The 68311-nt window shown below is 39.9% G+C and overlaps 5 protein-coding genes and 1 long non-coding RNA gene across 8 annotated transcripts; 2 read left to right on the top strand and 4 right to left on the bottom strand.

Moving 5' to 3' along the window:
• Positions 1–26984: 26984 nt before the first annotated feature.
• Positions 26985–31815, top strand: LOC108067918 (adenylyl cyclase X E-like). The gene is made up of 13 exons (XM_070217688.1): positions 26985–27245; positions 27427–27593; positions 27640–27780; positions 27840–27999; positions 28058–28844; positions 28900–29000; positions 29054–29399; positions 29557–30007; positions 30225–30586; positions 30644–30738; positions 30801–30952; positions 31007–31133; positions 31197–31815. Exons 1-13 carry the CDS (start codon positions 27194–27196, stop codon positions 31733–31735), a joined length of 3480 nt encoding a protein of 1159 aa, XP_070073789.1. The 5' UTR covers positions 26985–27193; the 3' UTR covers positions 31736–31815.
• Positions 31816–31837: 22 nt separating this feature from the next.
• Positions 31838–36728, bottom strand: LOC108067904 (adenylyl cyclase X E-like). Its single transcript, XM_017157179.3, has 12 exons — positions 36497–36728; positions 36302–36442; positions 35863–36022; positions 35025–35802; positions 34725–34825; positions 34307–34664; positions 33568–34015; positions 33147–33508; positions 32988–33082; positions 32779–32930; positions 32580–32718; positions 31838–32530 (listed from the first exon to the last, which is right to left on the bottom strand). Exons 1-12 carry the CDS (start codon positions 36566–36568, stop codon positions 31947–31949), a joined length of 3390 nt encoding a protein of 1129 aa, XP_017012668.2. The 5' UTR covers positions 36569–36728; the 3' UTR covers positions 31838–31946.
• A 186-nt stretch (positions 36729–36914) lies between these two features.
• Positions 36915–48896, bottom strand: LOC108067915 (adenylyl cyclase X E-like). Of its 2 annotated transcripts, XM_044394987.2 has the most exons (12): positions 48629–48895; positions 48431–48571; positions 48214–48373; positions 47368–48157; positions 47207–47307; positions 46802–47141; positions 45928–46378; positions 38816–39177; positions 38650–38744; positions 38441–38592; positions 38238–38382; positions 36915–37566 (listed from the first exon to the last, which is right to left on the bottom strand). In XM_044394987.2, the coding sequence occupies exons 1-12, from the start codon at positions 48734–48736 to the stop codon at positions 37016–37018; spliced, it is 3396 nt and encodes a 1131-aa protein (XP_044250922.1). In that variant the 5' UTR covers positions 48737–48895; the 3' UTR covers positions 36915–37015. The 2 variants fall into 2 exon arrangements, with proteins under 2 accessions (XP_044250922.1, XP_070073797.1); XM_070217696.1 differs by lacking the exons at positions 36915–37566; positions 38238–38382 and having other exon boundaries at positions 38547–38607; positions 38652–38744; positions 48629–48896.
• On the top strand, positions 38587–38952 carry LOC138913617 (uncharacterized). Its single transcript, XR_011419426.1, has 2 exons — positions 38587–38773; positions 38832–38952. It is a non-coding gene; the product is annotated as an uncharacterized lncRNA (long non-coding RNA).
• A 534-nt stretch (positions 48897–49430) lies between the features above and the next one.
• LOC108067905 (Adenylyl cyclase X E) lies at positions 49431–53879 on the bottom strand. 2 transcript variants are annotated; one of them, XM_017157180.3, is made up of 12 exons: positions 53724–53879; positions 53529–53669; positions 53191–53350; positions 52354–53131; positions 52116–52216; positions 51693–52047; positions 51146–51581; positions 50720–51081; positions 50570–50664; positions 50358–50509; positions 50143–50281; positions 49431–50081 (listed from the first exon to the last, which is right to left on the bottom strand). In XM_017157180.3, the coding sequence occupies exons 1-12, from the start codon at positions 53793–53795 to the stop codon at positions 49513–49515; spliced, it is 3360 nt and encodes a 1119-aa protein (XP_017012669.2). In that variant the 5' UTR covers positions 53796–53879; the 3' UTR covers positions 49431–49512. The 2 variants fall into 2 exon arrangements, with proteins under 2 accessions (XP_017012669.2, XP_070073804.1); XM_070217703.1 differs by having other exon boundaries at positions 52354–52954.
• A 229-nt stretch (positions 53880–54108) lies between these two features.
• Positions 54109–59004, bottom strand: LOC108067910 (adenylyl cyclase X E-like). The gene is made up of 12 exons (XM_044395021.2): positions 58699–59004; positions 58505–58645; positions 58288–58447; positions 57442–58231; positions 57281–57381; positions 56880–57219; positions 56373–56826; positions 55318–55679; positions 55164–55258; positions 54955–55106; positions 54758–54902; positions 54109–54699 (listed from the first exon to the last, which is right to left on the bottom strand). The coding sequence occupies exons 1-12, from the start codon at positions 58807–58809 to the stop codon at positions 54143–54145; spliced, it is 3408 nt and encodes a 1135-aa protein (XP_044250956.1). The 5' UTR covers positions 58810–59004; the 3' UTR covers positions 54109–54142.
• Between the last annotated feature and the right edge of the window lie 9307 nt (positions 59005–68311).

The following is a 68311-nucleotide window of genomic DNA, read 5'->3' as shown; positions in this document are numbered from 1 at the left end:
ATTGCAATGTTCCAATGCCCTGGGTATTGTTGGGTATTTTAAGTTCCATCAGAAGTAGGTAGATTGTAAGCTGTACATAATTGTGTATTTTAGAGAGCTTTTGAAATTAAGTAGGTAAGTCTCAAATGTACAAGAAAATTTAGCTCATCTTAAGAAAAAAATTAAAACTGATAAAAAAAATATTAATTTATATTAAAATTATCAATATTTAGATTGATTAATATAATATAATATTAATTTGTATTTTTTTTTATCTATTTTAAATGTATTTTTTTTTAATATTTTATGTTAATATTAAATGCAGTTAAATTGTAGTTTCTGGAATTTTAAAATTGGTATTAACTGTTTTATTATCTTGGAAAAGAGCACTTTTGATGCGGTGCCACATTTTTTGGCTAAATATTTTTGCAAATTTCTCGCCATCCAGCTCAGTGTCTGCTTTTCATTTTGTCGATACTCCTGTTTCTGCTGCCATTTCCGCTCCTATTCCTGCTTTGGCTTTGGCATATAACTTACTGTCATATTTTCATCTAGCCATGGCTCCGCACTCCCCCGCCCCGAAATCCCTACCCTCCGCTGCTCTCTTTGTTATTATTGTGCTTGCTTTTCTATTGAATGCTTCTTTCGTATTAAAAGTTTCATTCTTTTCTGCATGCTGCTTTTTGTTCTTCGGGGATCTCTGTTTCATGGGGCTTTCGAGGGGTGAAGATACGCTCTTCTGGATTTTGTTAACTTTGTTATTTCTGTTGTTGTCGAGGACGAGAACGAGGACGAGGAACTGGTGGCTGCTGCTGCTTGGCGCTATTCAATTTTCAATAAAATATGTAAATTTATACCGCATTCTGTTGTCCTCCTTTTGCCCGCCCCAATATTTCCCCATCGCCCTGTAACTTTCGGCCCTGTTCCTGGTCCAGGACTTGACCTCTCTGCACCAAGAAAAAAGGAATTTGGAAAACAGCCAAAACAAATATCACTTAAATAACTTTTTTGATAATTATAAAATTATATTTTGATAAATTTTATACTTGTCATAACTTAACAAAAATTATTTAACCTTAATAAAATATAACTAGATTTATCTCTTAGTTATAATATTATTATTTTTATTGATTAAGTAATTTTCTTAATTAAGCAAATTAAAAAAAGCAATAATTCCAAATGTACGTACAAAAATATTTTAGTAAACTTAATTTTATAATTATAAATTTTTTTTCCCAGTGCTGTTCTTATCTCGGCCGTTTCTCATCGGCAACATTTGATAGCTCCATGTTATGGCCAAAGCTCCCGCTCCTCTTTCGCACACACACAGAGACAGTTCCCCTGTCTGCCACTAAGCAGTGAAGTATGTTATTAATTTGTAATTTGTTTATGGTTATTTGTGCACAAATCAAAGGCCAGAGATTGTTACTTTGAAGTAGTAGATGCAAAGAGCTTACCCAGAGGAGAACTTTATGCTGATGTTTTGGCAGAAGGGCAGAGTGATGGGCAGATGGGGGAAAAGGGGTGGAAGCAGAATCATTTTGAATATTTAAGGAGAATTATCCCATGATAAACTCGCTGAAATTGAGTCGAAAATTGACTTGGTATGTCGTTTGAAAAACGTTTTTGCTTGTTTAGCTTGTATCAGCTTATTTGGGAGATTTGTGCTGGGCTTAAGTGTTATCGTATTTTTTCATGTTCTTGTTGGGTTGAAATTTGTCCAACAAACTTTGAGTACTAATTATAATGTTTCGTACAAGAATTTAAAAATATTGAGTCACTGTAAATTATTTTATAATATATAACCCGATTTGCAAAGCAGTCCATCAAAATGAGTTATTTTGAAATTCATTTCTATCGAATAACAAAGAATTATTTAAACAGTCTATCAAAAGCTTATATTGACTTATCTCAGTTTGGTTGGAAAATGCGTTCGATTTATTGTATGCTCTTTGTAAGTGTTGGCTTACTTTGAATTCTGTAGAGTTATTTGAAAATTAAATGATGTACCAATATAATTATTAGGTACCTATTAATTTTGATGCATTTTTTTTATTTTATATAGCCATTTTTTTAAAAGAGATTTTAGTCTTTTTTATTATTTTAATAATAATAAATAAGAATAAGGAACAAATATTGAATGAAACTGCAAATTACTATTCGTGATTAAATGTAGACAATATTTTGCCTTCAAAAAAAATATAGAAAAAATAGATTGTAAGTGTATTCTCGCATTTTGCTAGAAGAAATCAGCATTTTCCTGTGTGTTCGCTTTTGATTTTTCACCCATTTGCTGGTTAACTGGGCTGCAACAATATAATCAATCATTTAACTTCAATAGTCACGTTTCCGCTTTCCCCACCGGCTAAGCAAATCAAATCAAATCAAATCAAAGGAAATAAAACGTCAGGCAGAGCTGTGTAAGGACGGTTTTTGTTTGACTTTTGCATTTTTCATTCAAAAACCAACAATAAAAGCAGCCATATGAACAGCAACAACTCACTCATTCGCATTCATTGTCATTTGTTCCATCTCGTGTGTATTTATTCATGCATTTGTTTGCTTTCTGACGCTTGTTTCCGAAAAATTATGTGCAAACAAAGTTGAATTAAAACCGAAAAAAGCCCAAAAAAGAGAATAAAATTGTCAAATAAGCGCAAAGACAAACAAAAGCGGAACGCGACGGAAGAGCGCTAAAAAATAACCTCGAAATGCAAAAAATATACCAAAAAACAATAAACCCAAGCACACAAAGCGAATTTAATTGCCTGTCCCAGAAAAAAAGAAAAGAGAATAAAGATCCTTCTTGTTGTTCTTGTTGCCTTGTCAATGTTCATTTTACTGCAAGGGGCACAAGTTCATAAATAAGTACGAGTATATGCTCCCCAGTCTTTGTTGTATCCACTAGACAGAAGACACAAGACACAGGACCATTCCCATGACTGGCAAAAGGCAGCATCTCGCCACTCCACTCAAGTTTGTGCTAAAACAAAAGTTAATTAGAATGTTCCTCCATTATAATGCGTTGCCCCGTAGACCCATACTCCGCCCCTGCTCCACCCCCCAAAACAAAAACAGAAACCCAAAAAAAAAACAAGAGAGAACGCTATAATCGAGTGCCTCGACTATTAGATACCCGTTACTCAGCTAAACAACTTAATAGAAATATGCCTCCTTTTTTGTTTTTCGAAGCTGGAATTAGCTCCCGTTTTTTACCCAGGGAACTCCACGTGGAGGCCTTCTAAAACTTTCAATTCTGCCTAGCACATCTTCCGTCTCTCTCTAGCGCAGGTGAATGCACTTGTGAAAAACGAATACGAGCAAAAAGAGACAAAATGCGCGCCCTTTTCAAATAATTTAAAATTTGCAATAACATATTGTGAATTAGTGTGACCACAGAAAAAAAGGACAAAAAGTTCAAATTAACCATCTGAATAGATGGCGCTATTGTATATTGAATTGAGCCATCTACCCCAAGATATTGGTACTACTGGCCATGAAAGGCGGAAATGTAGGCGCTAGACAGGTTTAAGCGTTAAATGGGTTTTGCGGGCGTTAGAGTGGGCGTGGCAAACTTTTACTTGGCAAATCGATATGTATTGACGAAACAAATACATATCAGTTACTATTTTCATAATAGCTTCAAAACTGTGGGCGATAGAGAGGGCTAGTGGGCGTTAGAGGGGGCGTGGCACCTTTTTGAAATAAACTTGCGCTGCGTAGGAACTCCCAGAATCTGCATGCAAAATGCCAATCTTCTAGCTTTTATAGTTTCCGAGATCTCAGCGTTCATACGGACAGACGGACAGACAGACAGACAGACAGACGGACAGACGGACAGACGGACATGGCTAGATCGACTCGGCTAGTGATCCTGATCAAGAATATATATACTTTATGGGGTCGGAAACGCTTCCTTCTACCTGTTACATACTTTTGCACGAATACAATATACCCTTTTACTCTACGAGTAACGGGTATAATAAAACCAAAAAACAGAAGCTGAACAGACAAAGTTGCAGGCAGTAAATTAGATTAACAACAACAACAAACGTTGACAAAACAAACGCAACGAGCAATTAAAAATGTAAAATTTTGTGCTCTTAGCTTTCGTCTTGCCTTAAAATGATTTGCGCAATTTTATGAGCAAGCAAGTTAAATGAAGCATTGCAATTTGGGCTTGAGCACAATTTTAGTAGTAGTTTCTACCAGGAATTGTCCTACATTTTTAAAAGTTGATAAATAAGTAAAATTTCTACTAAAATATATTTGACAACGGATGGGAAGTGCCACAGAAATTACTATAAATTATTTAAAGTGAAATTATGGTATCAAAAAGTATCCAACAATAAATTTCGGTAGCTCGATGATTTTAATCCTTGAAAAGTGAGAAACCATCCTGATTTCTGCGACGTCCGGTATTAAAAGCATATTATTTCTCCGGTTGTATCTGCCTGTATTTGGCATTAATTTGCTACCCAAGAAAAGTTGTCCTCGAATCTATTACCATTTTCGGCAAAGGAAATCCCAAAGTCAACTGTTAATTAGACTCAGCGACTGTACCATCAATGCTTGAGCATGTTTTTCTTTCGGCTATATCAACTTTTAACTAACCATAATTTATGGTGCTCAGTGCTAAAAAGTTGGTCGAGGGACCGCTCCTCCATGTCCATGTCTTAAGCTATTTTTAAATGGGCTTCGGACAGAAACTTTTGCAGAAGCAAACAAACAAAATTTTTGGCGAGTTTTTCCGCTGACCCTCCGCCGCCTCTCCTGGAAAACTGTTGAAAACTGTAAAACCGTAACAGTTGACAGATCCTTCTAATGATAAACGAAACTTGCAAGTGGCAATGAGTTTTTAATGAAGCCCGGCATGTCCGGCAAAAAAGCCTAAGAGCCACCACTGAGGAAATAATTAAATAAAAAAATATTCCCTTTTAAAATATTTTATTAAATTGGCGAAATATTTGTTTCAAAATTTTTATCCTTTAATGGTTTTGCAGGAATCAAAATTCTTCGTTTGAGTAAATAATATAACTGTGAACTTTTGTATATTTTTGTAGAAAGCAATCACCTGGATGTGGAATGTTTTGCTTAATTATTTTTTTTTAGTGTGAGAGGGAAGATTCTAAAAGCTTCTGGTTTAGTTTGTGTTTTCAGTTTTCGGTTCCATCTGCAAGTCAAACAAAGTAAAATGGGGCAAAAGTGGCTTTAAGCTAGTTGAGCGGCCCGAGCGTGTTTGGTCATATTTTCAACATGGCTAGCAAATAAATAACAGGACAAACTTTTCAATAAATAAAATTAAAAACTTTTCCTCAGCGTTCGCCCCGGTCAAAAGTTCGTCGCCAGGCGGCTCGCACACACAAATCTCTTTGGGTTTTTCTTGTTTTACTTTTTTTTATTTTTTCGTTTCGTCGAATCAAATTCGAGTTGGGCAAACAAACAAACAGAGTAACAGGAGAGCGTAACAGCGAATTGGGGCACCAGGGGTTAAAGGGTATGCAGTTGGATTTGGGGTCCACAGGACAGACAAACGGCAATTGACCGTAAAAATGTATATGTATATGCCAGTTAAGCCGAACGCCTATGAATGGCTTCCAAGACCTCTGGTGAAGAGGATGGCTGGGATTCCTGGCCAGGTTCACAACTGTTGTAAACTTGGCCCTCTAAGTAAACCAACTGAAGCGCTTGAGGTTTGAAAACAATCACCTTGACGGCCGAATTTCATTTCGAACATCCTTGGCCTGAACTGCCCACAATACAGTGGGCTTATAAAGTGGGCAGACACATGTTTGTAATTTAAAGTTGTCAGAAGCTTTTTAAAGAAATTTTAATTAAATAAAATAGACAAAGGTTTTATATTATTAAAAACATTTATTAAACAGAATCTTGATTTCTACAAAGACAACAATTAATTTCCTAAAGATTCTTAAATTTCTTCTCTACCAATAACTTCAATACATTTTCTAAAGCATCTTTCCGATTCCCCATTTGTAATTGAATGTTTCCTTTCAGCTTTTAACCGCTTTACAAAAAGTACAAAAAAAAATGGTCGAAAATCTCGATATATTTCTGCGATCCCTAGCCACTGATTGCCCTGAACCAATCAGAATACTGTTTGCACTCAGTGTAAGCAATCAGTTGAGCAGAGCAGGCGAGTTCAGTTCGCGTCGCGGGGCAGCTAAATCAACTAAAAGTTGGTGCGAAGAAAAAACAAAATCAAATTTGGGTGGTTGGGGATGGTCGAGGGGGGAGTTGAGGGGCCAAAAATGAATTGGTCAAGTGGAAAAATTGGCAGTGCTCTTGGTGGAGCGTTCAAGGGGGTGGTCGAAAAAGTATTGAAATACATTTAATGAAAAAGTTAGACAAAGTCGCGTGGGAAGGCAAAAAATCGGAAAACGTGGAATCCAACTTGCCTTCGTGGTTGTGGCGGAAGACGAAGCAATTTTCCGCCCACACACAGAGTACGTACACCCACAACGGATCTGGTGTGATTTTAGTGTAAGCAAGAGGAACAAGTACCAAAATAAAAATTGAGCATGCTAAACACTGATTGCGTTTTAATGCCGGCTATGGATGAGTGAAGTGGGATTAAAGAGTGTGGAAAAGTTGTGCAGAAAAAATTCCTAAATAGATAAGATCTACTAAGAAAAGGAGTTAAAATGTACAATAATAATGGTCAAAATGAGTTATTCATATTTATAATATTTTTAGCTCAAGTGTGAGACTATAATAAGTATTGAATTTATTAATGATAATGTTAGTATTTAATTTATTATTGTTTTATATTCAACTCCATCATTTGTTAAAAAAAACTTTATTTTGGCGAAAAAAATGTTTTTTAAGCAATGCTTAAACCCTTTAATTGTAAATATTATTAGAACTTATTTTTGAATTATTATTTTAACACAGGCAATAATTTCCTGGAAACTATAATAATATATTTTAAAATGATTGAGTACAGAAGTTTATCATAGACTTTATAAATAATTAATTTGCATTCAAACTCGTTAGTTAAGGTTGAAAAGGGGTTATAAAAAATTTGTGACCCAAGTTTAATTCTCTCACACCATTAAAACCAGCATAAAAGGAGTTTTTCCATTCGAATCTCGAATAATTTGCTCATTTATCTGGCTGTCTCTCTGCCGCATCGTCCATCATCTTAACGCTTTTTCCCCTCTCTTCATTTTCCAAGATCAGGCCAATGCGACGGGCGGCTAACTGATGATTCCCTGACCATGGTCCATGACTTTCCTGCAGATAACAAATTGGGCTGCCTCCAGTGCTCCATCTTCAGCAGCTCCCTCTTTATCACCTCCTAAATGGCATTCCTTTCGGCCCTTTCGTGTTGCTCCTGCTCCTGTTGCTCCTTCTTGGGGGTCCGCATCCTTTGGGTGCGTCTACCTCCCCCGCATCCTGTCCTATCAGCTGCCCCTGTCCCTTCTCCTGGACCGGCAAATCCTCCGCCTCCTTATACAGATATCCTCATTTTTAACGGCTTGGCATTTGCAAACTGCAGCGTCATTTAAACTTTTCTCATTTGATGGCAGCGGCGGCAGCAGCGACGCCAGCGCAAAACTTCGTCCTGCTGCCGCTGCTGCCTTTGCAATCGAGTCTTCAATGAAGGGGACGCAGAAGACCGGAGAAAGAAGGAGATGCAACCTCTCGATAAGCAGTGCACTCGAAGAAAACATGCTGTTTTTATTTCCACAAAAATTTCTATTCAAAGAATAATCCTCAAATCGCACTTTTGAAATTGTTTTCATAAAATTTCCATTTAAAATAAACTTAATGAGTTTATTTTGGGAATAAACTTCTTCAAAAAATAAATATAAAATCCAACTTTTAAGAATTTATTATTTAAGAATAAATTGAGAAATATTTTAAAATATACACCTAATTTTTGACATGAAAAAATGTTCCGAGTGTAATGACAAGGTTCTGGGGTCGATGGGACTGCTAAGAAATTTTGGCTTCGGTTTCCCTCAAGGATCGTCATTGTTTGGCCAACGCATTTTTAATATGCAACTAATTTGCAGGACACGACAGCGACGCAATGCGGCAGAGTCCCTTGGAATGGCGGAGGGATTTCCGGACGGCAGGAGGTTGGGACTGCAACCTTGCAGAAGCAGGTGCAACTCAGGTGCCGGAGATGAAGATGGTGCAACTCGGTTGTGTCCCATGACGGCTATTGTTTGAATTCAATTCCCGCCTTTGTCGCCTCTACTACTTTGGCCAAAGTTTCGCACGCCCGGAGTGCACAGCCTCTTGCCCAATTCCCCTCTCGATTTCTCATGGGCTCCCCTGGCTGCTGTTTGACTTTCAGTCTCGAATGATTTACCTTACAAGATAAACAGACCGACGCAGGCTTTGTCTGAGCAGCCAAGTTTGACTTTTGTCTTTTGTGCCTCTAGAGCAGCGCGAATGCTGCTCCTTCTTCTCTGCTGCTGCTGGCTAAGCTGCTATGACACTGAAGACTTACTAAAGTAAAATAAAATAATAATACCTACTAATAATAGAAAATATTATTATTGTTTTATTTGAAATGTAGTAAAATATAGGTACCTTTTCCAATATTTATAATTTTTTATGGAATTAATAGACTTTGTATAATAGAATAAACAAATCAAATTAAGTCCCTTATTATATATTTATAGATTACCGATTCTAAAATGTTGTATGGTGAAGCTTAACAGATTTTGTATCGTTATTAATTGCTTTTTTTTATTTTAATAAAATTATTATTAATGTAAAAAGGACCTATTGAATGCTATTCTATAGAAAAAAAATGTTTGTTCATTTATAATTTTAATTTTATGTGGTGTTTAAATAAGAATGACTACTACCTTGTGGTTTTAAGATTTTTAAAACTATTAGAAATCTTAAAATAATAGTATACTATTTTTTATGAAATCTCTCTGCAAGAAATATTTGAGCTAAACAAAATTTATCCAATATTTTACAAATTTGTTTTAGTCTATCCTATTAACAAAACAGATTTAGTTTGTAAAAAGGTCAGTGTCATATGGACATATTCTTGCTTACAGCTCAGCAGCTGCTTTCTCTGCTCACTTCCCTCCCAGAGCTTTTTGGATAATGCGCTTGAAATTGTTGCTAAGAATGGCGCCTGCCTCTTTGTCTCTTTTCCTTGGCTGACGGCGCATTGGGCCTGGGCAATGCAATTTCAACTCTTTGATAACTCGGCTAAAGTGCATTTGGCTGACAACGATATGCCCCTCGCCCGGCGCCTCGGATTCCCCTGCTTATCAGTGAAAAGAAAGTAAGACACATGAAAATGCAATAGCCAAAGTTTGATATGAAAACGCACCGAGTCGCGCTCTTCTTTTTCTCCGCTCTCCTCAGCCGCGTATTGCAAAAGTTTTCAATTGTATTTTTTCCTCCATCCAGCCTCCATCCGCTTTTTCTTTAGTTTTTCCCCCATTCCCGATTCTTGTTCGCACTTTTGGGTTTTTGTATGTGATTGCGTTTAATTTTGAATGTTGCCGCCAAGCTGATAAATTGCCTCCGCATTTGCATTTCCTTTTAACCACAGTCACATACCCCACTTTCCATCCCCCACAGAAAAAAAAGGAAGCCATCTGCATCCTCTGAAAAAACGGGGGAATATTTTCGCGCAACTTTCTTAAGAGATGAATTGTCAGCTGAGCAAATGCAACTGTAAATGGAGGTGAATCCAAGGGAGGGATTGCGAAAAAAGGATTTGAGACGAGGAAGTTTTAAGGAGATTCGAGGTGCGAAATTTGCTGAAGAAACTTACAGTTTTATTGATTTCGGTTTACCTTTTTGCCATTTCTTTTCGCGTTTTTACTTGACGGTTAAGAATTGATAAAATTCGAAATGATTTAACTGAGACCAAACTTAAACAGACATTGTATTGAAGAAAGCCAATCATAGAGTGGTGTAAATGCTAGTTTTTATTTAACCGAAAAATCTGAGAAAACTCTTACAGTTTTCTGAAAATCAGTCTGTCCTTGATTTGTTCTCCCCCCAACGCATTTCATGGCCAAATGGAGACCACACGTTGTCAACACATCATATCGACCCATTTACTTGGCCCCAGCTTACGCAACCTTGTCTTAAGTTAAAGTCAAAATCCGCAAATAGAACCAAAAGAAAAGAAAACACATTTATGTTGCAAAATATGTCACGTGCCGAAGTGTCCGAGTGCCAATAAGTGAGGGAACTAAAAGAGGAACCGGATGGAGTCCGGGGAAGGAGGATAAAGGAGACTGCGGACAGCGGACACATGTTCCTGTTAGTTGGAGAACTGTCCTCGTCCGCTCAAAACTTGTCACTTTTTACGCGCAGCTGCAGTTTATTTTAAGATTGGCCGGGTGGCACCTTCCCCACCCACTTTCACCACCTCGGCTGCCTTATTTCGATGGCATCGCTGACGCTTTTCGCTTACTTTCCGCTGGCCGAAACTTTTCCACTCTCGTCACACTTTCCTTCAAACCCACGTCCCGGTCCACTCTTCTTAACACTTGTCGCTACTTTTTAGCTATTTTGATTTTTGAGAAACAAAAAGAGAGTAGAAGTGGCGGAAAAGGCGGGATAGAAAAATAAAATAAGGCCAAAACACCGAAGGCTGGAATGCCCTTAATTTCATTTGGATTGTTAAAAGAAAATATGTAGTAAAGAAATTAAAATTTTTTTACCCAAAAACCTATAGTTTTTACAAAAATATATATTTCTTGACTATAAAAATTATGATATACCAAACGCATAAAAAGCATAAGTATACAAATGGTTGCATTGTTTTAAATCTAAGAAAATAAAATCAAAACTACCAAAAAAATGTGTTTCATTACCAAAACTTTTGTATTTATATATTTACTTTTAGAAAAATAAGTGGATCAAACAATATGATTTTCTGGATTGTGTTGAAGTCAAAGAACCGTCTTATACAGGGTATAAATAAAATAAGTGGGACAGGGGTTCCGAAACATCAACGGAAAGGAAACTTTTGTTGCTGATTTCTTTTGCAATTTTCGGCAGCTGCCCCCGCAGCCTCCTCCAGTTACCCCATCCCCAATCTCGATCTCCATCTTCATCCCCATTCCACCTCCACTGAACCGGCGTCATGTGCGAAATAAGTTTCACACTTAACGACATAACAAGTTTTCGCCGGCGAATGTCCGCGTTCCCCCATCCTCCATCCACCATTTTGCTCCTCACCGAAGACGCGACATTGTCCAGGGTTTTCAGGATTTTCCGGGTTCTCAGGGTTGTCAGCGACAACGCGTTGATTTTTGAGTGCAGGTCATTTCATAAAGGGGCGGTTAAGTGTGTCTCCTTCTCGGGGCAAAGCGCATTGTTAGCTGCAAATGAAACAATCTTCAAGAACGTTTGAAGAGCTTAATTCGAGAGAGTTATGGCTGAAACGGAAACTGTCAAGAGCTTCAATTGCGATGAGAGATGTCCTTGTGCAGATGCAAGCTAAGCATGTACAATATGCACAGCTAAAGATCTTCATATTAAAGTTCCGAAATCCGGTGGAAATTTTGTATCATATTTATCAAGACTGGATTAACAAGAAAATTTTTTTTTGAAAATTTAATAATTTTTCCAAAAATATAATCGTTTTAATATAACAAGATCACGTTATTTTTGAATATCTTACAAATTCTTTAATTATCGAGAATCTTTCGCAATATTCTCTTATAAATTCATGGCTTCCCTTTGCACTTTTTTCCAGTCTGTCATGTTTCGCCGAAGATTCCGCGATATGTAATTTAATTTCATGCATTGCCTGGCTAATGCGCTTTGGCGCTTAAAAGTACGCTATAAGTAAGGCAAATGCGCAAATGTGCTTAACAAAAAACAAAAAATAAAGTTTAAAAAAAGTTTGGCCAGTGGCGTCGTCGTCGTCGGAGGGGGCGCGGAAAATTTTCGAAAGTATGTGGGAGGGGGTGTTGCTCTTCAGTTTTGGTAGTGTCAGAGGCAGCGGCCTGGAAACAATGCGCGACATTCAGGCGACATTGTTGCCAAAGCTTTTTACAACTCGCATGAGTTTTTCCACCGCCCCCTCGTCAACCCAACCGACCACCCACCACCCACTCGCCCCTTGCGTTGTCATTTGCGCCACAGCAGTTGTAGCATATTATCTAAATGTGTTGCTCTACATATGCGAGTGTGTGTGACAGTGTTTGTTTGTTTTGTTTGCTCTATGATTTGTTGTTGTAATGTGCTTTAATGTGAAAAGTTTTTAATGCTTAAGCTGTGCCCCCTTCATTACGCCTCTGCCCCTGCCACCATCCCCTCGCCCGCTGGGAGAGTCACTCACTGCCACAGTCACTCTCACTCAGTCGCAACCAAAAAGCTACACTGTGAGAAATGTATGTTAAAATATTATTATAAATGCCAAGCCATTAAATGGTGACTTTTCTCTCAAAATGAATTTAAACTTGATTGTATTAAAAATGAAATGATTATCAAATGAGAAAAATAAACTTTTAAAATAAAAATGTAGTTAAATTTGAAATAACACTATGTTACATCTAAAATTTACCTCGATTGATGCGAATAATTTGAATTCGTTACGAATTTTCAAGGATTCTGAGAAACAGGGACTTTTAGCTTAAAACCTTTAAAATCTTTGACTTAACAATTGGTAAATAAAACAAAAATCCTTTTTTTTTCTTTACGTCTATATTTTATTTTTCAGTGCACAGCCAAACGCAATTGTGATTGTGCTTCTATTTTCTTTGGCTCTTCTTCTGATTCCGATTCAGATCCTGATGCTGCTGCTGCTTCTTCTGCTTCTTGGAGCTGCGTTAGTTGGCAACTTTTATTTGTGGTTTTTTTATGTAAATGCGCCCAAGTGATAAGGCAACTTTTCGGCTACTGCAGCGGCAGAAGTGCGAGAGAGAGGGGAAAACGCTGTCGCTGCATGACAAGAGCAGCAACATGAACATGCTGCCAAGTGCTCTTCATCTCACTCTTTCTTTATGTCTCCCTCTCACTCGCACTCCGGCATCCTTTCGCTTTTTGTTGTTCCCACTGATGCTTGGAAATTAAATTTCAGTGACTTTGTTGTTTATTTGATGGGGGGAGGGTGGTCGAGGGGGTCAGAGTGAGATAGCTTGTTGCAGAAGGAGCATAATGACTCGAGGAATACGTTTGCGAGTGGTAACAAAAACTGGTTAAATCATACTGAATTTCATTAGCATACCACATTTTCTAAAAATGTTAGTATAATTACTTAGTTGTCAGTAAGCAAAGAATAGTTATAAAGAATAGTTAAAGAAATCACATTTTCGGAGACCTAAAACCCCACATTTATGAAAAGCATATTTCACAGGAGTTTTTATTTCTGTTCCTTAAAAATGAAATTAAAAGCTGACATTTTTTGTAAATTTTTAAAAAAACTAAGAACTACAAAATATATAATATTTAGCTTAGTTTCCAAAGGGCATTACCAGTTCGTATTTGGGGATTCCTTTCTCAAAGCATGTCTATAGGGCATTGTGTCAGTGTGCCTGTCATGAGCCCCTTCCTCTTCGCTTGTATGTTTGTGTGTGACTCTCCTTTGTCCTGTGCCTGCCAGTGTGTGTGTGTAAATTAGAGAAATTTACGTTTATTATTATTTTTAGTGGCAGTCGCTCATCAGAGTCCGGGCAGGCATCGCACTTACAATTCCACTCGCAACCGGAGTCCATTGTGCGAGGGGGAGAAGGCTCGTCACCCGTACCGCCCCCCAAAAGACGTCCATGTTCCGCCCACCCCCAACCCCCCTGGGGATATCTCTGTTATATTTATGTTTTCAGCATGTGCTCCCGCAGTAGTTTCACTCGGTTTGCTCATGCCACTCATGTGTGGAAGCAGATAACATGCAACCAGCTCTCCCCAGGAGGCCGCCCGGCGAGAGAGAGGGACGGAAATAGGGATTGGATGGAGGACGCCTTTTGAATATGAAATGAAAATGCAACTTGGTCCTGGTGATGATAATAATTATGGGCCCTGCAGGCGATAATTGCCCACTAAGCGAGCCATAATCTCAGGCGACTGGGCGAGTGGATGGGGTCTATGTCCAAAAGAGAAGACCCCAAAAGCCAACCAAAAACCGCACCGCAGTCGGAGAAACTTTTTTCGAGTCCACTCACATCCTTTCAGCACATATTGCCCTCTTCCTCCCACTCTGCGGTTGCTTTGTCTTTCGTGTGAGCTATGCTTTATCTCACCCCCACCCTCTCTTCTTCCTCTTCTTCTTCTTGGTCAACAGCAGGAAATTATTCATGGCATCTTCAGCTTGAACTTCCTGTGGCTTCAAGGGGGTGGCCCTAAAACTCAATGTTTAATTGCCGTTGCGAAAACATTAAGAGCACCAACGAGAGCAACAAACCAGCCACAGAGCAATGTTAAAATATATATTAAAATAATTGTGGCCCCCACAAGTATACTACAAACAATAGCTTTAAAATTTAAAAAAATTAGATATTATTTCTTAATTTTTATAGATGTAAAGGAACTTTTATCCTTTTATTACAAATATACGATACAAATTTTTCATTTCTTGTTATTAAATGACATTATTATCATTAAACATCATTTGAGTCTTATTTAAACTTTAGTCTGCTCTTTTTCTTAAGAGTCCCTACAACTTTTCTCATTTTTATTTTAAGCCTTAGATACTGCGTTTTATATCCTTAAATTCCCTTTTTTTCCGCCACCCCCTCTTCCTTTTTGTGCTTGAGTGCTTTTGTCATTTCGAAAAAGGCAAACATTATTGGCTCAGTGAGATAAGCTCCGACTGTAAACTACTTTTCTTGCATTTACGTGACGCTACCCCTTCAAGTTTTCCACATAGCCACCGCCCATCCACCGCCGCGCCTCTTTGCAACCGTAAAATGCGAAAAATATTATGCCTTATCCATTTTAATAGTCAATCGTTTTGTCATTTTGCTTTTCCTGCCTGCTTCAGTGAAAGAAAAATTAATTTTATTTTAATGCCCGTTGCGGGTATTTGAGAACGGGTTCTGCTCGTGGTTGTTGTTGCCGTACGGTTGAGTGGGATTTCCAAGGATTTTCCTTATCAGTGATGCGGGATCGCTTTGCCTCAGCTCCCCCCCCGCCTTTCAATGTTGTCAGGTGTGTGTGCTACCTTTTTTAGCTTTTTTTCTTTTCCTTTATTTATTGCGATTTAAGTGAGTTGTCAAGCGGGGATAAAGAAAGTGCTATACACGGGGTGAGGCTAAAGAGAGAAGAGTTTTCATAGCAACAAGCTGGGAACGGGGCTGTGTGGTCTTCATGTGGTTATCTAATGCGATTTTAATTGAAAATGTGGAGACTGTTGATGGTGCGGTTAGGGTAATTGGTTACATCAAGAGCTTGGTTAGCTGTAGGAACTTAAAGGCATGTCCAATGTGCTTTAAGGAAATAATGTTCTACGAAACTTGTGAGATCCCAGGGATAATTTAAAAATCTCGGATTTAAATAAGATCTATTAAACATGGAGTGTGCAACAATTAGTGATAGGGGACCCTTGATTTTAATTTGTTTGCATGCTCATACTTTTTTAAAAATTAAATTTGGAAGAAAAACTTTCTACTAAAATTATTCTTGTGGAAAAAAGGGTTTCTCTAACATTAAAAATCAAAATAAACCAAGTAAAAATAGTTTTAAAATAGTTTAAACTTTTAGCTCCCTATCAAATGACAGAGGGTGAAAAAAATACACAAAATAATGTTGCCCACTTAATGAACTACTTTAAATAATTTTCCGACTGAAAATTATTTTCATTTAGTAAACTTTGTCGTCGTCCTAGACGTTGCAGCGTATCCGTCCCATCCCCGCACCTCCTTTTTGGCCAACGCCAGGACTTTCAAGAACGCCTTAACTCTCATTCAATGGCAACTTTAGCATCGTTAACAATTTGGCAAGATTTAAAAATGGCAGCAATTGAGGGGACGAGGTGAAGAAAGAGAAAGAATCGAGTGAGAAGAAACGCGGGGAGGAAGCGAGACTCCAAATAAAAATATCACTTTACTGTGTCGCCCGACAACGTTGAAATCGCTGCCAAGGACGGGGTAATTTATCAAGACAAAAACCAAGCAACAGTGGAAGACGGGGTACGAGTGGAACAGATATAAAAGCCAAGGATTCACTGCAAAAAATGTACACTTTAGGTAATAAAGGAAAAATTTCATTAGATATCAGAAAAATGGTTTATTACAAATTTCAGGTTTTCAATTTAGATCGTTCACTTTGTGATTGCACTTATAGTGCCTCGAATAGTGTCTTCATTGTGCTGTAAATATATAAATTAAATACAAAATTAACTGAACTTTAAAAATTACCAGAAACTAAATAAGAAGCTGTATACAAACTAAATTCTTACAGAAAATATATTCTTAAATAAATTGGGCAAAAAAAAAAACTAGCCGCTTAAAATAACATTTAGTGTTGTCTAAAGTATGCTGCAAAAATAGATAGTACTCTTTCTGAATCGTACTTCTCAATTAAAAATTTGTATAGCATACTTTTGGACACCTTTTTGACTGATTTCAAAATTCAAGTGTTTTCTGTCCAAGGCCTTGTATTTTTTTATAAACTGAATAATTAATTGCTGGATTTTTTTCTCAGTGCAGAGATGGCATCGGCAGATAAGGTAAAGGGGATGCCAGGGAGCGAGTGCGGGCAGCAGCTTTGAGTCTTTGGTTACTTTCTTAATTTCATTTACGCAATAGCAGCGACGCCGGCAGCAGCAGCAGCAGCAGCGGCAGCGGCAACTTTCCAGCTTCCTTTGGACTGTTTTGTTTTTCAATTTGGCCCTGGCGATGGAAACTTTACCAAATACATCTCAAGAGCAGCAACAACAGCGGCCAGAGACGAGGGCAACAAACACAGCAACAACAACAGCAATAAGAGGAGACGTGCAAAGTTTCTATTAAAACGGATTTAATTATGTAATGGAATCATGATAAATTTCGCGCAACGTGAAAAGTGTTCGGCCAAGTCTACCCATCTCGCTCCTCCGCTCATGTTGTAGCATACAAAGACCAAGAAAAAGGAAGCTAAGACAAAAGTTGTACAAGTGGAGCAGGCCAAAAGCCGGGGAAGAGATAGCCAGATGGATGGATAGACAGATAATGGGCGTGTGGCCGAAAACCTGGCAGACCAAGAAGAGATCGTCCTCCATTTTCGGGGGCCTATGATTTATACAGAGTAGTTTAATTAACGATGCTCATAACTAGTGGTTCAAAGTTTTCGCTTCCGGCTCTGCCGCGCCATTTTCCATTGTTGTTTCCGGCTGTTTCGTCAAGAGTTTTTAAGCCCGCCTGTTTTGACTTCAAGTGCTATTCACTAGACTCTATCCAATTAGCCTAAAAAGTGGAACAAAACTTGGACTTAGTATCTCAAGAGGAGGCTATAAACGGTGTTTTTAAAATATTGAGTCTTAAAAAGATTTTATGGCTAAAGCTTGAACCTAGCAAAAAGCCTGCGTTGCTGTTTTTATAACTTTCAAGCACCTTGTTTATTTTGGCCAGTTTTAAATATATTAAAATGTTAGTACTTGCCCTAAATTTTAATAAACATAATTATAACAATGTATACATATAAATTGTTTATATTTTTTTTAGAGTAATAAGGTAGATAGCTTCAGTAAGGCAGCGGGGTATGTATTTAAACGTATAACAAATAAAAACATATATATTGGTGTTTTGCCGTACCAGCAAAATAATGAGTTCGTTTTTCTTGATTAATTAAAACGCACAGTCATAACTTTGTTTTTCTCGTATCCTCCCTAAAATGAACTTTCCTTGCGATTGTAAAAATATTGGTATATCTGTTGGGGAAGGTGTGTGCTAGAGTGCATTATTCTGTACGTTCTACTGCCTCCCGTCTCCTCTATGCACATGTGTGTTCCCATTTGTTTGTTGTTTTTTTTTCAGCCTGCAAAGATTCTTTGTTCTCTTGCCATACTAAATAATTAACATTTGTGAAGTTTTTGTTTCTCTCTCAGCGCCCCAAAATGGAATTCTTTTCATGTATTTCTTTGGCCGTAATTAACATTTCAAGAGCAGAAAACAAATGCACCATCAGCAGCAGCAGCAATAATTTAGAAACATTGTACAACGCAACAAAAGTTTGTTTTAATTTTGTTGCCGTGCAGTCCCCTCACTCCAATTGATTGTCGAGTACGCAAAAGAGTATAGATCAATAAAACTTTTTTAGTTTTACATCTATTTTGTAGCTTATACTTGGAACTTAAACTTATGGTATTTAGTAAAATTTGTAAACGGCCACTAAATGCGTATTTTTATTTAACGAATTATCGAATTTATTGCCTTAAAAATATGAGTGTAATTCAATTTGGCCGAAACCTATAAATTACTACATGAAATAATTGGCTTTCAACTCATTTGTTAGATTGTCCTATTGATTTCTTACTGTATAAACGCTAAATTAGAGATACACACGTGGAAAGGAACATTTCCATTTAGCCCACACATTCATTAGCTGAGCAGCCTTTTGTCCACAGCCTTGGCCACAAATTCACTAACATTTTTTTGCCGCATTGTCATTTATTTGCTGCTCGTTTCTAGCTTTTCTACCTTTCATTGTATCTGTTTTGTGGTCCGCCATTTCCTTTGCCGTCGACTCCTTTTTGCCTCGTCCTTGCATAATTCCTGTTTTTTCTCTGTCGGCCGCTTAATAACGTTTTAATTGTTGTTGTGGGCTTTGAACGTGGAGGTGGGTGGACCGCGGACTCGAATTTCCCACGCAGATCTGCCCTGCCCGGCCACGCCCACCTTGGCCATATCGCCGTGCCGCTCAGCATTTTTATTATCATAATGAGCAGGCGGTAAGGGGTTGGGTTCTCGAGGAGAGATGTCTGTGTGTGTGTCTGCTGAAAGGAATGTTGCATAATGTGGCCGCTTCGACGCCGAAAAACCATTCGAAATTATGCATGCCGCGGTATTATTTCTAGCCTTTGTTTTCCGCTCTCCGTACTTTTTTCAACTCCTAACTTTTTTCGGGGTTTGTGGTGGGGTGGTGAAATAAATTCAAGTTGCTCTGGCGAGTCTATTTAGATTTTCAAAACAGCTTCACGGCTCGCTGAGTTTATTACCATGAGTTTAAAGCGACTCCTGGCTGTCTGCTTATCAAGTTGCCATTAAATCTTTCGCTTAAACATCCTACAATCCCCTGCCACGCCTTGCCGATAAGCAAAATTTCAGCGCAAATTTATTTGATGTGTTTTATTGTGTTGTTAAATTTCGCGAAGCGAACAGAGCCAACAGAAAAAAAACCAACTGGAAAACAGTAAAAAAAAGAAAAGCCCCCTTCTCTTCTCTTTTAGCTTGCTTAGCCCCTATCAGTCGAGCCGTTTATCATTCCCAGAAGCTCTGCCGCCTCCAAATGGCTCTCAGCTGTTTTTGGAGCCGTGTTCACCTGCTCTTAGCCGGCTGCCTGTCGCCAAAGTTCATTAAATGCGCCATGAATTCCAAATGCCCGGGCGGCCTGAACTTTAAGTTGAAATGGGACTCGATTTGTGTTCTGGGGAAATTTTCAAATAAATTGAAGCTGAACAGAGTTCAATGTCACCGACAATTGGCTTATTTCCATGCAAATGACCTGGAACTGCTTTAAATTCCAATTTAATTATAAGGTCGTTTGATTTCTCTCAAGCTAACTCAAGTTCAAATGATATTTATATATATTTATTATTTATTTTAGTATATATAGTTAAAATGGAGACAACTAAATTTATTTGTTATGTTGAAAAGTACAGCTGAAAGTAATCTGTAACTGTTTTAACAATCCTTCTGGATTAATTGTATTTTCTTAGATTTTTAGGACTTTTTTTTGGGATGTAAACGCAGTCGTTTCAGTGGAATTTTAATATTGTTTTGAGAATTGGTTCCTAAATCAGGAGCACTACTAGAAAATCTTTCATATTTAAATTATTAATTATTATTATTAAATTAAATTAAAATTGTTGAAACATATTTCCACCCATTTCTTGAAAAACGTGGACAGAAAAGCAATTTCTCAGCTGCAGATTGATTAAATGTACTTTCCCTTTTATGTCCTTTTTCGTCCCCTAACCATTGGCAAAGTATTCCGATATTAGCCACCATTCCTGCTCAGATAGCCAAGCTCCCTCCTTTGGCCCTAGACCATAAACAAGACATTATCGAACCACCGAACAAAAGTCAAGCCAAAAATGCAGCTGGCTTCGTTTGGATTATCGTTTATTGCATTATTTTTATGCGATGAACGCGCGTCGATTAGAAAACTAAAAATGTATTTCGCATTTCGCTCGCCACTGCTTTTGCTGCTGCTGAGTGGCGAAAAGCGAATGAAATGCAATAAAAATGAAACAGAAATGAGAACTCCTCACGGAGCGCCGGGAACTGGGGTAAAAAAAAGAAATGGCAAAACGAGCTCCGGAGCAAATGGCAATCGCATTTGGCGCATTGCACTTTGCCGAGGCAACAGCAACACAGGCAGCAGCGGCAACTATCAGCCGTTTACAACAATATTGGCACCTCCACTTGGCTAACTGTGAAATTGTGGCCCATAAAACGTGAGCATTGCCACGGGAAAAAAGCAGGACTTTTCGACTATAAAATATCCGGTACTCAAACTGAAATTACTACATCGAATCGATATACCAATAAAGACGGAGTCAAGGGAAATAAATATGATTTTTTAGTTTTAGTAGGGTTATTTTAATTGCAACGAAAATAATATATCGTTAATAAGAAAGCAGGACAGTTATAAAAGTAATAGTCTACATCTTATAGCTATTAAATTATAACAGGGAACGTAACTGTTATAAGTTTTATTTTAAAAATCACACTTTAACAGTTATTTTCTGATTTGTAAAGTAAAACTCAAAGAATAACTGTTATTTTTTGAGTTTTATAATAAAAGTTGACAAATAACAGTTATTCGTCGTGATCAAAATAAAACTCAAACTTGATTTATGGCGATTTTGTGGGTAAACAAAATTTTAAAAAAATATAGGTATAAAATATGCGCGGTTGCCTTTTTTAACAAATTTTTAGTAAGTTATAAAAAGCACGGGTATTATGTTTTTTTTAATTATTTAATTTTTTCAAAAATGTCAAGGGAATAACTGTTATTCATAAAAATCAAAAAATAACAGTTATTTTTTGAGTTTTATTATAAAAATCAAAAAATAAAAATCATTACGGATTTGTAAACTACAATGGCTAATAAAAATTGTGGTGTATTTAAAAAATTTTTAGGACCCTTCTAAGTGCGTGATTTTTTTGTATGAAAAATTTACAATAACAGTTATTTTCGTTCCCTGAATTATAATATAACCCTAACAAGCAAACTATATAATTATTTAAAAAAGATAATAATTATATCTTATACATATATTTATAAATATTTTTATAAATATGTATTATAATTAATAGATAAATTATACTATTCCCTAAGCTGCGGATCTTAGACTTTTAAAAAATTAAACAGAATATAAATGTAATAAGTTCACAAGTTTGCTTTACATTTAAAAAATATATTTTTATTATAAAATTCACTTTATAAATTCAAAAAAAAACATTTTCTAAGAAATTCAGAATTGTGTACTAAATAAATCCTAAATAAAAGGGTAGTATTACTTAAAATATGTATATTATTTGGCCCGATTGACTTGAGTACCGCGGAAAGTACCGTCTGCAAGGGTATAAAGGTATGCAACGAAAAATGTAAGCAACTAACCGGGAGCTCTGCAATCGCCAAGCAGACAAACATCTGGGCAACCACGTGGCGTATACGTGTTAATTTAGCGCAACGATTAGACACAGCGCACTCCCTGCCCCTTGATACATGCAACCACCAGTTCCTCCATCTTCGTCTTGGTCTTCGGCTTCCTCCGACAATTGCAGTTTGGTAAATTGCCCGTTTGCTTAGCACAATAAATTTCAACACTGGCTCCTGTCAGTCAATGGCCAGGAACTGGCGGGGATCTCGGGGTTCCTAGCCGGTTAGGCTGGCTCGTTAAGTGCATTTTAGCCGAAACGTTTTCAATTTGGCCGGAGTCAGTCTATTTTTAGGCTAAGCCCGACACAAAACACTATATTTTGCCGGACTATAAGTAATGATGTGACGATTTGGCAGCAACCGAATGAGGTGAGCGAACTGGGATGGGTTCCGATCCTTATATGTATATATTCCAGCCGTGGGCGTTGCTTAATATAGTTCATTGGCCTGAGGCCATGTTTTCCTTTGCTGTTTGGCATTTTACCCACGCAGTTCAAGGCCCCGTTTCTTATTGAAGTCGGGGTATTATAACTTATACAAATGTGATTCGTAAAGAAATCAAAGTTATTAAAACATATAACGTTTCTTATGTTATGTTATGTTGATAAAGAATACAAAAAATTACAAGACAAATTATGGTAGGTAGTTTATAATTTATGAAAATATTAAAAAGTAATAATAACATTTGTTTTATTAAATAAAGAAAAGGAGAAATACTTCAAGTACAAAATGTTCCAAATTCAACTGTTACAGACATTTTTATCGTTCATATCATTTCAACTCACTGCATTCTTAAAGAGTATCTCAAATTTCCAACCATAACTCCTGGTGAAAATTGTTCCACTTTGTTTGTTTGTTGCTGCCGTTAAATAAAATTTACTTTGCCATGCACTTTGGGCATACATTCCGCTCGGTAAAAGTGGCCGGGGCCCTTGTTTTCGTGTTTCTTCCCTTGATTTTTTGTTTCCTTCGAGGAAGGCGAGGAAACCAGCTCGGGTCGTTTGCCCAGTCTGATAAATTGTTTCCGTAGAGAGAACGCTGCACGTAATTGCTGAGCGGATCGATGAAAAGTAGCTTAAGGATGCCAGACAAGAGTAAGTTGTTGTTGCGGCGCACGATGCTGCTGCTTCTGCTTCTACTGCTGCTACTGCTTGTGACAAGGCCAACTAATTTGTACACTTCACTCGAGAAACGGAGAAACCGAACGACAGTTGGCATAAAAATAAGACAATGTTCAAAAGTGCAGGGCCAACTCATTGCAACACCCAACTTGTTTCCGTGTGAAATGTAATGCAATTTCATGTCAAAAACCAACACAGACGACAGGACTCAGTGGAGAACTTTAAAGTGATATTTTTGTGTCGGTTAGTGCAGCACACCTGTCCTGTTCTGTTGCCATCCACCTGCAGGCTTCTCTAGCAGAAATACTCGTCCTGCAGCCTTTATCCCACCGCCTGCTGCCGTCTTCGAGTTCGTGGGCTGCCGTGCCGTTGTCTCTTCTTGGTTTTTGCTGTCACTGCAGCAGAAGTAGCAGCAGGAGCAGCAGCAGCAGACAGAAGTGCCAGTCATGAGGCCGCAAGAAAACAAACTTCAGCCTGCTTCCTGTCCCACCCATCCCGCCACCTCACTCCTTTTCACCCGTCGCACCCTTCACTCCTTTCACTCCGCTCATCCTCGACCGCAGCACACGCCGCTTACTTCCGCTTTTGAGTGTTAAGCAACGCACACAAACGCCACACTGCGAGCAAAGTGGGGTATGCTTAATATTTATTTACTTTAACTTTGGTTTAGTGGCAATTATATAATGTTTCTAGATAATTTGTTCAGCTATAGCAGTCGTAGTAGTCAATTTATATAAGCATATACAAAAAAAAAAACTCGAAAAACTGTGGTATCAATTTTAATTTGATCTGCGGCATCTCAATTTGATACGCTCGAAATGTAAGCAACAAGTCCGTTCGAATTTTGAATGTGTCATTTTCCCTCCCACTTATGTATTTTTAAGCGCTATCTCGCTTTATTGATTTGAGATCATTTTATCTTTTCGCTTTTTCCTCTATTTTTCGAAGTCAGAGAATCTCTAAGAGAGAGAGAATTGGCAAAATGATTTCATATAGATTTTAATTTTTGACAAATAATTAAAATACAAATATTTTTATTGCTTTTTTTTCCCGTGTAGGGACTGCCACACTCACACTCGAAGATTTTGTTGTCCTTTGACATGCATGTCTCGGTCTTTAGCTGTTCTGTTCAACCTGTCTGCTGCCGCTGCCTCTCGGTGTGCAGTTTTTTGTTATTCCTGGAACTTGCCTGAAGGTAGTGGAAGTTATGACAAAAAACTGCCACGCCTCCCGACCATTGAACACCGTGCCTACCCCTGCCTGCCTGCCAGCTGGCCAGGATCCTTTGGCCGGAAAAAGGATAGAAAAAGGAGTGCGGCAGGGCGAAAGACCAAAAAATGCATAGGAAGCGTTAAAGGTGATTCACTTGTTTGTTGCTTGTTTGTTTGCAATTTGTTGCCATAATTCTGGAGTTGTTGCCGCTCGGTTTTCGCGCTTTTGGATTTAGGTTTCTGCCAAGGCAGGTTGACTTCAAGTGGAAGTTGTTATGGCAACTTGATACTCAAATAAGAGTGCATTTCTTTGGAAGGTTAATTTTTATGTTTCTAAAAGCAAGTGTAAAATTCGGAATTATTTATTTTTACAAACAGACTAAATGCATGAATACATTTCATAGGACCTTGACCTTGTACATATTCATTTGATTTGTATAAAGCCCCTTCTTCTAACTATTGCAGCTCTACCTGCAATAAACATTTCACCTTCTTTAAGCTATATTCTATTTCGAATCGCCAGTTTCGACAACGTTTCAAGGGCATGCAGAGCAATTCCCATTTCGGAACCTTTGAATATCCCAGCTTATGGTGCGTATACGTGATATTTTCGTTTGCATCCGAACCTCAGCTGAATGTGAATGCTCACCATTTTGGTGGCCATATCAATTTCGGCATCGCTTGCTTTTGGCGCACATTACCGTTAAAATTGTATTGGATTGGTCCTGGATGCTTTGCTGACCAACTGGATAACCGAATGGCTATTGTGGCCCCAAGTCACTGCCAGATTGAGCTTCTCCGTATCCTTTTTCCATCGTCTGCATTCAGTCGCACCGTCCCACATATATATATATATATACTATATATCCCTACATGCTGTATGTGTGTTTATAGATTTTTCGTTATAGCCACACGAAGTTCTTCTTAAAATGCAATTTTCAAGATTTTTCTTTTCCTTTTCAGCTCGTTTGGCTGGCGCCATTTTAGTCCTTGCCCGCTGATTTTAAGCCTTTCCTCCCATCCCACTCTCCGCCCCAAACTGGCCAACACTTTTGGCTGCGGCCACGCCCCCATTTGGTTCTGCTTGCATGTGTCAAAAGGTATTTTTTATGTTCAGTTTCGTGTTTTCCAGCATTTTTCCAACGTTTTATTTTTCTTCCTCGGTTTGGTTCACAGGACATTCGAGGCAGGAGGCGGGCCATGAGGGGCATGGGTATTTCGACTCGAGTCGAGTCCCATCTTGTGTGCAGGTAATGTGGCACTTGGCTAAAATGGTGTGTGAAATTTTATGCGAAACGGCTTAAGATGTTGTTGCTGTGGCCGGAGTTGTTGCCGTGCTTGTTGTGCTGATATTTCTGGAACGGAACACAATCATTCTGCTATGTTGCACATAAAAAGTTACGTTGAGTGGCAGTATATATGTATATATGTTTGTGTATATGGGGTAAGGGAGGAGGGGCGGATAGTTCCCAGTTCGGTTGGGTTTTTCTTCTATTCTCTGACCGAAGCTCTGCTGATGATGACATTTTCGTTTTGGTCGCTCGGATTGGCAGCAAAACTGGGAAAAAGGGAAAAAAGAAATCCCTAAAAAAAGATTAGTTAGCTTGGGAGGGTTTAGTTTCAGTTCCATCTTTTTTTTCGCATTTCGCAGTGTGGACTTGAGTCAATGTTGTTAGTTTGGATTCTGGGAATGGCAAATGGCCTGAGAATGAAACTCGATTTCGATTGCGTTCTTGTTTTTTTTTCTTCTCGCTTTTTGTCATGGAAACATTTGCCGCATTGTTATTGAGTGTGCACGAATTTCTCTTCATTTCCAGCTTCGATTTTTGAAGTAATCATCTGAATTCGTATTACGTAGCATAGAGTGCGTCAATCGGTTTCCTCATCTAGGAAATGGTGAATAATACATATTTGAAGTTCGGAAAAATATGCATCAGGTTATAAAATGTTATTGTGTCTGTGTAATTATAACTTAAAATAAGATAAATATAAAAATAAGCGTTTTTTATTGCTTTGTCTTACGTAAGCTAGTTTTTTTCTAATATAATTTAGCACTATAAACTATTTACAAATGTGTAGTTACACTTGGCCGCGAATTCCCTTTTCACCTTTTCACCTTTTGCCTAATTGTTTTATTCCATTCTAAGTCCTTCAGCAAAAAATTAATGTCCAACATTGTCATGTACATCAATTAAAGCAAGGTACCTGTCACCATGCAACAGAGATTTAATTGGGATATGTGGTCACTATATTTCAATTTAAAATGTGCTCATATAATTTATAGTTTAGGTTGTTAGTCAAAGAGGAGAGTAAAATTAAACAAAAATAGTAAAAGTTGTAAAATATACAGAAAAACAGAAAAATCTTGCATTTATACCTTTTATACCCTTTCTCCAAGGTTACGAGGCTAAATTCTGGTTAAAATAGAAATGGAAACACCACAGCAATGCAACAAAATAATTGTTATTTAATTTTTCCAACTGTTTTCAGGTTCGCCTTTTAATTTGCATTTGGAATTCACCTGAATTTCCAATTGTTTTTCTCCTCAAAGCGAGCCAACTAGGTTTTTTTCCTTTACGGCATGCATTTGGACGAGAGAGCGTTTTACATGTCAAAGGAACGTTGGACCGTGTCCGTGCTGATAAAACAACTCTATAGAGAGTGGAAAGGGACACCGAATCCTGGGGGCTTTCGCCGGAAATGGATGTTTCTCTAACGCGTATTTTCGCATTTTCGTGTTGTCGTGCTTTTTTGATGTTTCATCCCGGCGAAAACTCGTCAATTACAGCAAACAATGACAAGCATCATCAGAATCGGCATCAAAGGGGGCGATCTCACCTTCCACATCTGTCAGCACCATCATATTTTCCAAATTGCTTGTAAAAACATCTGTTAATTGGTCGTGAGAAAAGGGATTCCATCGCATCCGTTCGGCACTTGGCACTCACAATTTTAACATGGTGTCGGGGATTAATTCAATTAAACTGGAAACTGGAATGGAGTGGGGCAAAAAGGCCAAATCAAGTTAGCATCCGGGCTTCAGGTTTTGGTTTTTGCCACTGCTGTTCTTGCTTTTGACACTTTTAATGGATAGGCATAGCAAAATCATTAATTATGTTTCGAAATTCGAATGGAAAATGCATGTCACCTCCTGGAGCAGTAAATGGTGAGATAATTGGTACACCGAGCGAAAAAGGCAGACTAAATTTAAAAAATAAATCAAATTTGAATAGTGTGAAGAGAACTGAAAACTTGAAATTGGTCAATCAAATTCACCAAGAGAGATACATATTTTCAACATAATTATAATAAAAAAAATTAATTAATTATTTTATATTACACGTTAGCATGCTTAGTCCAGTTCCTCAATATTCATACAAAACTATCGAAAACTAACATAAAATTTGGGGATATGAACAAAAGGAAGCCCAAGAAAGCGTCGTTCAGGGAGAGGTTCAAGCCATGTCACCTAGACTATTCCGAGGAGCGCAAGTGGGAACAGGGCTATTTGAAGGTAACAAACCGCTAGACCCTTAGGTTACTAAATGTATTCTCTGTAGGCCAGATGTAAGGAACTGAATTTGGAGGAAGAGTACAAGAAGTACCAGATCCGTCTGATGATCAGTTACCTCAAAGTTTTCTATCCCTTGTACATTCTAGTGGTCGTTCTCCTTCAAGTGGTAAAATGGTCTTGTGCCGAGGTGAGAGTTCCTAGTTGATTGGTTTACATTACTTGTACATTATTTTTTATGCATACCAGTATACCAAATTTACATACATCGATTTGATTTGTGAAGGTTCATCATTGGTTTTAGTTACCGGCCTAATGGGTATAAATTTCTTCGAGAGCTTTGTGATTCGTCACAGGTGGGTCATGGTTTTAACCTCGGTTTTGGCCGCCTTCGTTGTGTTATTTTCCGGTGAGTCCTATAAGTTATGACCTCGCTTCTTATCCACTTATTGGCTATTTATTTTCAGATTTAGCGCTGATCACCTATCATTGTTGCAAGACGCACTGGCCACTCAATACCACATATGACGTATTTCTGCTATGCATGATCTACATGTTCCTGCCGATCCCCTCGATCGCCGGAGCAGCCGTACTGGCCACCTCGATCAGTCTCTTGTACATAAACTACTTTGTTTGGTTTCCATCGAGCGACCTAGATAACATAGCACGCAACATTCATGGTACTTATATAATATCCGTCGACGTGTTCCACTACCTGGGCTTCAACATGATGGGCATATTCTTCCGCATCATGAACGACATTATGGTGCGCGCCTCCTTCCTGGACCGCCACCAATTCATCAAGGAGGAGATGTGGTTGCGCAACGCCATGCGACAGGAATCAATGCTTCTGGACAGCATCCTGCCGCCTCAGATCGCGAAGCCCATTCATGCCATCATCAAGAGCAAGATATCGCAGTCCGAGAACGGCCCCGAACGATTCCACCTGGGTAGTACCCGGAGTAGGGAGAACTTCATGGCCATCCAGATTCATCCGGATGTGTCCATCCTGTACGCAGATGTGGTTAACTACACCCACTTGACAACGACGCTGACGGTGCAGGACCTGGTGAAGGTCCTGCACGACCTCTACGGCAGATTCGACATGGCTGCCTCCACCTTCAATGTGCAGCGCATCAAGTTCCTGGGCGACTGCTACTACTGTGTGTCCGGATTGACTGAGGCCGATCCCGATCACGCCAAGATGGCCGTGTCTCTGGGCATTTCCATGATTGCCAACCTCCAGGAAGTACGGTATGTTTGCCATTATGAGTAGGTATAGATCAGATATTAATCTTCCAATCTCAAGGGCTGAACGCTCCTTGGATATCGACATGCGCATAGGAGTCCATTCTGGCAGCCTGTTTGCTGGTGTCATTGGAGAGGCCAAGCTGCAGTTTGACATATGGGGTAGGGCATTCCCAAGGGAGATATAAGATAATCTGATCAATGACTTCTTACAGGTCCTGACGTGGAGATCGCTAATCGTCTGGAGCAAACCGGCAAACCTGGCTATGTGCACGTCAGTGGACGTACTCTAAGTAGCTTAAATGCCGCCGACTACACCATACTTCCTGGCACAGAAAAGGCCCGCAGGGATCCCGTGCTGCAGAAGCATCCGATGAGCACCTACCTTCTCACCGGTGAAGTAAACAGGGATTCAGTAAGGTCTGTAGATTTGGGTTCCTCCTTTTCTGAGCTCGAAATTAGAACTTTGGGACCCACTCGGAAGACACAGCTTCTCAGTCCGGATGCAATGTCCAATGAGTTGCGTGAGGAGTTTAGCAAAATGCCAGTTGGGGGATTTCAGTAAGTAGTGTGTTGATAATACAAGAAAGTCAGAACTCCAACTTCTAATAGAATATTTATTCATTTAATAGACGTTTCATTCGGTTTCTTGTTAAATCTAACAGTTCTGTTTTTCTTGATAAATCAAATTGTTATATATCATAAAAGATCATCTTAGATGTCGTTCGCCTTGCTGCCGCCGGGATAGAAACATGAGTAATGAGAAAGCCCAACAAGAAATGGGAATGTTTTGTGCCGTGTTCAAGGACTCATCTTTGGAGTGGAACTATCTGCACCAACCCGACTTTATCTTTAAGTACTCAATGCTCCTGGCCTGGGCTATTGGAGGCTGTCTGATCTACATCCAAATCGTGAACAGCAAAGTTGACTGCAACGAATGTACAGTGGTCGACTTGATTGTGTTTTCCATACTGACTTCCCTGTTATGCCTGGCGTGGTACAAGAAATTGTGTTGGTGGCAATATGGACATAATGAGCTAAAACAGTACAGCAAGCTCAGTTGCTTGGCATTTTACCTGTTCGACAAGATCCAACACAGTTTCGTCCTGCGAGTTTCGGTCTATATGATGATAATGGTCTTGTACTACATGGTGGTCTCCATGATTTTAGTGAGTTTTCCACTATCGTTGTGAATAGGGATTTCTTAAATTCTAGTGATGGAGAGGGTCGAATGTATAGATATATAATTTTTCAGTTTTTGTCGTTTTATTAGAATATGACAGGTTTCCTTTTTCGACTTATACACCTCTTGCAACAGAAATAAGACTTCCTTTATTTCAGGAGGCTTTAAATATTAAATATTTTAAACATTTTTCTTATCCCTAGATCAAATGTGATCAAAACCAGTATGAGTTGGATATCATAGAGAACAAGCTCTTTCACTACGATGTGAATAGGGAATCGTGCTTCAATCCTTGGGTCTTCACGAACATGATTTCCCTGATCCTCGGCATGAGCTACACCTTTGCTCGCATCCCGTTCGCCCTCAAGATATGCGTTAGTTGCTGCGAAGGAGTCGCCTTCGTGTTGATCGTCCTTTTCCAGTTCGTTTTCGTTTTCCAGCATAGTGCCACCATTTCTCCGTTCCTGAGAGCGGAGATAGCCCATTGTCTGCGTGTGGGCATAATGCTGATCACTATGTATGCGAAGGAGCGTCGAGTGGAGTTCAACACCAAGTTGAACTACAAGTAAGTGAGTGAGACATCTGTGAACTTATAGAACAAACATTAGTCGTTTCTTCACAGGCTCAACGTGGACTTGCTAAATAAGCAAAAGGCGGCCGATGTTACAAACCAATCAATTATAATTCTGCTCAACAACATTCTTCCCTCTCATGTTGGTCGGTTTTCTACTGAATATCAGCGAGTTAAGCAAACATTAACTTCTATTTCTCTTCCCCAGTCGACCTATATCTTGACTCATTGGCTAGACACGAACTCTACTATGAAAATTATGAAATGGTATCGGTCATGTTTGCTTCGTTACTAAATTTTGAAATGGATTTGTCCAGCCTCAGAGTGCTAAACGACATTATAACGGAGTTCGATAAGCTGGTTAGTTTATGCATTAAAGTTTATTTGTATTTGATCTATTTTCTTCGATGGCAGTTGTCTTCCTACAGGGAATACTATGTAGTTGAGAAGATCAAGGTTGTAGGCTGCACTTATATGGCAGCTTGTGGACTGGATTTTAGCCTTACCTCTAACTTTCAAAGCGCATCATTTGAAACCGAAAGTAAGTACTTATTCCCATGAAAAATGATACGTAATATGTTACAATCTACAATCTTTATTTCAGTGCAGCAGGTGCGCATTCACCAAGAGTCAAAGGGTAGCGATTCAAATCACGATGAGGTGGCCTTCATAATGACAACGTTTGCTCTGGACCTGATGCGAATTGTCTCGGTGTGCAACAAGGCCTACTCAAGCAGGCCCTTTAATCGGGCTTTATCGAATGGGGAGATTTGCATCGGTATCTCCACCGGCGAGATAATGGCCGGTGTGGTGGGCGCTTCCCAGCCGCACTACGACATCTGGGGCAATCCGGTCAACATGGCCTCTCGAATGCAGTCTACGGGGCTGCCCGGACACATCCAGGTGACGGAGGAGTCGGCCAAAATACTCGAGGAGTTCGACATTCAGTGCACGTATCGCGGCATGACCTTTGTGAAGGGCCGTGGTCAAATACCCACCTACTTTGTGGGCATCGATGAGAACCTAAGATTAGTGTCCACGAAACTGGACAAACGGGAGTCAAGACGTTTTACAGTGATGTCATCACTGGATCCAGACGAATTTAGCCTCCATTCATCTGCTGATGAAAGTAAAACCGAATAGTTTGATATATTCTTGTAAAAAAATTTCTAATTAATTCTTTTGCTTGTTATCACTGGTAATAAAGCCAATAAAGCAAAATAATAATTATGTTTTCTTAGTTAATTCCATTTAACAAAAACCTGGCTTTGTTTATTTTCACATTGTATTAAGAAACAATTAAAATCACAACCATCGGTAATCGAAAATACTACATTTTTCATTCCAAGCCCACTCAAATGTCTTGGAAAGTGTGTCTTGAAGCCGATTCGCTATTAATTTCACTCAAATCATCCACAACATTAAGATGAGAATAGGTGCCTTGCAACGATATAACCGTACTGCGCTCCACATGACTGGGGGCTCGTCGCGGCTGCGTAGTGATGAAGTTGAGGTTGTCATCGATTCCCACCAAATAGGTCGGTATTTCGCCACGCCCCTTTACAAAGGTCAAACCGCGATATTGGCAGACAATGCCGAATTCCTCAAGGATCTTGGCAGATTCCTCCGTCACCTGGATGTTGCCCGGCAATCCCGTCGACTCCATCCTCGAGGCCATATTAACCGGATTGCCCCAGATGTCGTAGTGCGGCTGCGATGCGCCCACTATGCCGGCCATGACCTCGCCACTGGAAATGCCGATGGCTATTGATCCGTCCGTAATATTCCGATCAGCCGGAATACTTTGATACGCCTTGTTACATTTGGCCAGAGTGCGCATCATGTCCAGAGCATAAGAGGTCATCACAAAGACCACTTCTTCCCTTTCCCTCTCGTCCTCCGTGAATACCAGTCCTTGCCTCATCCTTCCGCGGTTCTCTAAAACCAATGCATTAATAATATGGTTTTATACAAGCTATATATTTACCAGTTGGGTTCAATTCATTGTTTTTTACGGTCGCACTGGTGGAACCCGCAAAGTTTAGATCCAGTCCACACGCTGCCATATATGTGCATCCGACGATTTTGATTTTCTCAACCGAATAGTATTCCTTGTAGAACAGCAACTATAAATATTTAATTTCATATTTTGTATAATTCAAAAATTTCATTAGATTTTGCCTTACCAACATATCAAATTCGGCAATAATTTCATTGAGTATCCGCAAGGTTCTTAGATCCATTTCGAAATTCATCAACATGGCAAACATGACGGAAACCATTTGATAATTTTCATAGTAAAGTTCGTGTTTGGCTAAGGTCTTGATGTAGACGTCAACTGCAAGAAAGAAAAGTCAAATTAATTCCATTTGTGACCTACCAATCCAGGACTAACCGATATGAGAGGGAAGGATGTTGTTGAGGATAATTATGATCGAGTGATTGGTCAAATTGGCGTCAGCCTCCTTCTTTCTCAACTCAACACGCCAGCTAAAAAAATGCAAGTGAGTACAATGATATAATTATTTATTTAAATAATGCATCCCGAACTCACTGGTAGTTTACTTTGTTGGTGAACTCTTGTTGGCGCTCCTTCACAGTCATAGTTAGCAGGGTAATGCATATAAGCAGGGCATGTGCGTACTCAGCGGGAAAACTGGGATTCGTCGTCACGCTGTGGTGGAAAACGAACTCAAACTGGAAGAAAATCAGCACCAAATAGCCGATCGTCTCTAAAATGGCCACTGTAGTCTTCAACGCGAGTGAAATGTGGGTGAAAGTGAAGGTCAAGCAAATCATCAGGGAGAACATGTTGGATGTAACCCAGGGTTGAAAGCATATCTTTGTCTCCTGCTCGTAGTGAAAGAGCCTTTCCTCAATAAACGCCATTTCGAACTCTTCGCGGTTGCAGGTCATCTGATTAAAAGGTCAATCGGTAAGTCCTGTTCTCCATTTTGATCGCTTTGAATACTCACCACAATAAGACACATCACGGAGAAAGCGGATATCACTAGAAATAGGTATATAAATACGCGGATGATCCTACTGCCTATGATTTTCTCGTGGACGCGAAATATAATGCAGCTGATCCAGCTGTAGTTGTGGGGCGTATTGCCAAACTTTGCCCAGCACATTTTCTTGTACCACGCAATGAAGGTCAAAATAGTCTGTACTGTAGTCACGATGGAGGGCAAAATCATGCATGAGGGGCATATCAATTTTGTGTCTAGCACTTGAATGTACACCAGGCCGTATCCAACGACCAATGCCAGAAGCATGCTGTATTTGTACATGTAATCGGTTTGCTTTAGGTATGCTCTCTCCAGATCCGAATCATTGTATTTCAGGCAGATGTTTAACTGGCGATACAGTGGCATTTTTACGCCTTCCTTTTGTCGATATAACCCGTATAAGGTTTTCGGACTAACAGGGGGGTTAAATTAAACAAATATATTAAGAGACAATAGTGTAGTCGTTATTTAACTAAATAGAGTTCGAGGGAGATGGAGATATGCAAGCAGCTAAGTTATTCTTCTAGAGATTTCATAAGAGCTCCACCTAGCGGAGATTAAATTAGTTGATCTTTAGTTTTAAATGAGTGATCCGATTTGAAAATTGTCATAAGGTGTTGACAATTATACAAAATTTATTTAATGTACATTTTAAAACTGAATTATTTCGTATTAATTTCAACACAATTATTATTCTACTTACTTAAATGGACTGACCGGCATTTTTCGGAACTCTTCTCGCAACTCAGCATAGAAGACTTCTTTTAAGATTTCATTAGTATTATCACTTTGTCTTTGCCTTGCTCCCAAGTCAAAAAGGGAGAGGGCATGAAGTTCTGCGAGGTTCTCGTCACTCTCTTCTTCATCCTTCTGCAAGTCTTCTCGAATTATGTAGGTACGTATGCGGTACCTACTCAGAAGGGGATGATCCCTTGCCTTTTCCGGACCATCTTCAATAACATAGCGCTGTTCGTTCAGATTATTCAAGGTTGAAGCACTGATATGCACGAAGCCCGCAACTCCAGTGGACTCGAGGACATTGGCAATTGTCACGTCCTTTCCTAGAAGAAGTTGGGAAACAGCTGTTAAGCGGGGGTTGATGTGGGATTAGTCCATCTTACCCCAAATATCAAACTGCAGCTTCGCTTCACCGATGACTCCAGCGAATATATTTCCGGAATGAACTCCAATTCGCATATTAATGTCCAAGCCCTGAACGTCACTGGGAATTTCATATAACAACAGAATTATAATATCAGAAAGTATAAAAGTACATAAGGTGAAGTAAATCATTTTTTAAATGTACGATATTGACTCTTAACCAATTGAATTTAAAAACCTGAAGTAGCAAAAATGCTTTACAAGATTTATTTACATTTATTTACACGGTTGACGCAAAATAAATGACAATAAAGACTTACCGTACTTCCATGATTTCGTTGATCATCGAAAGTCCTAGGGCCACACAATTGGTTGCATGATCGGGATCTGGATCCGTCAAGCCCGCCACACAGTAGTAACAGTCGCCCAGGAACTTGATGCGCTGCACCTTAAAGCGCAAGGCAGCCAAATCGAATCTGCCATAGAGGTCGTGCAGAACCTTGACCAACTTCTCCACCGTCAATGTTGTGGTCAAGTGGGTGTAGTTCACCACATCTGCGTACAGGATGGAGACATCGGGATGGATCTGGATGGCCATGGCGCGTTCCAAGGCACTCAAGGAACGAATACCGGAGCCGCGCTTGGACAGGATAATGCGGTTCTGAATTTCCTTTTGTAGAGGTTCCGAGATCTGCGGCGGCAGGATGGAGTCCAGCAACTGCTTCTCCTCGAGCCGGGCATTGCGCAGCCAGAGCTCCTCCTTGATGTACTGATGACGGTCCAGGAAGGAGGAGCGCACCACCGTGTCGTTCATCACGCGGTAGAAAATGCCCACTAGATTGAGGCACAGATAGTGGACCAAGTCCACGGACATTCCGCCCTCGGTAAACAGTTCGGTTATGAATTCGGTAAATCCATGGGCTAGGAATTGCACAAAGTATATAATGTACACGGCCGAGACTAGCAGAGCCAAGAGGACTGCACCGCTCATGAAGTGGATCGGCAGGAACATGTAAACCATGTACACAATGTAGGTGTCGTAGAACGACCCCAGTTGCCAGTTGTGGGCGTAGTGGTGGTAAATAGAATGAGTTAGATCTAAAAGCAGGTTTAAGGATATGGCATTACTAGGTACTAGGTAGTATAATCAGAACTTACCAGAAAATACCAAAAGCAGGGAGGCAAACATCGAACTGCAAAACATATACCACGTGTGTTTGGCAATAAAGCTATCCCAGAAATTTATGCTCAGTACGAGCAAAAGGACCACGGCACATCCTACGGTAAGGCCCACATCAAAATAGATAATTGATGGGCGCTTAAAAATACAAAAATATTTCCTTACATAACCGAACAACTTAGGATTTTTTCGTAAGTGAAAATGTAGAAGATGAAGAAATTGTAGAAGAAAATTTTAGGTGATCTATTCTTGATTAGGGCGTTCAACTTAACCTTAAATTTTAACTTTGATTTCTAGAATTTATATACTAGGAAGATTATATTTGTTAAAATTAAATAAAATATGTTACATTTGAAATCTGAGGGCGTTATGGAGTAATCCACCTTTTATCTCTCAAAATATCCTCTTTAAACTTACCTCAATGGTGGTTAACAGCAGGCTGCAGTGCAAAGCGGTCACGAAAATATGTATCAGACAAAAAGAGAATAGGTAACTCTTCCAAAGGCGTATCCGATACAATCGGAACTCGTTTTCCAAGCCCAACTCTGCACATTTGGCCTACCGATTGCATTTATGTTACATCTAGAAAACTTAAACTGCATTTATATTTACTTTGAGGTAGCCGGGTTCCCACATGCGTTCCCTTGCATAGTTAAGCTGGCACTTTCCTTTAGGAAAAGGCATTTTCGTTTATTACTCACAAACTGATCTGGCTTGTGATTTCAAATGTCACCACGTTGCAACTGAAGAGCTAAACTTTTAACACAATGCCTACTTTGAATGCCTACTTGTAATATCATTGGAAAATAAAAATCATTGGATGAACTCACCTTCTTTTTAAGACAAATACTTTTAAAAATGTTGAGACTCATAATTTGAAGCAAAACACAAAATATAAATATTAACAAAAAATAAAATTTACGGCAAAACATTTATTTTTTTAATAAAATTTTAAATTATAAAGTGGAGTATTTCGCATTTAATTGAAGCTCGAATGAAAGTTTAACTAAAAAAAACAGCAAAGAAAATATAAACTAAAATTTAAAATTTATTGAAATCATATAAAGGGGACCCTAATGGTTATATTTAAAATACATATTTGATAAAATTTTGCAAAAGCTATATATAAAGCTATTCGCTTGATGCAGTCCAGGTAGAAGAATCCCTACCTACAGAGTCTGGATCTAGTGAAGACATTACTGAAAATCGTCTTGTCGAACCCTGCTTCTCAAACTTTGCGGACATGAACTTCAAGTTCTCATCAATGCCTACGAAGTAGGTGGGTATTTCACCACGGCCCTTCACATAGGTCATGCCGCGGTATTGGCACAGAATGTCGAACTGCTGGAGAATTTCGGCGGACTCCTCCGTCACCTGGATGTGCCCAGGCAGCCCCGTAGACTCCATTCGGGAGGCCATGTTGACCGGATTTCCCCAGATGTCGTAGTGCGGCTGGGAAGCGCCCACCACGCCGGCCATTATCTCGCCACTGGAGATTCCGATGCAGATCTCTCCGCTGGACAGGGACCTCTCGAAAACGGAATCCGAGTAGGCCTTGTTGCACGCCGAGAGGGTGCGCATCAGGTCCAGAGCGAACGTGGTCATGATGAAGACCACCTCGTCATTGCTGAAATCGCTGTCATAGTTCTCATCGGTCAATCGTTGACTTCGCGCCTGTTCCACTAAAAATAGAACAGATCAGGGACCGAAAACAACTGTTATTGTAAATTTTTTTTTTACAAAAAAATCATGCACATAGAAGAGTCCTAAAATTTTTTGAAATACACCACAATTTTGGTAATTTACAAATCCGTAATGATTTTTGTTTTTATAATAAAACTCAAAAATAACTGTTATAACAAATAATTATTTGTCGATTTAAATATTTATCTGTCATTTCTTGCCATTTTAAAAAATTAAATAATTCAAAATTATACCCTCTGCAAGGGTATGCTTACCATGTTTTGTATAACTCACTACAAATCTTTAAAAAAAGCCAACCATATTTTCTTAAAATTTTTTTTTACCCACAAAATCGCTATAAATCAGGTTAGAGCTTTAGTTTTAATCACGGAGAATAACGGTTATTTTTCAACTTTTATTATAAAAATCAAAAAATAACAGATATTCTTTGCGTTTTACTTCACAAATCAGGAAATAACTGCTAAAATCTGATTTTTAAAATTAAACTCAGAACAGTTACGGTCCCTGGATATATGCCTTTTATATTTTTGTTTCTAGATACTAAAATTAAAAAAACAAATAATATAGTACGTTAAAATGTTAATTCTACCCTTTATCAGAAATATAAATTTAAAAAACCCTAATTTTTTCTGCTTCTTTCAGTTCTTACCCTCGAAATGAAGTGAGCTATGGCGAACGTGACTGCTTTGCCGGATGTTTGAGGCCAAGTTAAAATCCAATCCACATGCTGCCATATAAGTGCAACCAACGACTTTGATTTTCTCAACTACGTAGTATTCCCTGTAGGCAATTAACTACGATCGAGTAAAAAGATAAAAAAGTGAGAGTGGTAGATTCAATAATTTAGCTCACCAGTCTATCGAATTCTGTTATGATATCGTTTAGCACTCGTAAGCTGGGCAAATTCATTGGAAAATTAATTAGCATGGCGAACATGACCGACACCATTTGATAGTTTTCATAGTACAGTTCGTGTCTGGCTAAGGAGTTGAGATAGAGGTCGACTGCGGAGGAGATGATTTAATTGATTTTATGCAGAAATCAATTCAAACTTGACTGACCAACATGAGAAGGGAGAATATTATTGAGAAGAATTATGATTGATTGGTTTGTAACATCGGCCGCCTTTTGCTTGCTTTGCAAATCCACGTTGAGCCTGTTCGCAGTCAGAATATAAGGTTGATTGTAAGAAAGTATTAAGATCAAATCTCATATTATTTGACTCACTTGAAGTTCATTTTAGTGTTGAATTCTGACTGGCGCTCCTTGGCATACATAGTGGCCAACATCATGCAGACCCGGAGACAATGCGCTATTTCCGCTCTCATATACGGAGTCGTGGTAGCACTGTGCTGAAAATTGAACGCGAATTGGAAAAACACGATCAGCACGAAGGCGACGGTTTCGCAGCAACTGATAAATATCTTCAGGGAAAACGGGATGCGGGCGAATGTGTAACTAATGCCAAGGATCAGGGAAATCATGTTGGTAAAGGACCAAGGATGGAAGCATATGCCCTGATCCATTTCGTAGTGAAAGAGTTTGCTCTCTATATAACTCAGCTCAAATATGTCACGGTCACAGTCAATCTACAAATTTCAGATAAATGAATTATAAATATTATGAATATAATAATGTAGGATTGGGGAATTTAGTATAAGTGTATCACCCTTGCAGCGTATGATTAACAGCGACATCAACGGTTTAGGCCCAGTACCTTAATTTGATTTTGAATTGCGCTCTTATTATTATTTGTTATCCAATACTATAAAATATTAATCGAGTACATTAAAGAGAATCGAGTACATTATTTTAAAAAAGCATCGAGCGAAAAGAAGCGACGCGAATATAAGAATTCAGCGAGTCGAGCAGAAAAGAGGTTGTCCAGTGCGTTCCGAAAAGAAGTCGGTTTTGTGAAATTAAATAAGTCAAATCAAGAAACATTCATTCATTTAAGTTTTTGAAAAAAACATTCTGTTACTTTCCCAAATAAACTGAAATTTGTACCATCCCACAAATTTAATGGGGGCTCGTCCGGGATTAAGTTCAGAAAAGTGAATGTACCCTGTATGCGCTAACATACAAAAAACTTGGTTTAAAGTGAGCCGTGAATATTCTACAGACCGAAGGAAAAATCGCAAAGTTGAGGTGAAAAAACTGCCTAGAATTTTCTCAACGCTTTCTAGAAATTTCTTGCGAAATTTTCACGTGTGTGATCAACGACAAGTCGCACTCGTCGGAAAATTGGAGGAGATTGCAGCTTTACGTGTATTAGTGGACGCTAAATTCGCAAAGCCAGATGAGAGAAAGAGACGACTATTAGCAACAATCAAAAAGTAAAGCGACACCAACAAAAATTTCAACCAGACGAGTAGTGTTGGCGTGCATCATATTGGCTAAGGCGTTGCAATTTATAACCGAGTTGTGAATCAAAGAGGAGTCGAATTAACCGTGTATTTGCGAGGTGGATATTACGAAGCAATAAATCAAGACGTATTCAAGACGAGCAAAGTGGCGCCAGCAGAGAGAAGCGGCTAATAGAGGTGCTACCAGAGGAATTTGGCGAATAGAGGTGCTACCAGAGGAATTTGGCGAATAGAGGTGCTCTTCGGCCAGTCAGAGGGCTATCAGAGATGCGCTACCAGAGAAGCGCTGCCAGTCGAAATTTTGCAACTTGCAACTCCTGCTAAGAGACGGACTACACGAGAAGCATTGCCGAGTGAGCTTCACCAGAAGAAGTCCTGCAGTCCTATACGAGAAGGGCTACCAGAGAAGACCAACTAGACGAAGTTCATTCTGCTACGAGAAGCTGCTTCCAAAGAGGCGGATCGAATCGGGTCTAACAGAGAGACTCCACCAGAAGCGGTCCTGCCAGGAGAGATCGCACCAAACCAGAGAAGCATTGCCGGAGAAGAGCTGGAAGAAGATCTGCAAGACGACGTGATTCCAAGAGCTGTGCCGACGAGGGCGCAGAGAAGCCAAGGTGCCACCAAGACGTAGTGCCAACTTGCTGAGAGTGAAACAGCTGACGAAGTCCACAGCGCTACCCAGTGCTGCAACGAAAACTTGAGTACATTCTTTCCATTCATTTAAATTTATATACATTTCCCCAAAAATTTGTTTATGTAAATTGTTTTTGTAGAGAATAAGTATAAACCTGTGAACGACATCTTATCGTAACCATGGACGCTAGAACTATTTTATCGCTGACAGTACCTTTACTAAAAGAAAAGCTAACTGAGTTGGGCTTGAGTACAGATGGTAGAAAGAGCATATTGCAAGATAGACTTTTAGATCATTTCCAGGTGTCAGATGCTGTTGATGTTGATCAGGAAGATAATGCAAGCGAGGTTGGTTCACAGAGTACTGAATTCCAAGATGCTATCAACCCCACGAGTTCTAGGTTTACCTTGCGAGACGTTCAGGATAGCATTTCAAGTTTTTCGGGATCAGATCAGCAGGACATTAACCATTGGTTAATCGAATTTGAGGATGTAGCTATAACAGTTGGGTGGGATAATTTACAAAAGTACATCTACGCAAAACAACTTTTAAGCGGAGCAGCTAAGCTTTTTATTAGAAGTTTGACAGGAGTGCGTGGTTGGAATATCCTAAAATCTGAGCTACAGAAGGAGTTTGGAAAGCAGTTGTGTTCAGCCGATGTTCACAAAATGTTAAGGCAAAGAGAGAAGAAAGCAACAGAGACATGCTTGGAGTATTTGTACAGTCTGATGGAACTGAGCAAGCCTATTAAGCTAGAGGAAGAAAGTTTGGTATCTTACTTTATCGAAGGAGTCCCTGACAGCAAATCAAACAAAGCTGGCTTGTATAGATCCAAAACGGTAAAGGACTTAAAGGTTGAGATTGAAATCTATGAGAAAGTTAGAGGCCACGCTATACATAAGGAAGAAAAAAAAGTATATCAGCACAATAATCAAAGGCAAGCAAAGAAAGTTCAGAACAGTTCATCAAAAAAGTGCTACAAGTGTGGAAAGGAGGGTCATTTTGCAAAAGAATGCGTAGATGAAGTAATTTGCTACAAATGCCACAAAACTGGGCACATTTCCAAACAGTGCGGTGAAACTCAGCAGTCATCTTCAGGCAAAACGGAAGCAACGAATGTCCTTGAGGATGTATCCCCAGAAGCAGGTCTTATTTACAAAAGCTTTAGCGCTCAGAATATATCTTTTACAGCCATGGTAGATTCTGGCAGCGATCTGAGCCTCATGAGAGATGATGTGTTCAGAAAATTCGAAGGTTTTAAGCTTAAGAAAGAGATCAAACATCTCAAAGGCATGGGGAAAGGTGTATTGATTACCATAGGAAGTTTTGACCTAGATGTTTTCGTTGACAATATCAGCTTTACAATAACCTTCCACGTAGTCAAACGGGATGAGTTAGAGTATACAGCTATCATTGGAAACAATATCCTTCAGAAAGTCGACATTTTGTTCAGCACAAATGGAATTCGCTTCATTGCAAAAACTACCGAAGTTGTATTTGCTGAAACTTTCAAGGCGATGTGCGTCACAGAGATGGTTGAGGAGCAAAGCGTACTTGACAGAATCGATTTGAGTCATTTGGATAATCTCAAAAAATCTGAAGTAGAAAAGCTTATCACAGGATACGAACCGAAACAGACAATAAGGTCTCCAGTCGAGATGAAAATAATATTGGAAGATGATGTACCAATATTTCAACATCCGAGGCGAACATCCTACGAGAATAGGGTTCTAATCGAAAAACAAGTTCGGGAATGGCTAGATGCAGGGATCGTTATTCCAAGTTGCTCAGAGTACGCATCACCTGTGGTGCTAGTGTCAAATAAAGATGGATCGAAACGTTTCTGTTGTGATTATAGGAGACTCAATCTGAAGATCAAAAGGGACAACTTTCCGATGGCGTTAATCGATGACGTGCTAGATCGTTTGCAGGGTTCCAAAGTTTTTACCACCCTAGATTTAGCCAACGGATTTTTTCACGTGCCAATCGAAGTGGAGTCTAGAAAGTTTACTTCCTTCGTAACACATAACGGACAATATGAGTTCACGCACGTCCCATTTGGTATAAGCAACTCCCCCGCAGTATTTTGCCGCTATGTAGGTGCTGTGCTAAGAGATCTCATGCAGTCCAACAAAATCGTCGTCTACATGGACGACATCATCATACCAACAGCTGATGAGAAATCAGGACTATCAGTTTTGAATGAAGTCTTAGAAGTCGCATCTAAGGCAGGGTTGCGCATCAAGTGGGAGAAAGCTCAGTTTTTAAAGCGAAAAATCACATTTCTTGGATACCTAATCGAAAACGCAACGATTGCTCCAACAGAGGACAAAGTCAAGGCAGTTGTTAACTACCCAGCACCGCAAAGCAGAAAGGCACTTGAGCGATTTTTGGGGTTAACATCATATTTGCGTCGTTTCATGAAAGGCTATGCTCTAGAAGCAAAACCCTTAACTGATCTACCTCGCAAGACCGCCAAGTCGCGTGACGGGAAACATATTCATCTTGACGATCAGTGCTTAGTTAGCTTTGAAAATCTGAAGAGTCTTTTAGCCACTGCCCCAGTTCTTAGACTGTACGATCCTTGTGCCGTAACTGAAGTTCATACGGACGCGAGTAAATTCGGATTTGGTGGAATACTCATGCAAAAGGACTCAGAAGATCAACTACTTCACCCAGTAGAATTTATGAGCAGAAAGACTACTCAGTGCGAGGAAAAATATAGCGCCTACGAGCTTGAAGTACTAGCTGTTATCAACGCTGTTAAGAAGTGGCGCATTTATCTCTTGGGAATCAATTTTACAATTGTCACCGACTGCGTAGCATTTGCGATGACCATGAAAAAAGACGATGTCCCGCCAAGAGTCGCCAGATGGGCTATGTACTTACAAGAGTTTAAGTTTTCCGTACAGCACAGAGCGGGAAGTCAGATGAAACACGTCGATGCGCTCAGCCGCCTAACTTGCTTTCTTATCGAAGATTCGACAAAATATCGTTTAAGAGAAGCACAGAACAAAGACGAGTGGATAAAAGCCGTAAAAACAGTTCTAGACAGCGCAGAGAGTTACGAGGATTTTTTCGTTAAAAACAACATTCTCTATAAAGATGTTACAAAAGAGCTGCTAGTCGTTCCAGAATCCATGCATGGAGAAATAATTGGAATTGTACATCGCGAAGGTCAATACGGCGCTAAGAAGACTCGAGAGCTAGTGGAAAAATGTTATTATATCCAGAACATTCAAGACAAGGTAGAAAGGTTCGTCAAGAGTTGCGTAGAGTGCTTGATTATAGATTCAAAGAGAGGAAAAAAGGAAGGATTGCTGACGCCAATTGACAAAGTCCAAGAACCTCTGGGTACTTACCATATTGATCATGTCGGTCCGCTTACCGAAACCAAAAAGAAGTACAACCACATTTTAGCCGTGGTAGACGGATTTTCCAAATTCGTTTGGTTATATCCAACGCGATCAACAGGCACTGACGAGGTAGTGAACAGGCTGGAAAAGCAATCAGCAATTTTTGGAAACCCTCGGCGCATCGTAACAGATAGAGGCACCGCATTTACGTCCAGTACCTTTAAGGACTATTGCAGTGACCAAGGAATCCAATTGTTACACATAACAACAGGCATGCCAAGAGGCAATGGACAGGTCGAAAGGATCCATAAAATTGTTATACCCATGCTTAGCAAACTTTGCCAGAACAACCAAGCGAACTGGTACTGTCACGTGGATAAAATCCAACAAATTCTTAATGACACACCTCCCAGAACGACGAAATACTCTTCCTTCAAAATCCTTACTGGATTAAATATGCGCAAGAAGGACGATGACATTAGAAAGCTCTTCGATGACATCGAAATCGATGAACTAAATGATGAAAGAGATGAAATAAGAAGAACAGCTCAGGAAAATATTGAGAAGGTACAACAGGAGAATAGGAAAACGTTTAATGAAAAAAGAAAGATTGAAACAGATTACAACTTAGGTGATCTCGTAGGTATAAAACGCACTCAATATGGAGTAGGCATGAAGCTTAGACCAAAGTTTTTCGGACCCTATAAGGTCACAAAGAAGATGAAACATGGGCGCTACGAAGTACAAAAAGTAGGAAACCATGAGGGGCCGAATTTAACAACTACAGCAGCCGAGTTTATGAAGAAATGGAGTTTATTCAGGGGCGAATAAAATTGTAGGATGGCCGAATGTAGGATTGGGGAATTTAGTATAAGTGTATCACCCTTGCAGCGTATGATTAACAGCGACATCAACGGTTTAGGCCCAGTACCTTAATTTGATTTTGAATTGCGCTCTTATTATTATTTGTTATCCAATACTATAAAATATTAATCGAGTACATTAAAGAGAATCGAGTACATTATTATACCCGTTACTCGTAGAGTAAAAGGGTATATTAGATTCGTGCAAAAGTATGTAACAGGTAGAAGGAAGCGTTTCCGACCCTATAAACTATATATATTCTTGATCAGGATCACTAGCCGAGTCGATCTAGCCATGTCCGTCTGTCCGTCTGTCCGTCTGTCCGTCTGTCCGTCTGTCTGTCCGTCTGTCTGTCCGTCTGTCTGTCTGTATGAACGCTGAGATCTCGGAAACTATAAAAGCTAGAAGATTGACATTTTGCATGCAGATTCTAGGAGTTCCTACGCAGCGCAAGTTTGTTTCAAAAGGGTGCCACGCCCCCTCTAACGCCCACAATCGCTTATATACGATTTTAAAAATTTCAATATTTTGGAAAAGTAAAAACGCAATTTTATTGTGTTTATCAATACCTATCGAAATGTAGAAGAAATTTTTTAAATCGGACCATTCGTTAAAAAGTTACGGCGGATCAAAGTTTTTCTCCATCTCCTTCGCACTCCCTTTAGCTGAGTAACGGGTATCTGATAGTCGGGGCACCCGACTATAGCGTTCTCTCTTGTTTTAAAAAAGCATCGAGCGAAAAGAAGCGACGCGAATATAAGAATTCAGCGAGTCGAGCAGAAAAGAGGTTGTCCAGTGCGTTCCAAAAAGAAGTCGGTTTTGTGAAATTAAATAAGTCAAATCAAGAAACATTCATTCATTTAAGTTTTTGAAAAAAACATTCTGTTACTTTCCCAAATAAACTGAAATTTGTACCATCCCACAATAATCATAAAAGCTATTCAGCCGAATCAGCAAACTCAAATGAGTTGGGATTTATGTTTTAAAAGCTTACATTATACGGTCCTATTTTCCCTCACAAAAATAAAATAAATGACTTTTTAAAAAATTTGATGGTAAAAGGTTATATTACCATTTTTTGCCATCCTGGACTTTAGCCCAAACTAGTAGACTTACCATTATCAGAGAGATCACCGAATAGTAGCAAATGACAATCATCAAATAGGTGCTAATGCGCAGCGTGACACTATGTTGGATTTTCTCGAACAGGTGAAATACCATGCAGCTATATTTGTTGTGCATTTGGAATTCAAAGCGCCCACTTTTCCACCAACAAAATTTCTTGTACCAAGAGATGCACAGCAGAGAGGTCAGAAAAAAAAACGTGAGTAGGTCCACCACCAGGCATACATTGCACTGAAAAGTATTGTTTACTATTTGGATGTAGATCAGGCAGCAACCGATTGCCCAGGCTAGCAGCATCGAGGACTTGAAGATAAAGTCCGGCTGGTGCATAAAATTCCATTCCAGATTTTTATCCTTAAAGGCTGCACAAAACATTCCGATCTCGCGCTCTGTTTTCTTGTGAGACTCATTAGTAGCTTGGCGGCAGCAAGGCGAATGAAAGCTACGTCGAAAAAAGATATCAATAAACAAACTTAAAATTATAGAAAACTATTTTGGATATCCAAAAATTGGTTTAATCTGTTTCGTACATTCCTACAAAAAACAAGTCGAGGTTAATTCGATATGCGCAATGTAAATTTCTGGCTTATCTCTCTTTCGGAGATTCGAAATAGAGCGAGATAGCGCTTAAAGTTACATGAGTGGGAGGGAGAAAGACATATTCGAAATTCGAGCTGGCCTGTTATTTACATTTCAAGCATATCAAGTCAAAATTGATACCACATAACGTAAAATCCATCATTGTTTCATATCAAGTTTTTTTTTGGGTGTGTATATCCTCTTTGATAAATTCCCATCGATTCATAAATAAGGACAAAGAAGTAATATACATGAATCATTAATTCCTTGAAGGTTCCTCACTTACTCAAAGCCCCCTACTGGCATATTTCGGAACTCTTCGCGCAACTCTTCGGTCATTGATACGCCACTTGCTCTGCGTGACCGTACACTTTCCACAGGTTTAATATCAAGACTCGAACCGGATAAAACTCCTTCCATTGTGGATGCAACTGAAGTGCGGTTCACTTGGCCAGTAATTAGATAGGTGCTCATTGATTGCAGCATTGGGTCATTTCGTGCCTTTTCTGGACCCGACATTATCACATAATTGGAAACGTTCAAGTTGCTCAGAGTTCGTCCACTGACGTGTACATATCCTGGTCTTCCAGTAGACTCCAAACGATTGGCGATCTCCACATCAGAACCTGAAAAATAAATAAATTTTTTACGTTTGGCATGAGGGCGAATGTCCTGCAAGAAAAGAAAGTACCCCAAATGTCGAACTGCAGCTTGGCCTCCCCGATAACGCCTGCAATAAGAGATCCTGAATGGACGCCTATGCGCATGTCGATGTCCAATTCACGCTCAGTCCTGAAGATGGATGGTTAAGTTTAGAACAAGATTAAAACCTAATAAAAATGCCCTGCTTACCGCACTTCCTGGATGTTGGCGATCATGGAAATGCCCAAGGAGACAGCACATTTTGCGTGATCTGGATCGGGAGTCGTCAAACCTGCCACACAATAGTAGCAGTCACCTAGAAACTTGATGCGCTGCACATTGAAAGTGGAGGCAGCCATGTCGAATCTGCCGTACAAGTCGTGCAGGACCTTCACCAGGTTCTCCACCGTAAGCGTAGTTGTCAAGTGGGTGTAGTTGACCACATCTGCGTACAGGATGGAGACATCCGGATGGATCTGGATGGCCATAAAGTGTTCCGTCATCCTTGAATTTTTCATGTGATAGCGATCGAACTCGGTCGCTTCGTTTTGCTTGATCTTGTTCTTAATGCTATCCTGGATGGGTTTCGCGATCTGGGGCGGCAGGACACTGTCCAGAAGCATCGATTCCTGCTGCAGGGCGTGGCGCAACCACTTCTCCTCCATGATGAACTGATGGCGGTCCAGGAAGGAGGCACGCACCATTGTCTCGTTCATGACGCGGAAAAATATGCCCATCATGTTGAAGCCCACGTTGTGTAAAATATCGACGGATAGCACATCGTAGGTGTTACTCTTCTCCTCGTGGAACATCGTGGTAAACGGGAGTGAGTATATGTAGTAGGCGACGTATACGATGCTGACTGAGGTGGCCAGTAGGGCTGCTCCCCTGATCGAGGGTATGGGCATGAACATGTAGATCATGCAGAGCACAAAGACGTCATATGTAGCATTGAGAGGCCAGCCGCTCCTGTGATAATGATATAGGTTCTCCGCTAAATCTGAAATTCAACATCCTATTAAGACTTAAGGACAGATTGTAATTTTTATTTCTTACCTGCAATTACTACAACGTATGCCGCTAAGCCAGAGGTTAAAATCATTACCCACCGGTGGCGAATTACAAAGTTTTCGCAGAAATTAATACTTAATAAGCTTACTACTATTGCATATGTTATTATCTTGACGCATAAGTCAACGATGATGCCTTCTAAGCGCTGCATAAGAATTATTTTAGCCAAATTAAGCTCAATGAATTAACCGTGAAATCTCACCTCAACGAAAAGCAGTTCGACTGCTATGAAAACAAGGGACACAAGTGTGTACAAAACATAGAAAACGGATAGGTTACTGATCATCAAACGAATCTGATACTTCTTATATTCCGCTTCCAAATTTAGCTCCTTGCATTTGGCCTATGGTTAGTGAATATGGTTATGAATCAGACAAGGGTGCCGTATTTAATTACTTACTATCAAATAACTCAGTTCCCACAGACGCTCGTCAGAGTAGTTCAGATGACATGGTCTAAGTCTGCTTTTGTACGGTGTCCTGACCGATTGCCTTCGATTAATGTTCATTGTTTTGTCTGTTTTTCTTCGTTTCTTAAGTAAGATACTTTTGTGTGAAGTTGAGGAATATGCTTGCTTTGTGTTTCACTCTAATTTCTATAAAATAAAATCATCTGTTAACGAGGTAGAAATATGTGGTGTGTGCAAGTAGACGGTATCGAAGTATCTGGCAGATATTTAAGGACGAGGCAAGGGCATCTTGGATTGAGAGGAATTGGAGTCACCTATTATCTAAAATGTAAATATATTCTTGTGTCGCTTTTGTGTTTGTTAAAGAAATCGTATATAATTCTTCCATATTTTATTAACATAAAATAAAATAAAAATTTCTGATTTTAAACATAATCACATCTGAACGACGTAAAATGTCGTGACGATCACACCAGCAAAAAACAAATAAATTGATATAAAATATACTATCAGATACCTGTTACTCAGCTAAAGAGAGAGCGAGGGATATGGAAATCGAAGACGAGGGCCACCTAGCGTTATTTTAATTAATTGAGATTTACTTTCTTAAATCTTACCTTGTGCAGTTTCCGAGATCACAGAGTTCATACGGACAGACAAACAGACGGATATGGCTGGATCGACTCGGCTAGTAATCCTGAGGGTCGCAGACGAGTAACGGATATAAAAATGCTTTTTAATTTTTATCCTGACCGAATGTAAAGAATACACCAAGAATACTCAAAAACAGTCACATCGGTTTATTATGTTATTTTTTAAGAACCAGTAGAAATCACAATAAGGGGTAGTGCAGAATTTTATAATTGTAAGCCCACTTAAAAATCCTGTAGGGTGAGTCTGGAAATGCTAAAAAGATCATCTTCATTGTCTGGGTTAGAATAGGTGGGCTGCAACGATATAACTGAACTGCGCTCGACGTGACTGGGAGTTCGTTTTGCCTCCGTGGTGATGAAGTTTAGGTTGTCATCAATTCCCACTAAAAAAGTCGGGATTTCGCCTCGTCCCTTTACAAAGGTCAAGCCTCGATACTGACAGACAATGCCGAATTCATGCAGAATTCTTGCAGACTCCTCCGTCACCTGGATGTTGCCCGGCAATCCCGTCGACTCCATCCTCGAGGCCATATTAACTGGATTGCCCCAGATGTCGTAATGCGGCTGCGATGCGCCCACTATGCCGGCCATAACTTCGCCACTGGAAATGCCGATGGCTATTGATCCGTCCATAATATTTCGATCAGCCACAATACTTTGGTACGCCTTGTTACATTTGGCCAGCGTTCGCATCATGTCCAGAGCATAAGAGGTCATCACAAAGACCACTTCCTCCCGGTCTTTTAGTTCCTTCTCGAACAAAAATCGCACATTAGTCCCTTCGATGCTTCCTAAATAGCACCAAATGCGGAATTAGGTCTTCATTTAGTTTACCACATGCAAAACATTTACCAGTCGGGCTCAAGTCATTATTTTTCATTGATTTACTAGTGGTACCCGCAAAGTTTAGATCCAGTCCACACGCTGCCATATAAGTGCATCCGACGATTTTGATTTTCTCAACCGAATAATATTCCTTGTAGAACAGCAACTATTAAAATAATATAATAATTCCTAATATCTTTAGGATTTTGCAAGTCAATAATAGGGCTGAAATACTTAATTACCAACATATCAAATTCAGCAATAATTTCATTTAGTATCCGCAAGGTTCTTAGATCCATTTCGAAATTTATCAACATGGCAAACATGACGGAAACCATTTGATAATTTTCATAGTAGAGTTCGTGTTTGGCTAACGAATTGATGTAGACGTCGACTGCAAAAAAGAGAGGACAAATTAATTGAATCTGTGAGCTCACACCAGTCTAGGACTAACCGATATGAGAGGGAAGGATGTTGTTGAGGATAATTATGATCGAGTGATTGGTTAAATTGGCGTCAGTTTCCTTCTTCCTTAACTCAACACGCCAGCTAAAAAATACAAGTACAATATTATAATTATTTATTTAATTAATGACGAACTCACTGGTAGTTTACTTTGTTTGTGAACTCAAGTTGGCGCTCCTTCACAATCATAGTTAGCAGGGTAATGCATATAAGCAGGGCATGTGCGTACTCAGCGGGAAAACTGGGATTCGTCGTCACGCTGTGGTGGAAAACGAACTCAAACTGGAAGAAAATCAGCACCAAATAGGCGATGGTCTCTGAAATGGCCATTGTAGTCTTCACCACGATCGGAACGTTGGTGAATGTGAAGGTTTGGCAAATCATCAGGGAGACCATGTTGGATGTAACCCAGGGATGAAAGCATATATTTCTTTCTTGCTCATAGTGGAAGAGCTTTTCCTCAATAATCGCCAATGCAAACTCTTCGCGATCGCAGGACATCTAATTCAAATATTCGTGGGACACTTAAGCTTGGTTTACCTTGTTAATCACGTAGCATACTTACTACAATAAAACACATTACGGAAAACCCCGATATCACTAGGAAAAGGTAAATGACCAAGCGGATGCCCGGACTGGCTAGGATTTTCTCGTGTACGCGAAAAATAATGCAGCTGATGCGGCTGTAATTGTGGGGCTTATTGCCAAACCTTGTCCAGCAAATCTTCTTGTACCAAGCAATGAAGGTCAAAATAGTCTGTACTACGGTCACGATGGCGGGCAAAATCATGCATAAAGGGCATATAATCCTAGTGTCCATAACTTCGATATATACCAAACAGTATCCAACGATTAAAGCCAGAAGCATGCTGTACTTGTACATGTAATCGGTTTGCTTTAGATATGCTCTCTCCAGATCTGAATCATTGTATTTTAGGCAGATGTTTAATGGCACTTTTAGTCCTGTTTTCTGTCGATATATGCCGAATAAGGTTTTGGGACTGTTTTACAGGAGGGTGAAATTGTTTTAAAAATAGTAATATACGCGCTTTACATCCGATAAAGATCTATGTTTTTCCATCTTTTATTATTCTAATCCATCTAATACTTACTTAAATGCACTGACCGGCATTTTCCGGAACTCTTCGCGCAACTCAGCATTAAAAATCGCTTTTAAGCTTTTAGTATTATTAGTGTATATCTGTCTTGATCCTGTGCTAAAGAGGGAGAGAACACTCAGTTCACCGAAGTCCTCGTCACTTTCTTCGTCATCTTTCTTTAAATCATCTCGAATAATGTAAGTACGTATGCGGTATCTTCTCAGAAGGGGGTGATTCCTTGCCATTTCAGGACCATCTTTAATAACATATCGATGCTGGCTGAGATTATTCAGGGTTGAACCACTGATGTGCACGAATCCCGGAACTCCTGTGGACTCAAGGACATTGGCAATTGTCACGTCCAATCCTAAATAAGTTTTGGAAACAGCGGTTATTATGGTTACGGGGGGTCGATGCGGAGAATGTCCATCTTACCCCAAATATCGAACTGCAGCTTGGCTTCGCCAATGACACCAGCGAACAGATCTCCCGAATGAACTCCAATGCGCATATTTATGTCTAGGCCTTGGGAGTTACTGTATATTTCGCATAGCAAAGGAATAGTAATATTTTGAGGTAAGTAGGAGGTTCCATTATGAAACTTGTATGGAGCAACAAGGATATTTGAAACATTTAAGATTTCTTTAAGATTTGACAATATGGGGCTACTTACCGTACTTCCATGATTTCGTTGATCATTGAAAGTCCTAATGCCACACAATTGCTCGCGTGATCGGGATCGGGGTTGGACAAACCCGCCACACAGTAGTAACAGTCACCCAGAAACTTGATGCGCTGCACTTTGAAGCGCAAGGCAGCCAAATCGAATCTCCCATACAGATCGTGCAGAACCTTCACCAATTTCTCCACTGTCAATGTTGTGGTCAAGTGGGTGTAGTTCACCACATCTGCATACAGGATGGAGACATCGGGATGAATCTGGATGGCCATGGCGCGTTCCAAGGCACTCAAGGATCGAATGCCGGCGCCGCGCTTGGTCAGGACAATGCGGTTCTGAATGTCCTTTTGCAGCGGCTCTGAGATCTGCGGCGGCAGGATGGAGTCCAGAAGATGCTTCTCGTGGATTCGGGCGTTGCGCAGCCAGAGCTCCTCCTTGATGTACTGATGGCGGTCCAGGAATGAGGAGCGCACCACCGTGTCGTTTATCACGCGGTAGAAAATGCCCACTAGATTGAGGCACAGATAGTGGACCAAGTCCACGGACATTCCGCCGTCGGAAAACAGTTGGGACACAAACTGGGGAAATCCTTCAGCTAAGAATTGCACGTAGTAGATGATGTAGAGGGCGGAGACTAGCACAGCTAAAAGGACTGCACCGCTCATGAAGTGGATCGGCAGGAACATGTAAACCATGTACACAATATAGGTGTCGTAGAACGACCCCAGTTGCCAGTTGTGGACATAGTGATGGTAAATGGATACAGTAAGATCTTTTAATTCCATTGTTAGGATAAGGAAATGGTAGACAAGTACAGTTAACAACACTTACCAGCGAATACCAAAGTCAGGGACGTAAACATCGAACTGCCAAACATATACCACGTGTGTTTCGCAATAAAGCCATCCCAGAAATTAACACTCAGTACTAGGAAGAGGACCAAGGTACATCCAACACTAAGAGCCACATCAAAATAGATAATTGATCGGCGCTGAAAATAAAATATTTAATTCATTACACATATAAAGAAATATTTATTCACTGGCGATGACGTCTATTTAACCTTAACTTTTGCATATATTTTTAAAGGTTTTATTAAAGAAATCGCTAACCAACACCTAATGTTAAGTATTTAGAGTCAATTGAATTAAAAGGTACAGGTTTCTTACCTCAATGGTGGTTAACAGCAGGGTACAGTGCACAGCAGTGACGAAAAAATGCAGCAGAAAGAAAGAGAATAGGTAACTCTTCCAAAGGCGGATCCGATACAATCGAAACTCGTTCTCCAGGCCCAGCTCTATACATTTGGCCTGCAGAATGCATTTAGTTTACTTATAAAGATCTCAAGTAGTATTTTTATTTACCTTGAGGTAGCCGGGTTCCCACATGCGTTCCCTCGCAAAGTTAAGCTGGCACTTTCCACGAGGCGAAGGCATTTTGATTTATTATTCACAAACTGATCTGGCTTACAAGGTCGAATGTCAAGACGGAACTCAAAACCTGAACATTCAACACATTGCCTACTTTAGCTTATGAATTTAGTGAAACAAGGAAACAGAAAAAACATTTCACATTTGGACACTTTTTGATTTTTTTATGAGAAAAAATACGACACATTTGTATAAAAGGCCTAACACTATTACACTCAGAAATCAAATTTTACACATGTTCGTGAAAAGTCGACTACCAACATACACCTTATGGTTTTAAACACGTAAGCATCTTTGCAAAAAAAGGCATTTTAAGTAGTTAATTTTAAAATATATATTTGTAAGTTTTTTTTTTATTCGCTTGATAAACTAGAAGAATTCCTACCGAAAGAATCTGGATCCAGTGAAGACACGACTGAAAAACGTCTTGACGAACTCTGATTGAGCAATTTCAAGGACATGAACTTTAGGTTCTCATCAATGCCTACAAAGTAGGTGGGTATTTCACCACGGCCCTTCACATAAGTCATGCCGCGGTAGGTACAAAGAATGTCGAACTTCTCGAGGATCTTGGCGGACTCCTCCGTCACCTGGATGTGCCCAGGCAGCCCGGTCGACTCCATTCGGGAGGCCATGTTGACCGGGTTCCCCCAGATGTCGTAGTGCGGCTGGGAAGCGCCCACCACGCCGGCCATTATCTCGCCACTGGAGATTCCGATGCAGATCTCTCCGCTGGACAGGGACCTCTCGAAGTAGGAACCCGAGTAGGCCTTGTTGCACGCCGAGAGGGTGCGCATCAGGTCCAGAGCGAAAGTGGTCATCATAAAGACCACCTCGTCATTGTTGACATCGCTGTCGTCGCTTTCTTCACTGACGCCCAACGTTATTCTTTTAAGGCGCGCCTGTTCCACTGGAATAAAGATTGGATCACTCGTTAACAAAACAAAATACCAGTTTTCAATACTAACCCTCAAAATGAAGAGAACTATTTCGATAGTGACTGCTTTGGCGCATATTTGAGGCCAAGTTAAAATCCAATCCACATGCTGCCATATAAGTGCAGCCAACGACTTTGATTTTCTCAACTACGTAATATTTCCTGTAGGCGTTCAACTGCAAACGAAAGTAATGATGAAACCATAATAGATTCCAAATTTTGGCTTACCAGTCTATCGAATTCCGTTATGATATCGTTTAGCACTCGTAAGCTAGGCAAATTCATTGGGAAATTAATTAGCATGGCGAACATGACCGATACCATTTGATAATTTTCATAGTACAGTTCGTGTTTGGCTAAGGAGTTGAGATAGAGGTCGACTGCGGAAGAGATAATTTTATTGATTTTGTGCAGAAATCTATACAAGACTCACTGACCAACATGAGAAGGGAGACTATTATTGAGAAGAATTATGATTGATTGGTTTGTAACATCGGCCGCCTTTTGCTTGTTTTGCAAATCCACGTTGAGCCTGTTCACAGTCAGAATTTAGAGTTGAAAGAACTTATATTACAAATATATTCGACTCACTTGAAGTTCATTTTAGTGTTGAACTCTGACTGTCGCTCCTTGGCATACATAGTGGCCAACATCATGCAGACCCGAAGACAATGCGCTATTTCCGCTCTCAAATGCGGAGTCGTGGTAGCACTGTGCTGAAAATTGAACGCAAACTGGAAAAACACGATCAGCACGAAGGCGACGGTTTCGCAGCAACTGATGAATATCTTCAGGGAGAACGGGATGCGGGCGAATGTGTAACTAATGCCAAGGATCAGGGAAATCATGTTGGTAAAGGACCAAGGATGGAAGCATACATCCCGATCCATTTCATAGTGAAAGAGTTTGCTCTCAATGTAACTCATCTCGAATTCGTCGCGGTCACAGTCTATCTATAGATAAAAAGAAGTTGTTTCACGCTTAGACTACAATTGTTTTTAATTTCGAAAAACTAAATTAAGACCATTTTATCGTAAGAAAATTAAATTACGTATAATTGATATATTGCATATTTTTCTCTATTTATTTCTCCATTTTAATGCCTGTTTTGAGGGTGTAATAATTTCAGTAAAAAGTTCGCAACGAAATGAAGAAGACGTTTCCGACCACAAAGAATATACATTCTTGATTAACATCACAGGACGAGTCAATCTAGCCATGTCCGACTGTCCGTTCGTCTGTCCGTCCGTCCGTCCATTTCTACGCAAACTAGTCCCTTAGTTCTAAAACTTTCGGAATAAAACCCTCCCAAAGCGTTTTATTGCAGCTAGTACACTCAAAAACTTATTCGCCCTGAATTTTAGAAATTTGCGTCACTGGCGATTTTATTCTATATTTTAGGAAAATTTCTTATATTTAATAAATTTTGATTTATTTAAGGAAAATGTTCTTCATCAGTAGAACATTTTTTTTATATTTTAAGAAAAAAATCGTCAGTGAAGCAAATTTCTATAAATCAGGGCGATTAATTTTTTGAGTGTACATAAGTCGGAACTATATCTTATAGCTCCAATAAGAGGGTTCCAAAACTAATGGAAAACAAATAATAGCTTCGAGTTTTCGGGTACAAGGTCTTCAAGACTTACCATTATCAGGGAGATCACCGAATAGTAGCAAATGACAATCAGCAAATAGGTGCTAATGCGCAGAGTCACACTGTGTTGGATCTTCTCGAACATATGAAACACAATGCAGCTATATTTGTCGTGCATTTTGAATTCGTAGCGTCCACTCTTCCACCAACACACTTTCTTGTACCACGAGATGCACAGCAGACAGGTCAGAAATGAAAATGTAACCAAGTCGACCACAATGCAGGTGGTGCAAAAAGAGTGTGACGTCACTATTTGGATGTAGATCAGGCAGCAACCTATTGCCCAGGCTAGCAGCATCGAGGACTTGAAAATATAATCCGGCTGGTGCATAAAATTCCATTCCAGATTTTTATCCTTAAAGGCTGCACAAAACATACCGATTTCGCGCTCTGTTTTCTTGTGAGACTCATCGCCATCTCGACGGCGGCAGCAGGGCGAATAAAAGCTACAGGGGGAGAATGAGTTAGTAATAGATTACAAATCGCTGTATCCACTTACTCGAAGCCGCCCACTGGCATATTCCGGAACTCTTCGCGCAACTCTCTGGTCATCGAGACGCGAGTTGATCTGTGAGTCCGTACACTTTCCACAGGCTTTATATCAAGACTCTCACTGGACACAACACCAGCCGCTGAGGAGTCGAGTGAACTCTGAATTTCTTGTCTAGTGAGCAGATAGGTACTCATTGACTCCAGCACCGGATCATTTCGAGCCTTTTCCGTGCCCGACATTATTTTATAATCGGAGGGATTCAAGTTACTCAGAGTTCGTCCACTAACGTGTACATATCCTGGTCTTCCCGTAGACTCCAAACGATTGGCGATCTCAACATCAGAACCTGAAAAATTATTAAAACTTTTGCATTTGACTTCTGAATGTCCTGCCAGAAAAGGAAATACCCCAAATATCATACTGCAGTTTTGCCTCGCCGATAACGCCTGCGAGAAGAGATCCTGAATGGACGCCTATGCGCATGTCGATATCCAATTCACGCTCAATCCTGAAAATGGGTGGTTAAGTTTAGAACAAGATTAAAACCTAATAGAAATGCCCTGCTTACCGCACTTCCTGGATGTTGGCGATCATGGAAATGCCCAAGGAGACGGCACATTTCGCGTGATCTGGATCGGGAGTCGTCAAACCTGCCACACAATAGTAGCAGTCGCCCAGAAACTTGATGCGTTGCACATTGAAAGTGGAGGCAGCCATGTCGAATCTACCGTAGAGGTCATGCAGGACCTTCACCAGGTTCTGGACGGTAAGAGTAGTTGTCAGGTGGGTGTAGTTCACCACATCGGCGTACAGGATGGAGACATCCGGATGGATTTGGATGGCCATGAAGTGTTCCGTCTTTCGTGGACGTGCCACGTTAAAGCGGTCGAACTCGTTCGTTTCGTTTTGCTTGATCTTGTCCTTAATGCTATCCTGAATGGGTTTCGCAATCTGAGGCGGCAGGATGCTATTCAGAAGCAACGACTCCTGTTGCAGGGCGTGGCGCAACCACTTCTCCTCCATGATGAACTGATGGCGGTCAAGGAAGGAGGCACGCACCATAGTCTCGTTCATGACGCGGAAAAATATGCCCATCATATTGAAGCCAACGTTGTGTAATATATCGACGGATAGAACATCGTAGGTGTTGAAGTCCCGCCCGACGAAGTCCGCGTTCAACGAGAGTGAGTACATGTAGTAGACTACGTAAGCGGTGCTGACCGAGGTGGCCAGTAGGGCTGCTCCCCTGATCGAGGGTATGGGCATGAACATGTAGATCATGCAGAGCACAAAGACGTCAAATGTAACATTGAGCGGCCAGCCGTGCGTGGTGAAATGGTACAGGTTCTGCGCTAAATCTGAAAGAAAATGTTTTGCAAGGGACCAAGCCAAGATCTATATTTATCTTTCTTACCTGTGCCTACGACAACATATGCCGCCAGGGCCGAGGTGAAAATCATCACCCACCGGTGGCGATTTACGAAGTTTTCGCAGAAATTAATGCTTAACAAGACAAGGATGACGGCAAATGATATTTGTCTGCTAATTAAGTCAAAGTAGATGGCTTCTAAGCACTGCATGGGACATTATTGAGCCGAATTTAGCTTAAATGGTCAACCGTGAAATCTCACCTCTACGAAAATCAGTTCGACTGCTAAAAAAGTTAGGCACACGGATATGAACAAAACATAGAAAACCGATAGGTTGCTGATCATCAGACGGATCTGATACTTCCTATACTCCTCTTCCAAATTCAGTTCCTTGCATTTGTGCTATGGATAATAAATATGTTTATAGACAAAACTTAGGTTGAACATTAGCTTACCCTCAAATAACTCAGGTCCCACAGACGCTCATTAGCGTAGTCAAGATGACAAGGTCTAAGTTTTCTTTTATAGTATGGCGCCTTGTTCGAATCTCTTGAGTTAAAGCTCATTGTTTTTCTGAGTTTTTCTATGTTTTTCTTAGTTTTTCTACGTTTTTCTAAGCTTTTCTATGTTTTTCTACGTTTTTCTTATTTTTCTCTGTTTTTCTTAGTTTGTTTATGTTTTTCTGTTTTTTTATGTTTGGTTTTTAATTTTTCTATTTTTATTTATTTATGTTCATGTTTATGTTTGTCAGTGAGTGTAAAGAAAAGGTTTGCTTTGACTTTACTAAAAATGTTTGCCAAAACTTCTTAAAAATAATGCAATTTAATCATCATTTACAATTTTAGAGGCCCTTTTCGAACATACAATTGCATAATAAAGGGCACTTTTCAATATTTGTTAACAGAAAGACCACGCCTCAAATGAGTTTTTGGAGCATAGAACTTCAATCGAAATCAAGCCAGGAGAGGAAAGGGACATGTCCATTGTAGAGTACGCGCCAAAAATCAATGTCGGTCCCAAAAATTCCACTTATCCCGGGAACCGCATACAGTTTGACGGAAGGAGAACTGGTCCTGCTCCTCGGCTTCTCGACCATCTGCTGTGTTGTGTTCTGCGGTTTCATCGGTTTGCGCTAGCACATTCCATTTGCGAAATGATTGGAATTTATGCTTACAGATTAGATGGCCTCGCAGGCAGGAGTTAACGCTAACCCCCCATCCTTCCACCGCACTGGGATGGCCACATGCAACCCCCCTTACCCCTGCTGCGGTTGATGCTCCTCTGGCAGACAGGCTCCTTTGTCCGGCGAAGATGTGTCCTTCTTGGTTTTTGCAAATCACTGCGGCAACTTTGATATCTCTGCAAAAATGTTGCATTTCCATTCGATATTTGGCCCCTGGTTTTTGGTCAAAAGTTGCGTGCCCGGCAACCGCTTTGGGCCGCATTCGCATGCGGATCAAATGATTCGCCCTGGCATCGCATGGGGTTGGCCATAATGAATGAAATGCTGAAATGCAGAAAGGCTGGCCACTGAAAGCCGAACTCTGGCATTCCGAGAGCCTTCGTGTGTTGGCCATGTCAAAGCCGTCGCCGTCGCCCATTTACGCCCAGCTGCGCAAATTAAATAATAGCCGCGAGTGCATAAAAAAGAAAGCGGAGTGAACTTTATTTCACTTAAAGCCAAAAGCAACAACAGCCAGGACGTAACAGTAGCTATTGTAGTGGCAAGAACTTCCCCCTGCCCTTCTGTTGCACACTCGCGGGTAGTATAAACATGTATCCACACACATGCATTGTGGGGTTTATGCGGCAAACGAATTCGGGATCAATCTGGGTAATTTAATTCTTTAGAACATGCTTTAAGAAGTACTATTGACTATCTTAATTTAGCAGTGATTAAAAAGAAATTATGTTTATAAAGAAATCTAAAAGAAAACACAAGAATAGAAATTAATTATTATTTTTTGTCAAGTATAACGAATAAATTGTTTTTATTTTTTGAGTTGTAAAAATAAATTTTCACAGAAATTATAAGAAATATTTTTTTGAGAAAAATTACTAGAATTATCTATAAATATTGTCTATTATAATGATGCACCCATATTTCAAGCGGAACAATTTCTGTTTTTTTGACATCTTTGAAGCTTTTTTAAATCATTTTTTCGTAATGTCTCCCTCGGCCTCCCACATAAGCCCTCACTCACACATAGTGTTCATAGTATTCAGTTTGTGGCTCGCTCTCGCATAAGGTTACATATTTTTTAAGCCAATTTTACAGGCCACTGCCTAACAAGGACATTAATTGGTAGCTGCTGCTCCAGCAAGCCAGGCTGGGGCCCTGGCTTTGGATTTTGCACTGGAACTGGAACTGGCTTTCGCTGCGGCCCGTACGCCTTCTCTATGTGCCACGCCCACAGCAGCGCGACACGGCCAAAAGAGTAGTTAACTGTATGCGTTGCGTTTCATCGCTCTTTGCTTTGCCTTGCCACACGGCACAATTGCAGACAAAATAATAGCACTTTTGCTTTTCAGAAAGTTGGAACCCTCTTTCCCTATGCTTATTTCCGTATTCCCCTTCGCCTGCATAAATTATTAGTAGTTTTTAGTAACCTCAACCAGTTTTTCAGAACGAATAGTTTTGGATTATTTCTAATGGTGACCAAAAGTGTTTAAAAGTACAATACTAATACGTGTTACCCTAGAGGTTTAATTAACACAAACCGATTTATCTATAAACATTATAAGCTTATTTTAAACTAAAATTAAAAACGATGGATATTCATAAACATTTCTTTAGATCTCATTCACATAATAAACATTATTATATCCATTTAATCTTATAAGCTTTAGTACTGATAGTAGTAGTTCTTTGAGATTCTTCTAAACTTATACCTTAACCACAGCTGTAGATTTATAAATGTATATATAGATCTGTACGTATGCGGGTATTTCTGTCGTAATTTTTTGCTTGAATCCCTTTTCATGGTTTTTATTCACTTCAATATTTGCTTAACCCTTTTTTGTATGCCCGCCACGTTGACGTCAGTTCTCGGCCAATTCTGCTGCTGCTTTTGGCCGAGAACTGAGAACGGAAAGGAGCCTTCTGCCTTTGGCAACACGGCAAATGGCGACCGTTCCATGTTGTTTTTGCTCTTATGATTAAACATGCCTTTCGCTTTTGTTTAAGCCCGGCCGTCCAAGTTGCCTTAAATATTGCATGAATGTGTTGCCGGGTGGTGGGGGGAGGGCAAAGTGAGGGGGGCGGGGTCGTCGTCGGGTCGAGAAGTATGTTTGTAAGTCTGTACCTGGCGACCAGTTAATTAGCTGGCACTGCTGACTTTTGCCGCTTGACGACATATTTCGTTTAAGGTTCAAGTGTTTTAGCCAAGTTCGAAGTTCCAAGTTGAGGTTTCCCTCTCTCCCCCCTCTCCTTTGCCTTCTCTTATTTGCTTTCCCGGCCATTTTCCTACCCACCACCTCCCCGCCAGGACTGGCATGTAAAAGTGCGATTATAGTCGCATAATTATCACGCTGACATGCCCACACACAGAAGATCGTTGGGCTGGTTGGGGGGTATGGGGGAGAAAACTGAGGGTGAACCCATACAGAGAAAATGCCGAAATGTAATTACCTGGCAAACAAACCGCAATTTCTCGGTACACACTAATACAGGGGCTTCGACAGACACATACACAAACACACATACCGATGAAAACTAAGTGAAAGTGGACACGCAACAAGCAAAACTCAGGGAACTCTTTGCCACTGGGTCAGGGGAAACTGTTAGGGATGGCATCCTGTAATTCTATTGACATTAGTTTGGGAATGTGTTGCCTTATTTCGAGGTAACGTGAAATTATAAATACGTATCTAAGAGAATTATAAATTAAATGGGTATTAGAGTTTTGTCCTGAACTTTACTCATGCGAGAGGCTTCACTTTCCAAAGGTAAAGTATACTTTAAAAACATGCTATTTAAGTAATTTTAAGAAGTGACAAAAATTTTATATGATCTATATATTAAGAATTTCATAAATTAAAAGACATTTTAAAGAGATTAAATAAGGCTTTAATAGTTTTTTTTTGGAATTTATCCATTACATTCTAAATAGTACTTTGAAATATTTATCCGAATTCCATTCACTTACTCATCGCTAGATTGTAGAGGCCATCTGCTTCACCTGCAAAACTTTTTGGGGTTTGTCATTGGGGGGACCTGCGTGTTTGCCGTGCTATTGCCCGGACCCGTACTTCGGACCCGGACCCCAGCAGAACCCGGATCCGGCTGGGTCGGGTTGGTTTTGCTTTTGCTTTTGGGTTGGGTACGGGTCGGCACTTTGAAGGCGATATCGTTAATGTTGCCGTTGATTGTGTCCAAATGGGCCAACACTCAGCAGCCATTCGCAGCGGGAAAACTGTTTGGCGGGGCCTTTAGTGAGTTCGATGTCGATTTTTTCCTTAGCACCGCTCCTTACCAGGGTTCGGCTGTAAATTTCGTAATTTATTTGGCAATTGGCAAACCGTTTGGCGCGTTCAATGCAACACTTTAAGCATTCGACGGGGCTTTAAAGTATAAACAACACTAACAACATAATTCCCGGCCATAAACAAAAGCAAAAAGCAGCAAAAGCATCCGGCGGCAGGGAAAATGTGTAAAGAACAACAGCAGCTGCTGACCAACAGTGACAACAGCAGGCAAGCAGCAGCACTACGATGGAAAATGCGGAAAAGCGGAAAATGGCGAAAGGGAAAGCGGGACCGGGCATATTGGAGGGGGGCATGCAAATTTTCGGGTATAATAATGATGTGATAATGCCAGAAGTGCCTTATATGGTAATTGCAAGTTGGTAATGAATGCAAATATCTTCGGTACCTCGGCTGAAATTCAAATTTCGTTTAGCTGGTAGCTCTATAATAAGCAAAGAGTTGGGTTTTTGAAAATAAAATATTGTTTAGATATAATACAAAATAAATATATTAATTATTTAATAAAGTTTTATTCTATACAACATGCTCTTAAAAATTATTATCACAGAACTTTAAAGGCTAACCAAAGGGTACTACATAAATTAATATTTTGCATTCTATAATTCCTTAAAATATATTATCATGTAAAATATTTCCCATTTATAAGTAAAATGTTTCTTAAATTCTTTTTCACCAGGTGTAAATAAAATCGCCGACCCAGTCGGACATACAAACATAGTTCGCCAGAAATTTTAAATATTTCAACGGCGAGCATTAAAAAGCCTTTATAGACTGTCCTCCAGGGTATATAAAAATTCTGTTTCAATGGCTCCTGGACTTTTTGCATTCCCACCCCCTCCCAGCCGCCTGTTTTACTTTCGCGCGTTTCCATGCAGCCTATTTCGGAGTGGTTCGTTGGTTTTATTGGCCCGGTCGCCTGACGGCCTTCCCGCTCTCAGTCCAGCTGTTATTTATGTAGTCGCCGATCTGGCGGAAAGTCCAAAACCGAAACTGAAACTGAACTGGACGTGGCCGAAAAGGGGTGATAAAGGGCGGAGGGGAGTAAGGGGGGTAGCAGCATCATTTGGTTAACACAATTGTGTGATGCATGGTCATTGCCGTTGACGTTTATGATGTGCTGTGTTGGTTGGCCGAGGAGAGGACATCGCGATGTTGCCAGAGCCGTTTCCCTTTATTTTTCGTTCATTTTTTTTTGGCTTTTCAGCCAGCTCCCTCTTTCCCCCAAGGTTGCGTGTGCTATCATTAAGTGTTGAAAATTTCATCAAACACTTCAAAGCGGACCACGTGTCCCTTCTGGTTCCCCGTTTCCCCCCATTCGAGCGCCGCTTCGTTTCAGTTTATGATTCTATTATTTTCACAGCAAATAAAAGAGAAAACTGCGTATCATGGCCAAGTGCTAAATGGGCGCAAGGGAAAATTGCGAAAAAAAATTTCGGAGCTGGCTTCCCAACTCCCTTTTCTTTTCCCTATTTTTTATTTTTTTTTCGCCACTGCTCTTATGCTTCCAGCTAAAAATTTAAAGGTGGAATGAGGAGCTGCGCGGCAGCTGAGCACGTAAAAAGCGTTGAACCGAAACGTTGTGGGCAACAGCTGCAAAAAAGTGTGGGTGTGTGCGTAAGGAAAAGCGAAATTTCCCAGCGCTCACGGAAAGTTTGCGCCATGAATCAAAGTTTAGTGTAGCATACTTTTTAGGTGCGATTTATATATTTCAAAATAAAATAAATGAAGGGCGAACGAGGGAGCATTCGATGCCATGCGATGCGAGGTGAAAGCCCAAAAGACAAAAGATTCTAGGAGGGTGCTCAAGCTGGAGCCAAATTCAAATTCTCTGTTTTATTTCAACGCGCAAGGAAATGCAAAATTTACACTTGGTTAGCTGATTGATGAATGCATAAATGAAGCGTACACATCCGGTTTGTGGGAGGGGTAAATTGAGTGGCGGCAGGGGTGCAGGTGAATGTGAATCCCGGCAAGAGAGGGGTTGACAGGTAGGGTAAATTCATCGCCTTGATTTTGGTTGATGTGTGCCGACGCTGCAAGCTGGAAGCAATTTGGCAAAGTCTGAAAGACATTTCACAGGGAGATCCCCAGCAGGTAGCACTGGGCGGAAAAAACTTGTAATTGAAATTAGTTCTTATTTTGAAATGTCACTTTTAAGTAACCTAAGTTGCAAACAAAATGGTAGGAGTAGTCGTGGGATTATAAGCAAAATAATTTCCTAAACTTCCGCCTTTAGGCGGTCTTTGATTAGAATTTTTTAGATAAACTATTACTAGGTTAAGTTTTAACATAATAATGGTTATATAAAAAAAAATTATGTTTGCATACAATCTAATCTGATTATAAAAAAGAATATATTTGTTATTCACTATAAAAAAGTTCCAAAATCAATATATGATAACAGTGTTTTATCCTTCGTAATTATCAATTAAAGTTGTCTTTAGCTTTTTAAAGAATAGGCATAAAAATTTTAAAATAAATTATTTATTTCTTTTATGGCAATCCTAGATACCTTTCTTTAAATAATATAATAATCTAAAAGCACCCTTTGTCTTTGCGTGGTAAAATTAGTTTTCCCTATTGTTTAATTAATTTAAAAAAGATGTTTGTCAAGAATATTTTTTCGCCGTGCACCTTTTCACATCATATGTGATGCGGTTGAATTCACCGATTTCTCTGACGTCACAAGCCATTGCTCCTCTGATTGTTATGCAGAAAATATGCAAATGTGATTTTTAACTTAAAACGTTGCTCGCAATTTGATTTGATTTCCATTTGGCCACCATCCCTCACTGGATTGGGATTTCCCAGCACAACGTTCTTTGGCAGCGAGTTAACAAATTATTGTAATTTATTTTGACAATGATGTGGGCAACGACGGCTAATGCGGCGTATGAGTAATGCTTGAGCTTTGACCTTGCCCGGCTATAATTAGATAAGCGAAAAGGGGAAATGGGAAATGGAACGAGCCAGAGATTTGTATGATTTGTAAACACAATTTGGTAAGCGAGGCATGAACATAAAGTCAAATTTATGGCGACTGAGATTTCGTTTAATATTTCTGTGCCAGAATCAAACCGAAAAACGACGACGACACGGTCCATTCAAATGCTGAGTAATCTGTTTGGGCTGCCGCTGCTGTTGCTGTTGTCCAGCCAGACAACGAAATATGCCAAAAATGAGCTGAAATTACTTTTAATATGCATGAACTATGGCCGAAAAACGGGGCAGGAGGAGGAGCGGCAGGACGATGCGGTTATTCTGACAGTCAAAGATAAGTGAAATGCATGGCGAGTTCAGTACAAGGACGAAGGCATAACCGAAGGCAATAGCCCCGCCCACTCTGGCCACCCCCCAGTTAGATGAATACATATGTATCTGAGGCAGCAGTGGGAGGTTCTGGAGATAGAGCTCGTTAGGCGCCAGACGACAACATAATTTCGTAATTAATTTGCCAAAACACGAATGTAATTTAATAAATTACGCCACCGAAATAAATCAGCGGCGGCAAAACGCCACCGACTTGTGGCACCGAAAATCCCTGAATTTGCCGGGTTTTCTCAGAAGTCTGTTTCTGTATTTAACTGTTCCAACTTGGGTCTTAATCAGGCTCTCGGCCTACGTATCCTGTTCTCTGTGCTTGTAATTAAACAACTAAATTATTCCCTGAACTGTCATTTTAGATCTTAAGTGAGCACTTTTGACTGATTTGTTTAATGGTTTGTCCTTTAAAGGTGTTTGCTTCTCTATAATTAATCATTAAATTATAATTACTAACAGTGTTTTAATAATTCAAGCCTAGTTTTTATTATTCTTATATTTATATTGTAGGGGAAAAAGTTAAGTGAAAAATAAATATAATGAAAGCGTATGAATTAACTGGAAACAAGTGACTTTTCTGCAATAAGTCAATAAGTCCCCACACCTTAAAAAGATTTTAAAATATAGGTATATTTCTGTATACAGTCATAGTGCATAATCGCAATCCTGAAACTTTTCACTAAAGACAATTATCTCTTTGCGGGTTTGTTTTCTTAATAAATTTCCTCACGGACTCATTTCAATTATGTTTGGAAATTCGCTGATCAGGTGAAGCTCTTAATTCATTTTGTCTTCCCCTGTGGCCTTTTGTTCTTCAAGCCTGCTGCCTATCCTTTTACCAATCAGCTGCCCAATCCTCTCGTGTTTATCTACCGCCAGCCAAACCAAACCGAACTATCCATCTGCAACTTGAGATCCCTGCCTTGATGGCTTACTGCGTCAATTTGAATCGCGATTTGGCTCCTTCACGTAGACCCGCCGGCAGTTAAATCAATTGCCGCAATTTGATAATATTTCACCAGGGAATGATTATGAGTGGCCGGGGACGGAGCTGGGATTTATGTGGTTGGGGGGTGGTAAAGCGTTTTGCTGTTTTGTTGACATTTCCGCCGCGCCGTTTGCCACTTCCGTTCGAAGTTTGTTTTGCTTGGCCAGCCCACTGAAACCTCGCCACCTCCCAAAAAAAAGGGAAAATCTTACCACCCATTTCCTTGGCCTGTCTTGTCCTTGGGCCTCGGGATTCACGTAGAAAGGATTTCGGGGCAAAACGCATTTCGCATGCCTAAATGGCTAAAGACGTCGCATAAACATGACATGCCACGCCCCCAGCTCAGGCGGCGCCCACGTCTTTGAGTCACATTCCGGCCGCCACAAAAACCGCGCAGGCCAGCAAAAAACGGAAAAGCGGGCAAGAGGAAAATTTATATATTTTCTTTTATTTTTCGCCTTTGCTTCGCTTCGGGTTGTGTGCGCATTTGGCGGTTTTTATGAAAAATTACCATGTTTTCTTCGCACTCATTCGCAGTGGTCCGCCCCGAACCCCCCAACCCCCTTTTACCACCCTGCTTTTGGCCTGAAACACGCCCCCAATCTGACGCCTTCACTTGGCCCCAGCACTTGCCGCGATATATATGTACATATATAACTTTTTCTGTCCTCCTTTTTGCGTTGTTGGTGCCTGGCAATTTCGGTGTTTGACTTTTTTGCGTCAGGCACTTGAGACGGATGGTGGGGGGGTTGCACGGGGGGGCGGCTCCAGGGGGAGGTGCTGCTGCCATGGGAGTCAAGGCTGCCGGTGGGTGGCTGCCAACATACTTCCTCTAATGATGCCACTTATGTCGTGACGAAATTATTTTTATATACATATTTCCCTTCTTAAATACCCAGTAGGTATTTCTTTGGGCGTAAAAGAGGTTCCGACTTCAAGGATTAAAATAGAACTGAAATGTTTACAGCCAAAAATAGCTGGTTCTTAAAAAGCTATTTAAACCCTTTTCCACATTTCCTATAAAAAACTGGTACAATTTACGAACGATAAAAATCAAATGTCTATTAATTTCAAATATGTAAAGTTTATGATTATTTTAATTTGTTTTTATTTTGCATATTACATAAATATAATAATATTATTTTACCTTAAGGTATATTTAAAATATTTTCTAACATTGTTTGAGTTGTAAAAACATTAAATTGGTTTTATATAGTATTCCCAGGTCGACTACCCTGTCGTACTCATTCCTACACGACTTCCTCCTTTGC

Source organism: Drosophila takahashii, chromosome 2L (genome assembly GCF_030179915.1).
Source record: "Drosophila takahashii strain IR98-3 E-12201 chromosome 2L, DtakHiC1v2, whole genome shotgun sequence".
Lineage (NCBI taxonomy): Eukaryota > Metazoa > Arthropoda > Insecta > Diptera > Drosophilidae > Drosophila > Drosophila takahashii.
The sequence above is the reverse complement of the archived record's forward strand: the minus strand, read 5'-3'. Positions and strand labels throughout refer to the sequence as shown.

Excerpts from the sequence above, each read along its gene's own strand:
- LOC108067918 (XM_070217688.1), top strand. The coding sequence starts at position 27,194 with ATGTTTCGAAATTCGAATGGAAAATGCATGTCACCTCCTGGAGCAGTA. Across the intron at positions 28,000-28,057 it reads CTTCGTTGTGTTATTTTCCG|ATTTAGCGCTGATCACCTAT; the intron begins GTGAGTCCTATA and ends ATTTATTTTCAG. Across the intron at positions 30,739-30,800 it reads CATTCTTCCCTCTCATGTTG|TCGACCTATATCTTGACTCA; the intron begins GTCGGTTTTCTA and ends TCTCTTCCCCAG.
- LOC108067904 (XM_017157179.3), bottom strand. The coding sequence starts at position 36,568 with ATGCCTTTTCCTAAAGGAAAGTGCCAGCTTAACTATGCAAGGGAACGC. Across the intron at positions 33,509-33,567 it reads CCGTGATGTGTCTTATTGTG|ATGACCTGCAACCGCGAAGA; the intron begins GTGAGTATTCAA and ends CCTTTTAATCAG. Across the intron at positions 32,719-32,778 it reads TTGCCGAATTTGATATGTTG|TTGCTGTTCTACAAGGAATA; the intron begins GTAAGGCAAAAT and ends AAATATTTATAG.
- LOC108067915 (XM_044394987.2), bottom strand. The coding sequence starts at position 48,736 with ATGAACATTAATCGAAGGCAATCGGTCAGGACACCGTACAAAAGCAGA. Across the intron at positions 48,374-48,430 it reads TCGAACTGCTTTTCGTTGAG|CGCTTAGAAGGCATCATCGT; the intron begins GTGAGATTTCAC and ends ATTCTTATGCAG. Across the intron at positions 48,158-48,213 it reads ATACGTTGTAGTAATTGCAG|ATTTAGCGGAGAACCTATAT; the intron begins GTAAGAAATAAA and ends GTTGAATTTCAG.
- LOC108067905 (XM_017157180.3), bottom strand. The coding sequence starts at position 53,795 with ATGCCTTCGCCTCGTGGAAAGTGCCAGCTTAACTTTGCGAGGGAACGC. Across the intron at positions 52,217-52,353 it reads AACGAAATCATGGAAGTACG|TAACTCCCAAGGCCTAGACA; the intron begins GTAAGTAGCCCC and ends CGAAATATACAG. Across the intron at positions 50,282-50,357 it reads TTGCTGAATTTGATATGTTG|TTGCTGTTCTACAAGGAATA; the intron begins GTAATTAAGTAT and ends TTATTTTAATAG.
- LOC108067910 (XM_044395021.2), bottom strand. The coding sequence starts at position 58,809 with ATGAGCTTTAACTCAAGAGATTCGAACAAGGCGCCATACTATAAAAGA. Across the intron at positions 55,259-55,317 it reads AACACTAAAATGAACTTCAA|GCTCAACGTGGATTTGCAAA; the intron begins GTGAGTCGAATA and ends GACTGTGAACAG. Across the intron at positions 54,903-54,954 it reads TAACGGAATTCGATAGACTG|TTGAACGCCTACAGGAAATA; the intron begins GTAAGCCAAAAT and ends TTTCGTTTGCAG.